Genomic DNA, 72,089 nt, shown 5'->3' on the forward strand with positions numbered 1-72,089 from the left:
TGGTACTACTACACCCGTGAAGTCTCTTCAATTTACTGCCATATTATTTTATTTCATGAATTAACTAACGAGCCATAATTTTCCAGCAATCTTTCAAACTGTAATTTTCCCTTTTGTACGAAAATGGGAGTCTTACAAACGAAAAGTACATCGTAATTGTATTAATCTGCTTTTTGAAAGTTGTCGGGTGCTCTTCCATACAATACGTGTATATATAAACGTTTCTCTCTTTATGTATACCCACACAGTGCATATATGTTCGATATAAGAACTCAGTCTTTTTTTTCCTCATCTTCGTTTTTATATTATACAGGAGATGGGAATAAGCTGTTGTATATTTAAGTTGGTGCTGAGGTGAAATTGGTTAAAAGAAAATTGCTTCTCTTTTCCTTTTGCGAAAAGTGTAATTGAATGGGCACTAAATTGCAAAGAATATTTGCTATTCAATTCGGAAAAAGTCGTCATTTATTGATTAGGTTCTATGTTATTCATTGCGAATTTCTTGTAATGCAAATTATATAGCCAAGAGTCGTATAACATTTAAGTAGCATATATATTGTGGAAGCAGCGCCATATTTTCGTCGAATCTCTGAAAAATCATCGTCAGTGAGTCGAATCAATTTTCTATTTTTCAGACTGATCAAAGTCCCGAAATTGACTCTTTTATTTGAAGATTTTTATTTTGCGGATCATACCCAAATTCTACGACAAAAAAACACTCACAATAATTTATTTCCTTGCTATTTTCATGGCAAAAATTTGAATTCATGCATCCGCTTCCAATTTCTAAAAAAGTGAAGTATCACCGCCTTGTAAAGGAGCTATGATGTCTATTTGGTCTAATTTGATCACAATCGGACCTCGTTTATAAATATTATGCACCACTGTGTCCAAATGTTTATTTTGACGAGTTGGTGATTGTGATCCTAAGCCGAAGGCGCAATTTTTCATGTGTCGATGCAAATATAAACCCAAACTCCCTCTCCGAGCTGATGCATAATGTTAGTCTTACCACACATAGACATATAATAAATATTATCACTTACGCGCGATGTTCGGATGTAAAAATTACTTAACTAGAAGAATAATTCAAAAATTACACTTCCAATATCATTACTCGTGTAATGCCTGTCAGTCCAAAATCTATCTGTCCAATATCTTTCATTCCAATATATATCAGTCCAACATCGTTCTGTACAATATCGTTTATTCTAATAGCATCCTGTCCAATATCGTGCACTAGTTCAATATCATTCAGTACAATATTGTTCAGTCCAATATCGTTCGTTACAATGTCGTCAACAACGATATTGGACTGGACGATATTGTACTTAAGGTTATTGGAATGAACGATGTTGGAATAAGGATCAATAAGGAATGGACGATATTGGACTGAAAAATATTAAGGGAATTCACGAAGCTGAAATAAGCAGAAATATTCGCTGTATATTCCGTATATCTTGTATATCTCGTATATTTCTGTATATCTCGCTTATTTTGACAACTGTCAACAGAAAAATAATTCAATTTCAACTCGACGGATTTTGCTCAAACAAACTGCCATTGCGTAGCGCGCGATCTCAGGAACCTGGAAACGTAATTAGTTTTTCAATCGGTCTAATATTTACCGAGCGATAAGACTTTGGAAAAGTTTTTTTTGATACTGATCACATCATGATTTCAAAGTCTTATCGCTCGGTAAATATTAAACCGATTGAAAAACTAATTACGTTTCCAGGTTCCTGAGATCGCGCGCTAAGCAATGGCAGTTTGTTTGAGCAAAATCCATCGAGTTGAAATTGAATTATTTTTCTGTTGACAGTTGTCAAAATAAGCGAGATATACAGAAATATACGAGATATACAAAATATACGGAATATACAGCGAATATTTCTGCTTATTTCAGCTTCGTGAATTCCCTTATTGTAACAAATGATATTGAACTACTGGAAACAATATTGGACAGAATGCTATTGGAATAAACGATATTGGACAGTACGATGTTGGACAGTACGATGTTGGACAGTACGATGTTGGACAGAACGATATTGAACTAAAGGATTTTAGAAACATGGACAATATTGTACTGAGTAACATTAGACCATACGAAAATGGACAGTAAATGATCATAGAATGGATGATATTGGACAGAATGATATTGTTCTGGGACCATAGTGATCTTGGAGTCCAACAAGGACTATTTTTGAGAAATTTTTTGAGAAATTAGAGAAATATTTTTTTAAATTTCTCAAAATTTTACAAAATATTTTTCTTGTTTTTCTGAATAAAATTTAGGAAAATTAACTTTGTTGAGTGTCTAACGACGTTGATAATATATTAAACGTTTTTGGAACTGATTTGATAGTTGATAGTTTGATAAATACTTGAAAACTGAATATCGAAGGCTTTAATTACTTCTTTTTGCTCTTTTTCGACTGTACGACAGCATATAAAATTCCATTGTTAAAACATGTTTTATAGTTTTGAAAAATTTGAGAAATTTTCGAGAAATTTGAGAATTTTGAAAAATCCGATTTCTCAAAAATATTCCAAGACTTGGACTGAACAAAAATATACAGAAAGAAATTGGACTCGAGTGAAAATGGACACTGCGGATGATATTGGACGGGTCGATTATGCTTGCACTGACTCACCCAAAATTCTGATTCGCTCCAAAGGTTTGAATACGCACAAAATAAGAATGATTTGTTCCATCGTACAGTAAAAACGATTTCTGACAAGTCGAAAACGATCGAGAGCATCCGTAGAACCATGTAACCAATTTCTTTTAATGGGGAACAGAAATTTTCACAATTTATTTTTAATCGAAATAAAACATTGATCTAAGCAAGAATACTCTTCTGAAATGAATCGATTTTTATACATTTTTATCTGCCTAGAACGATAATCTCTAGGGCAAATTTGTTTATCTTGATATATCTGCTCTCGTCAGATAAAATGTTGTGTGCGCCTCTGTCTAGGATGTTTATTTTGACGATTTGGATTATGCACAACGCCTTCGGCTCGGTACATAGCCTCCAAATCGTCAAAATAAACATGTTGGATAGATCTACTAATATCCGTAACGCACAGCCGCCACATATTTTACGGAGGCCAAAAGTATTATGAACAAACATCAAGGGTCCTACAAGTTATTTGCTTGAAATATAAATCTATTGCAAGATATTCACTTGACAGAGTAAATAAAATGAGTGCAATGATCAAAAGGAGCAGGTGTTTTGATATTTTGGCGGCTGAACTGCCTACATTTTGGGTAAATTCAATTTATATCAACTTTTTCTAAAAAAAGAACAATGAATGCGTATGTCGATTAAAAACAAATCCCCCATTCAATGCGTGTAAATTTTGCCCTTAATGTGTTGGACGTTGTATTCCGCACGGCATAGTCTATGGAATGAATAAACTTATTAAAAAGGCTCTACCTTCCATTCAACATAATACTATATGTTAAGCTTCAGGTTGTGCGGACTATGTAAAGTGGTCCAAAGTGGTAGCACACTGATATAAATATCTTTGACGAACTATTGTCACTGATACGCATAGAGAAATTAAATATTTAAAAACGCAAATTCCGTCTACGTATTGGTACACACACATACCTAACGAGCTAATGTCAATCTATAAGGCGAAAATTTGTAAGTTCTTTCGAGAGTGTTCCAAAAATTAAAAGTTACTCAAAAGAAAAATCTAAAGGCAAATGAAACGGAGTGGATGGAAAAAAATACCAAACCCATCGAAAAATCAATTCTCCTCATTCCTAATGCCAAAAGTCGATTAAGTTGTTAAACCATACGTGCTTGTACTCGTAAAGTATTGCATTTTATAATGAACTCATCTTTCTGGATTAAACTATTCATCAAAACAAGAGAGTGGTTTCCGTATAGTAAGGGTTACCGCTTCTTAACGCCCACATACGTTCGGGGCGGAATAAATCAGCAATCATATATTTAACATACAGTTCGAGAACAATATGCCAATTATTTGACATTCACTTTTGTCGCATTTTTCGATCAAACATAAGAGACTTGCTGAAACGTAAGTAATATCAAGTCATACAATCCACACAACGTGTATAAGTTGTAACGTGTGTTATATGTTGGCGTTTTGTGATTTCTTATTCAAATAATGCTTATTGCCGGGCTTATTGTTTTGATTATATGCATTTTGGCTTCAATGACTATTTTTTTTCCACTGAATATATTGAATGCGACGTACATTCGAATTCTATAGTGGCTTAGGTCATATCATGCATAATACTTGTGGGTGCCACGTACAACATTTTGATTCGGTTCAGTAAATTTTATTAATTTTCCCGACCAAATAAATGTTGCCGAATCGATCGATGTAACTTAATGTATATTAATATGTACTTTTTACAAGTAACAATCAAAACATCCATAAATAAAGATTTCGAGTGCTCTTAGCAATGTATAACGATTTTTAAGTAGTTTAATCAGATGATCCAGTTTCTGGTTTGAATACGAATTGCCATTAAATTTTAATTATTGAACATCATTTTGGAATGGGAATATTATGCAATGTATATAAGTAGGTAGTTCTAATAATCAGTAAATTTACATTTAAAATAATTTGTTTTTGCAAAATTTATTTTAAGTTTACAATTTGAAGATTTCGGTTGGTTTCTCGGTTCTCTTGATTTGTTAACTGCATGCAATTGCTGACTTTCAATTGTCGACTTTCGAATGACTTTATCCAGTATTGCCTCGATGTGCTCTTGTATAGAATTGGATATAGAACACAGAACACATATTCTCATTATATATTGACTGGGCCTCTGCACCACGACGTATGCGAGATTTTAAAATTTTTCATTCATAAATTCTTACCGTCACACTGAACTTACGCTACATCACAATATTTACACTACATCGATAGAGCTTACATCAAATTCTTGTTCTGCTGAATTTCTGCATTCTCACCGTGGTAAAATTAAAAATAACTGTTGTTGTGGCGAATATTTTCGCGTACTGCGTTGTGTGTAGCTACAGAAGCGTTGCTGATTAGATATTCACTGGCGGAATATGAAATACTCTTCGATAACGGCAGGCTGACCACCTCTTGCCTAGGTAGATACATTTTCAGGTTCTAGAAAATGCATTCAATCGCCTTGTGAAATTACATGAAAATTTCAATGCATTGGATGCGAACGACATGGTAAATAATTGCAGTGCTACTAATTTATCAACTATAGTTGGTCAAGTTTTCATATTTTGGTTCAATAATAACGCGGTTGTTATTGGTGGCGGTGGTGCACTGTCTGAGCGCACTGTGAATCAAAAACTTTCTCCCTATTAAAACTTTAACAAAACTTGTTTGCATTGATTTACAAACTGTACCTACGCACAACGACGTATGCAAAATTTTTCTGGTATGGCAACTCTAAATTTCATTCATGAAATTAGATAAACTGTCAACTTCGCATCGGATTTTTTTTGTTTAAATTTTGCCAATTAAAATGTATCTTCCCAGTGAATTTCGATACTCCTTTTGCCACAACAAAATTTTAATGTAAGCCAGGACCTATTTTAAAGGAATTAAATTACTGAAAATTCTAAAATGTTCTCCTAACGTTTTATCGGTTTATAAATGCTTTGTGCTTTGGGATCACGGCACGGCCGACGACAATAGAATTTCATATTTATTTTTTCGGGCGCGATCCAATTTGCAGCGGTAATAGCCCAGAAAAATTGAAATGTATGCACGCACGCTTGTATAAGGAATAATAATAATAGGATTTATAAAAAAGATGAAAGCGAGATTTTTCAGGACACATCGTAAACTTAACCTACTCGACATCGCCTCGTTAGAACAAGCTTACGACTAGACCTTAAAAAAATACCACTTTTACAGATTCTGTCCCTGAAGACGCGCGAAATCCTTGCTAAGTCTTTGTTGTTGCCGCATCTCATGTAGCTCGAAAGAGATTTTTAAAAAATCGTTCAATCCTTGCGTTTGGTTTTTTTACAGCATTGGTTGCTCGACTGCTCGGAAATGACTTGTTTGTGTATTTCGATTCCTGACTTCAGCGTTTTTGCATAGGGTCATAATTTCGAAGCAACCGGGGTAGGGTATGTGTACGATAATCTCAGTTTTGGGGCGTCCAGTAGGATTTTGCCGCGTAATGATAAAGACATTGTGAACGGGTCTCTGCCAGCTGTAGTGAAGAGTAAATTTTCGGTAATAATTGGCTTTACACGCATTTGAAAGGATAATATAGGGCTCATAACTAGTGTTTTACAGTCAATGTATCATTACTTTCATTTTTCAACTTGTTCATCCTTTCATTTGATGTTTCAGCTACTCACACTACCAGATCGATCGGTGCGTTATTGGATGTACGGTCATGAAGTTTTTAATTCTCTATCTCGTGGCTCATTAATAATTATTCTTCGGTTCTTTTGTTTTTAGTGTATTATTATTTACAGGAAGAATGATTTGTTTCTAATTTTTTTTAGCTTAATTTTTTGTTCTTTACTTAGGACGATTTCTTCTCTTTATTTATTGCAATCTCCTACAAATTTTCGCAATTTTATGTACTCTCGTTGTTTTGTTTTAGCGTGTAATATGTATATAATCACCTTGCACATATTTGGTCATTAATAAATCAAATCAAATCAAAATAAAGATAAATGATTATGAGACGTGATTGTGGTGGAATTGTACGTGTCACTCAGTAATACTCAATAGAGTTAGAAATTTGTTCTCTCATTATTCATTCGTCAAGCGAATCGCCATTAGTCAGCGGTGCGTTTTAATTTTTAATTTTTACAAGTTGACACACATCCTTCCATGAAACCTCGTGCTTCCACCTACGTAATAAACAAACACATACTAAACGAGCTAAACTTAATCTATCGCAATGTAAGATGTTATGATGTTATGATGTGAAATTACTGTAAATCGTGGAACTGGCTAAACATTATCCTTGTCACTGCAACTTTAAGCTGTGGCTGGTGTTTCTTTAATTTTAGTTGATAGATTTAACAGACATCATTATTCCCTTGACTGAAAGTCAGGGTCTTACACCAGAAAATACCGAAATATGTGGGTAACAAAAAAGTTCACTGTGACTGAAATGTATGAAATGGTATGAAAAACGTTAAATGTGGGTAACTAAAAATGGTTGAGGGCACGATAACTTGAGTAATTTTTAACCAATTTGGATGATTCTTTTTTTTAATTTTTGGAGGTAAAATACCGAGGCTAAGTTCGAAGATGGACTATGTGGGATGAAGGATCTGGAAGCTATCGCAGAAAAACAGGATTTTACACTGTTGATTATAGCCTCAATCGAAAAAGATTACTTTGATGAAATTTGATTTTGTTGCGTAGTGTGTGTAAATCGTATAAGTATGTTTTCGATAATGTGCATGTTACAAGTAGAAAGAAAAATTTCGGCACTACATGCCCAGCGGTAACCGGTAAACATTTCTTGTTAGTGAACTGCTAACAATTTAATAGTTGACAATCAAATTGATAGTTGACTATCAACTTTGATAGTCAACTATCAAGTTGTTAGTCAACTATCAAATTTGATAGTTGACTAACAACTTGATAGTTGACTAACAACTTGATAGTTGACTAACAACTTGATAGTTGACTATCAAACTTGATAGTTTACTATCAAATTTGATAGTTGACTAACAACTTGATAGTTGACTATCAAAGTTGATAGTCAACTATCAATTTGATAGTTGACTATCAAATTTGATAGTTGACTATCAACTTGATAGTTGACTATCAAATTTGATAGTTGACTAACAACTTGATAGTTGACTATCAAATTTGATAGTTGACTAACAACTTGATAGTTGACTAACAAATTTAATGCGTCTACTACCAAAGAAAGATGTTTTTTTTACTCAAGGTCTTACGGCAGAAAAATGTCATGAGCACACTATGATTGAAAAGTGTAGAAAATTTTATGAAAAACGTAGATGTAACCATCATTCTTTGTAGGCAATATAAGAAATAAGTCATTCTCAACAAATTTCTGAATATTTTTTTTAAATTCATTATTCCAACAATCAAACAAAATATGTTACAACTCCCATACGAGTGGGAAGTTTGCGGCCAGAGCGAAGCGAGGGCCGTAATTCTCACGAGTCGTAATAATTTTATGGGATATTATATTCGACCAATAGAAAAATTCAATTTTACCGATAAAAATAATAAAATACCGATAGAAATGTGGTACATGTCGCTGGCACCTCTTCAGTAAATCAGTAAAAAATAAAAAAATGTCTTTCGTTTACTCTTTGTCGATTTTGGAAATATAAAGCAAAGGCGGGTCGTTCCTAGCGAATTCATCCTTTTATAAAATGTAACGAGAAGGCGTTTTGTTCGTTCCAAGGGAATTCATCCTTCTACAAAATGTAATGAGAAGGCGTTCTGTTCGTTCCTAGGGAATTCATCCTTTTACAAAATGTAACTTAAAGACATTTTGTTCGTTCCTAGGGAAATTCATCCTTCTACGAAATGTAACTTAAAGATGTTTTGTCGTTTTCTGAATCGACAAAAGTGAAGAAACGAAAAAAAAAAATTAATTAATTTATCGGTCGTTTATTACCATCCACATTTTATTCACGAGTGACGGTTTTGTAAAATACCGGGGACTTCCTTTTTGTACAAAACTGTAAGAGAAGAACATCTATCGGTTTTTTTTTAATTTTTTACCAAAGTGAAAGAGTCCTAATTCGATATGTGTACAAAAATGCTACTTCATGTATAAAACTTCATAAGAGCACATCGTTCCACATTTGTAAAACTTCGCATCTACTCTGATTAAATATGACAAAATGGCAATCAAACAGAATAATAGATAGCTCATACGAGTGGGAAGTTTGCGGCCAGAGCGAAGCGAGGGCCGTAATTCACACGAGTCGCATTTTATTTACGATTTGTGGTTGATTGAAAATCTTGCTGCAAATTTATAAGAAAAATGAGAACTCAAAGATCATTCGGTCTTCGTAGGTTTATTTGAAAAACTTTTTCTGTCAAATTTCGTTGTAATGTTTAGAGTAATCGATATATTAAATGTAGGCATTTGTATCAGTGATGCTTCGGAAGTTCAACAATGAAATTGGTCAAAAATATATTGAAAAAATTGTCAGTCAAGGGACCTGACCCGCCCAAAAGGTGGGACCTAGTACTTACCAATGCAGACAACAGCAACACCCGAATATAATAAACTCTTCGCACTTGACCAAAAAAAATGAAGCAAATGCACGCAAAATGGATCCTAAAACATTTATTTGATTTCTTTCATTTCTTTTTATAATTCATAATTACATCGTACACATTCATTTTTTAAAATTATTTTTCTTTTTGTTTATAAATTATTGCAATGTTACTAAAAGTCTAAATTTATACCTACATTGCGTGTGTTTGCTTTACGTAAAATTGCAAAAACAAAATATGACCGTGAAGAATAAGAAATCCGGCAAAATTTTATGTTTTTTAAATTTTCTTTCCATAATTGAAATGGACAGACTTCAACTAAATAGGCTATATATTCCACTGGGGATTACTTTTGTTAAAATAAAATAAACAGTCGAAAAGGATGTCAAATGATGTGAAATGATCATCGTAATGTCGTTCTAAGTTCTATCTATTGCTTTTGTTGTAATTAATTTTCTTTGCAAATTTTCCTAGTTGATTTAAACGTTTTATATGAGTCCTAAAACTAAAGTTGGAGATGAAAATCAGGAAAGCAGCATGAGACATTATCTAGGTAATCTTAATTGACAAATTTTCTTTTCTATTTGATTATTTATCTGATTGCCATCGGTGGATCGGTGCTCCATACTTTCGTTTTAAACCAGACATTCATATGCGGCATGTGTGACTTAGACTTAAACTAAAAAATCGTATACTTTTCTCGTGAAAAAATCGGTAAAACAGTTTTACTAACAATATGTGCACAAACCACACACCCTAAAAGCGATTTTTAGAAAAATGTTTCAAAATTGAATGAATTCACAGGACTATTTGAAAAACGTCCTACCGCAGTCGGACCCATTTTCCAGTGTAGTTATTTTATGTTGGTAGAAATGTTCTAGTGCAAAAATTTGATTCCAGAGTTAAATGTGACGAGTGAATTATTTCCGGGCCTGGCACGTTGAGTACGACAAGATAAATCAGCTGCTATAATCGTATAGCACAAAGGAATTCCATTCATAGTGATTTTTCCTAGTAGAGCAGAGCCAATGCTTTGAAAATAATTACCTAAATTTGCTATTTTTCAAAAATTTATAAGATTTTACAAAATTTAATAAAAAAAATTTGTGGAATTTTTGAAAATCTCAAGATCTTAGCAAATTTAACAAATCAACTTTCCAAAAATTGGCCCTACTTATCAAAAGTACATTCATAACCCATTCAGACCTAATTTTGGAAAATTGAAATCATTGAAAATTCTCAACTATTCTTGAATACTGGTGTTTTCAAGCTTTATAAGCTTCAAGAATCTTACTTCTAGAAAAGGCCGTACTACCTATTAATTAATTCTCTAACAGATCAAAACAGTGGTCGAAGGTCTTGTCCTTCATTGGAAAGCTGATTGGATAGTCATAACAAGAGGAAGCTGGTTTTTAAGCTTAAAACTTTAAATGGATTTGTCGAAGTAGGGAAGTCTTGGACGGATGTAGACACATTTTTAATCAGTGGTGATGAGTCTCATTCAACAGGACACTCGTCACCTGTGGGAGATATTTGTGTAAAAAAAATTCTCTTTGTCAGTCTTCAATCACCTTCTATTTTAGAGATGTTTTAGATTTTTGCATTAAATTTTGGATAGACGTAACTCCACTGGAAAATGATTTCGATTTCGGTAAGCGGTTTTTAGTGTAAAGGATGATCGATTATTAGTAGTGCCATTGGAACGTGGAATGACTAAGGCGTTAGACAAATATTAGTTGTTCGAAGGTGGATGAAAAGCCAGAATAAAAAATTCTCTTCAATGTTCGAATAACTCAATGACCGTCGATAAACATTCGTTCTCTTCAAGAGTAGCTAAGAAGTAGTCGCTGCCTCTTACTTTAAAAAAGGAGCACAGAATTCATGGATATTATCGGATCACTCATTCATTTTTATTTTCATTACGATTCTGCCCACTCATCCAAAAATCACTTCCATAAATTGTGTGCAATTGTCCACTCGTTTTTTTTTAATTATTTACTAACTATTTATGTGGTATTAAGAACCGTTCAGTGCATATTCTGTTTCATAACTTTGTCGTCATAAAAAAAAAACTTATAGTTGAAACCGGGAAGTATATGTGAACAGCTCTAACCTCATCAAATAATTATTAAACACAACGAAAATATTTTAATTTCAGTACAAAACAATAAACACCACAATTTCAATTTCATTTTTTTTTTGTTTAGAATCACTTTGTAAATTACCAATTTTTAAAATTTTCTTTATTTTTCTACACTGAATTTGCGTCATCCGCCGAGCACACATTGAGCATATCGATTTGTTTTTTTTTTTCATCGTCAAATTAAATCGAATCTATTTCGATATTTTCCTCTGTCGCATCTTCTTGTTCTGATATATTGGTTTTATGGTCATCACGATTCGAGTATTTACTAATCGGCGGCGAATACAACCGATGATGGCTCTTATGGTTCACACTTTCGTCGTTATTGTTAAAATTGGTGTCCCGTTTCGAAAAATTCAACGGACCAGACGACCGAGAATTGTACATAATGATGTTTGCTTTCGACTCTTCGTTAATGCTGCTGCTGGGCGCTGGAATTGACGTTGGAATTTTGGTGGGATAAAAGTAAGGAAACGACACCTGAGGTATTTGCATTCCGTACGCCATTTGAATCTGTTTCAATCGAAAAAAGGTTTCAATTGATTTTTCGTCCATTTGGAAAATACTGTCTCTTGCTCACTCGTCTAGCACAACATTACCTGATTTCTGTACATGTTAAATAAAGCTGGGTCAATGGTTGGACTGTACTGCATATGGTCACCATTGCCCAAGACCATATGCCCATAGGAACCATCCTCTCTTACGAGAACTTGGACCGGTACTCGTTTGGTAGCGTTTAGAACGGCGATTTCGTGTTGTTGAGTCAATTTTCGTTTTGTTTTGTAACGTCGATTTTGGAACCAAATTTTCACCTGAGTTTCCGTCAAATGAAGATTTTTCGCAAGTTCTGATCGCTCGGGCCCCGATAGGTATCTTTGCTGGGCAAACCGTCTCTCGAGTTCGAACACCTTGTGAATAGAATTTGAAATGAGAACAGATGAAGCATAGCGGTGCTGCCGTTGATGTTGATAAACAAAAAACAACCCGCTACTGTGTCTACTCTTTTCCGGAAAGCATGATTTCCCTTTGTAAACAAAATTTGAATTTAAAAAACGCTAACCTTTAAGACTGGCTAGGGAAGACAAGAACAAGCAATACGTTCCAACTGTCTAATATAGTGGAATTTATGTTATCATCAATGAAGTAGAAGATTTTGTATTAAACACAAAATAATAAATGTTCTTTGATATGCTCGCGGTATGAAATTATTTCTTGAGAATTGGCTCTGGGTTTTCCTTAGAGTGTGCCTCGAGGGGGCGCTGTCGTCATTTCAACTTAGAGGCTTCGCTACATACATTTTTCCAACTATCGATAGCGCTACCTCTCGAGTTATCTCGTTGGGGCTGAAGAAGTTTTTTAGCAGATTGTTTTTGGTTTATTCCATAATGCAGAGAAATGATAGCAGATGCCGTTGTAATTGTCTAAACGACAATCTGTTATGATTTCTCCGATAAAATTATGTATCAATGGGTCTTAACTACTTATCAAAATAAATTACTTGTGCATGACTGAAAGCAGCTCTGGACCGTTTCTTCCGCATCGATTTCAAGCCATCAGTGTTACCATTAAACGGTGGTGGCGAATCACATTCTGTGTGTAAAAATATTTATTGATTTAATTATATTGGGAAAATGACTGAAATTAATTTAATGAATGAAATTCTCAAGGACCTTTGTCAGTAAAAAGAATTTTATTTTTATTCGAAAAAAAAAAACATTTAAATTAGTTCCACCCAAACAAAGCATATCTAAAAATGTTATGAAGAATGGTCGCGTCGGTCGTCGTCGCGTATGTAATGTTTATACATCTATGGGATAATGAACATTGAAATGTGTGTTACCATGCAAAATAACAACAAATATCAATCATCACTTAATGTTCGTTAATGTGTTCCGACTATAATGTAATAACCGCAACAACACGCGGCAAATGCATTAAGTAATAAGTTTTAAGTCGTCCATTCAAACGTTAATTTTGTATTAAAAGCTTTCTAATTTCATTAAAATGTTTTCGATAAAAAATTTCTTTTTGGGCGAAAAGTGGTACGTCCTGGAACGTTTTCATCGACAATTTTTGGTAATAGTTGCGGAACTATTCGAGTCATGCTATACATTCTTTAAAAGCACTTTCCCCGTGTAATTGCTACAGTTGCTAATACTTTTTGGGTTCGAGAACGTTGATTTAGTTTTTAATAGAATTTTTGTGTGGGTTTTATAACAAAGAACAGAGTTTTTTTTGGGAACATTTGCCCACAAATGGAAATAGAATCTTTTGATGGGCGAACCTTTATGTTTTAAAAATTGTTTTCTTCAAAGATTGTTGTTGAAAAAAGATACTGAGTTTCAGTTATATCAGATAGCAATTGGCGTGGGTAGCTCGAATACTCGAATTATTCCTAGATTAGAGCCACACTTGTTTTCCTAGATGGCACAATATGATAACAATTAAATCATCAAAATGAAAAGTAAAAAGTTCATTTGATTACAGCGTTGACCTGATTATTTATTAAATGCTATGTATATTGCAGCGCAGGAGGAAAAAAAAGTAGCATGCACTTCTACACAAATCATGCCATCCCAGACGAATCTCTACAAAAATTTATTTGATTCATTTATGATTGCTACCACCGAACGTCAAAATGTGGAATTAGAATGTATGGATCATATGCTTTCTTCCCAACAAAAATGTCCCAAGAAAACGAGTCATTACTTCATTTCATTGGAACTTAGTAAGTAACATAGCTTACGTAATTGTTGTCGACCTTTATATTTTGCCTTGATGATGCTGGCCTGCCCTTCGGCTTGGGCTGCATTCGCTGAACCACTCACAATTGGCAAAACATAAAGTTCCAAACAAGGACGTAATCTACTATTGTCTGAGTCCTCTTATTTTGTTACCAGTCAATGTCATTGCTGTATTAATGTCTCACGAACGGTGAGTACATCACCAATGTAACTAACGAATCTTTTACTTCTTTTAAAACAGTTTGCCATAGAATTTATTACTTCACTAATTTTCGCATACGTTTGGCTATATAATACGACATTAGCATGCCGTTAACTGACGCTACCGCTTTAAAATGGTTCATAGTAAGAACCTTTACCATACGGTCAGACATCAAGATCATCTGTTCTCGACAGCGACGGCATAGTAGCGATGAGCTAATATTTGACCTTTATAACAATCTAATTTGCAAAAAACTTGTGCAGGAAAAGATTTTCTTAGCGATGGTCCATACAAAAGGAAGTAATAGACTAGGTGATACGCTTGCCGTCTCTAACAATTTTAAGACGAATCGACACAATGCTAAATTGTAGCCTGAATTTGTGCGAAATTTGTATATATTTTCGATGATAACTTCGCATCCGCGTCCTTTCTGGAAAAAGTGCGACCATCGGTTAAATATGTATAGTGACTGACAGTTTATGCATCCGCATTTTAAGCACCTTTAGTAAATGTAAGAAAATACAAACCGAACGTGATATTCCCAATGTTCTTCAATTTTAAGGAGTAAATTCTTTTTTCTTTGAAGTTAAGAGGCATGGATGCTTAGCATTTGGACGTTTCAAAACCCCTCTGAAATATGTACTACCTTAATAACGAGCAGTAATGTGTTATCTTTCAATAAAAAATAGATTTGATTGTCTGTCTTTGAGGTGGTGGACGTTATTGCGGTCGTAAAAAGGATTAAACTAACAGAGATCAACTGTGCGCGTAATCCGACTTTGGTTTTACCTATATGAAATCATCAGACTTGATACTTGATTAAAATGCGTGAGATGTTCATAATAGTTAGTTTGGTAGAGCATTCTGGCTAAAGATTCTTCTTTACTGAACGTCTTTTAATTTCGTTGACCATTTATAAAATTGCAGTAAAGAGAAGCACTAATTGTCAAAACATAGCACACAAAACATAGATTTCTAGAAGTGAGTTTATGCTGTTAATAATTGTAGGTTCACGCAACACCTTACTAATACCTTAATTGCATTTCCAAAAATTTGCTGTCGTGACCTCCTTTTTAAGAGGAGGGCTAACTCATTTCACACATTGGCTATGCTACATTCCTTTTCAAACGTAAACAAAATTAAGACCACAAATTCTCACCTGAGTCATCATTATTGCACCGTCTCATGTCTAACGGAGTCTCACGTGCCATAAAATTGAAGTATCCACTTTTGACATCTCCACCCCTCAAGCCATCGTAATCCTCATTTTGACTATCACTTTTCACTAGAAAACAGTCCAAAGACCTTCGCCGATCTAAGGGCTGATAAGGCGACCGACTGTTATTGTTGTTGTAATATTGTAACGAACCGCGAAATCCAGATTTCTTGCAATAATCAATTTGTTCATGGATACCCGATTCCGATTTCGTTTCACTGACATTGTCTGATTTATCAAACTGGCAATCATTTTCCGACGAATTGTTCACGCGGCTTAAGTCCGGTGATCGAGGAATTATGCTCGTATTGTTTTTCGTCAAAATATCATTTATCGAAAACGGTGTAGTCGAAGGAGTCTTAGACGTGAGCACTGGTTTTTCCATTTTTTGTTAATAAAACAGATGGACACTTATCGCGTAACTAAACTTAATTTTCCAGACAAAACAACGCAAACAATTGACCGTTATTTCAGTATCTTCCGCGGTGAGTAGCACACAATGTACGTACAACTGTACTCATTCGAATCACAAATTCAATTAACCATGTGAAAACACTTGCAACTGGTTGAAAACTACCAGAGTTCTCTGATAGACAATATTTTCACTTCTATATATCTCGCATACAACGATACAAAAAAGCATTTCACATCGAACAAGTGTGTAGGTGAAAGAAAATTTGTGTGAAAATTTCTTGGTTCAGTTCAATTTGTACTACACTTCTTTTGAAAGACGAACTTACGTGTATAGAGGATTTTTTTCATGCCATGTGTGTGTTAAGAACGATTTATATCCGAAGAGTTTTCATTGGCTGCGCTGAACCCTCTTAAGATTGTGATTGGAGTTTAGAATAGACTAAACAACTTTATATTACATTTATGTATAGTATGGCTTATACACTGTGCAGTGTACGATTTTATTTTATTTTTTTGCTGTTGGACACACATATGTATAATAGTACGCAATCATATGATGAGAGCGTTAAATGGTAAGTATGTTGTGTGAAAAGTTTTTGGAAAATTTGTGCCACTGGAGAACGTAATCTCATATTTATTTGTGTAATAGTTGTATTTCGTGTGGTTTGTTGAGATTTACGAGTGCTGCTTTTACTGTAGTAATCTAGCGTTCTTAACGCTAATTGAATTATTACTTAACCTTTCAACGTGATTACGTCGGTATATACCATGCTTGCAGATAAACATCATCAGGAAATGCATTTCAGTTTTTCGTATCAGTAAATGGTTTTTGATTTCTTTACTAATTTTTTTCTGAATGAATTCATGCAAATGGCATCGCCAACGACGACATAGATCAGCGATAAATTCGGGTCTGAATTCTTATGTATCGAGTCAAACTAACACTTTTCATTCGGTGTAGGATTATCATCTGTTATGGACAACAACGTTAAAAATGGTTTCACAGAAGAAAAAAAATTGGTAAACAAATGAAGTAACAGATTTTGTGTCCGTACTTAGATTCTAAGAAGGAATAGACTTGAATTAAATTCGAATTAGTGTAAGGTTCAATAGACCATTTTTGACAGTGGATAGCCTTCATATGATTCACATGTCGTATTATAACACTGATTTTGTACCATTTTCACTATCTACACTATTTACATACTATTCTTTGTATTATACAAGTAAAAGAGGCGAGGTGGGCTTCGTCCAACATCATCGTAATTTCAGTTTCAGTAACACCAATTCTGAGAAAACTCAGCAGTTTATGCAAATTAAGGTAAACTGCTCAATTTTCGTGGTCGCTATTGCAGTTTTATATTTAAAAAAAAAAAGAGTCTGGTAAAATGATATCATCAAAAATACAGTAAAAAACGCACAAATGTAGAATAAAAAATTAGGCATTTTAGCTGAGCATCCATGACTCTTAAGCGTTGGCTTAATGAAAATGAAAATTTAAAATGAAATTGGGATTTAGCTATTTATGAATTATCCCTTTTTTCTACTTTGTTTTCCGTAGTGTTATAACGCCGTAACACTTACATTAAACAAGTGTGTTCTAAATGTGTTGTAGGTGGCAAAGACGATAATAACCAGCAAATAGCAAAATGTATGGTAAAACAAATGAAGTACGAGGCGATGTTTTAATTAAAAGAAGTATTAACAGATTTAATCATTAATAGAGCATTATGAGTGTGGTTTCTTAAAGGGTAAATCCCAATAAATGTACATTTTAATGCACTTTAAATGTGCAAATACACACTAAATATAGTTGGAAATGAAGTAGTAGACGTTTAGATTATAACAAATGTCCTTTACTTTACATGCAAATAAGTTGATGCAATGTTGTTGTTTTCCTTTTCCTTGTCACTATTTCAATTGTCAAAAACCAGAGTCGATCATTTTATTTTGCTTTTACCTTAATACAGTTTTTTTTTGCTTAATTCGTGTAATTTTCGCATAGTTCGTTGATAACCATAAAGTTGATTTACTGGCTGATTATCGATTTTCCCCCGGGCCTGGACGAACCGAAGGTGTTTCATTTGTGAGAAGCTTTAACTTTTCTGTGCTTTATTTAGAAATATCGTATGTGAGAAAGCGAACACAATACACAAGTTTGTTGTAGAGCAGATTTCAAAAAAAATGGAAATTTGAAACAACAATATGATTCTGTTATACATCGCTTCCAATTTCTTTCTTTTTTTCGAAGTTAGCCACATGTTAGTCGGAGTACATTCAATTTTATTTGTACAGCATTTTGATCTTCTGATAAATCGTACAAGCCAAACTTACAAACGCTTAAATTCACTTTACGGTTTTGTTTATACAGTCCATCTCATATTTCATTTAAAACCATTCAGCGAAGCAAACACTTGACTAAATTGATCATTCATATCATTATGTGACACATGCCTTATATTCCCTTAATACTTTATGGATTATGCACTGCACACATATATTATAATGGTTGTTATGGCTAATGGAGCATTAAAGTAGTAAACAAACAAACAATCAATCAATTAAATATTTTTGATCAACATTCAAACAAAGAGGACAACGTTGTGCTAGGGTGGGTCGTATTTTACCTACGACATTTTTTCTCACGAAACACCTGAGAATTTATTGCATTAGAAATTCATATGGGGCAAGACAGGTTTTCGGAGTAGTAGGGTGAGATTGCACATATAACGACGAGTGATAGCTCTGGGACGTGTGAGATGTAACCATTACTATCGAGTGATTGCTTCAAAATAGGGCGAGTGAGTATGTTAGGGATCTGTGCAGATGAGCTCTAATACCAATAATACCACATTGTCCACAGAAGTTTTTTGGTTGACAGGTGATGGTCGGTAAAGTTAAAAGACTGAAGCGGACGGTATGGAGATTTCATTCTTTAAAGTTACATTATGTGTATCAATAAAAGACATAAAAAAGGCAAAATGCGACCCACCCTATGTGCATTTAGAAGTGAAAGAACGCAGCATTCTTTTTGAATCCTGATGTAAATTGTATATTTCACTTGACTCTTATTTTGGGTGGGTCAGGTCCCTTGATTTTCTCAATGAACTTTTGTAACTTCAACAAAAAGTCATAAAACAGTCTTTCCCAAAGCAGCTGTTTGTCTTGCTTTGTCATAAATTGTTCATTTCTTTTATTTTATCCGAATCAAAATTTCAGAATAAACAAATCGAACTTTTTCCTACATTTTCAAACAAAAGATGCTGTTTTAGCAAATAAGTCATGCAACTCGTGTAAATTACACGAGGTCTTACTCGTTGAAACTTTTTTTTTCTATCAGAGAATACTTAACCAGGCATTCTTTTGAGCTCTCACAAATTTCATTCCTAGCCAAATTTTCTGTTTTTAAATATGTTGAGTATTATTCAAGTTATCAAGCGACGAGACAATAGTATTTCTCGTACCAAGACAGGAAATGACGATTTTTTCAGCACCAGTTACCAGAAAGAAGAAGAAAGTTACCAGCACCTAATTCACGCCGTAAGTCCGTTGCAAATTCAAAATGAAACGCACAACAACCAAATCAAAGGCAGCGTTGTGTTTAGTCAACTCGCTTTATTTTCATATACATAAGAAAGCGTTGAATAGTATTTTTCAAGACAGGAAATGACGATTTTTTCGGCACCAGTCTTAAGTTTTTAGGAATTAGAACGTGTGCTGAAAAAATCCATTTCCTTTCGAGGTACGAACAATGTTTTGTGCACCGGACAACTGAAATAGACAAAACACACCAATTTACTTGAAAAAATTCAAACTTCACATTCACCATATCAAATTTGAAAAAATCGGAAAAATTCATTCAAAACCGTTCTCGCACGATAAATCGTAAAGAAATGATTTTTTTCCCGCACGCTATATCGTTCGGGAAAACCTTACAGTTTATAACAAAAAATCATGACAAAATATGTCGTATTTCAGTTGCCCGGTGCACTAAATTCTTTTTAAAAACTTTTTTAGAAATAACTCGCAGATCAGTTGGCCGATATTGTCTATCTGACCATATCAGTATTTTCATGTCTTTTACACAACTTTATTCAGATGCATGCTAATTACTTTTTTTATATATATTTTTTTTAAAGTTATACAGTCGAAGAAATATAAGAAACTTGCAATACAATCCAATCAATGCTATTTATCCCACATGCATTACCAATGTTACGATATTTATGTTTGTATATGTATTATAACTTGTAATCGCATGTGGATTAAATAACACCGTTTGGATTGTGTTTGTTGAAAAAACTGAAATCTATTTTTCTTCGACTGTAGTTTAAGTTTTTAAGAGTGAATTCGCCAAAACTTCGAACACGACCCCCTGTTATTTACTATTTTCAAATAATTGATGAAGTAAAATTTTAGAATTTTGGTTCGTTTCGTCAGTCTGTCCTCTACAAAAAAAAATTCTATAAGACATCTTCTGGCTGTATCAAGTTAATTTTACTAACTACTATCTCGTAAACCTATAAAATTCACTCGAAAAAACGTTATTTGGGGAACTTTAAAGTTCGATGATTTTCCAAAATTTGATCGGTTGAGATACATTGTGAAAAATCAACTCCATTTCTATCTGGGACAGTGGGTATGGTCAAGTGGGGTGTCAAAGCTTGAAGTAAGCTACAAAGCTCCGGGTTAGAGCTTCCTGTTACTAACTTTCCCAGCCGCCCAGAGCCCTTCAAAAATTTCGGTTTTTTTGAGGTTTTTCATTTGTTGCGGCCGGCGGCTGGGTGGGCGTTTGTTGGTCAATAATATTCAGATCATTGACCTTCATAAACGTGTACAATTTGACATTATTCACATCTCGCATGTTGGAGTAATTGACAAAAAACGATTTTCGCGACCAATTCGGCCCAACAAAAATTTTTCGGGAAGAAAGTTGTTCCACGATATTCTCAGAATTGAACGACGATTCATGTGAGCCATACCTCGATTGGATCGTCGTCGGCTTGAATCCCGATTCCATATAAGCTGTTCGAAGTTTTGGCGAATTGACTCTTAATTCTATCGCAATATTAGGATTAAATCTGTCACTTCTTTTGTTAAAAATAGTGTTTGGAGGAAAATTTTGCATCTCATTAACATACATTTTACTATAAAAGACTACAGAGATTTCTTTGTTTCTGTAGTTGTGGTTTCGTCTCATTATTTTCCTCAGGCGCAAGAAACGTCGTTTGTCACTCGTGATGAAAGCGGAATTTTTTAGTACACTTTTCATCAGTCGTAGCAAAAAGTACTTTTTTTTAAGAAAACTTTATTTTAGTATTCTTTTGACAGTCGAAGGCTTAAAAACGACGCCAATAATGTTGACACAATGGAGGTGTGTTTCACATGATAGTCAACTCTGCGAGTCCGATCTAAAAGGACCTTGTTATTATTTTCCTTATTTCACAATAAGTTACATGCAACATTACATTAAAGCATTAATGCGCCACCTACCGTATTACAAAATATTCATGACTCACAACCAAAAGCAAATTCGAAGTTAACTTTCGAATTTTTCTGACAGCTTTGATTTGTGAACTTCGAAAGGTTTTATCACTTCACGACAGATGTCGCTACACGAGGTTTGTTGGAATTTGAGTACACACAACTAGCGTTGCGAACAAACATTCATTAATGGGATGTGCATTTAATTTTCCCTTGTTGAAACTAGATCATATTCCGGTTAATATGGATTGAAAATGATTTCATGATTTTTTCTCAATTTTTTTTCATTGAATTTTTATTTGTGTCATTTGATCTGTTTGTATAAAATTGATGGGTTTGTGATATGGCCTTTGATGCATAATTTTTATTTATATTTCGTTACATAACGTTTTCTCAGAATTATGTATGCGTTCTTTAGGCTTTGGTAACGAATACTGAGATATTTGGACTTAACTGACGCACAAAATGTTCATTGTGTTGAATTTGAAAAGTTTTTTTCTTGAAACGACATTAAATCGAGATATTGTGTAATTTGTTGGATTTATATTTACCATATGATGGGTTGTGTGTGCAAGTTTCTATACCAATTGAAATAGAATACACTACCTTCACTCATCTAGTACTCAGCTACAGTTTGTCTGTTGTACCTTTTGTTACGTGTCACAATGTGAATGCAACCCTTCCAAACGCACAATACATAACGTTCGTCAAATAAAGGAAAAGAAATAAAAGCACGAGACAAACTAACAGTTTGACGGGTTAATTATTGCAACTGCATGCTGAGCGGATGAATCACTTTTCTTTTTCGCTAAAAGATGTTTTGTAAGATCATTGCGCCACGCTTGTAAGGCGCTGTGACGCAAGTCCTAACTAAATTTATCAAAAATCCGTTGGACTGCGGAGACACTAACTTTTTGACTTTTCTCCCTTCTCCCTTCTGCTTCATTAAGCACATTTTTTTGATATAATTTACTTACTAATTTTCTTTGTGTCAATCGTTTGTTGATAAAACTCTTCGTACAGGCGCACGGCCGTCTTTTTTTAATAACCAATTTTTTGTGACGCATTTATTTTTGTGTCTCGAATAGAGATGAGCGGGCCGCCCGAAATACATCGGCCCGACCCAGCCCGATCGGGTTCGGGTCCGGGTTTTGAAAATTCATTCGGGCCGGGTCGGGTCGTGCTTTGAAAACAAAAATTCGGGCCGGCCCGACTTAGAAATACAAATTAAATGTAAGCCAATAAAAGCCTATAAAGCATGAAACACTAACTTATTTTATTATTTTACTTCGCGTATAAGATTATTGCAAAGCTTTTATGCGTAGAAAATGATTTTTCATTAAATTTCTTATAGTAAAAAAAAGTCGGGTCACGTCGGGCCGATGATTTTTTCGGGTCGGGTTGGGTCGGGCCGCGAAGAGAAAAGTCTCGGGTCGGGTCGGGCTCGGGTTCAAAAAATTGGATCGGGCCGGGTCGGGTCGGGTATTGAAAAAACGTCGGCCCGCTCATCTCTAGTCTCGAAGCTGTAAGCGTCAGTTCCACCGATATCAGTTCGTTTGTAAGTGGATAAAGGGACTTGCGTCAGACTTCCAATGTCCATAGACTTATGAGCAGGGCTAAACTTGTTTAGTTGCAGTTTTTAATGCCACCAATTCCATGACTGCAAAAATCCTGACAAATACTGAAACCCATTCGATTAAGCCACTAAATTGAAATAGTCTTTGTCATTAAAAACATAGAAAGATAAGGCTAAGCCCAGTCTTATATGTTATCGTGATATGAGGGCGCCCTAACTATCTCTGTTAGTATATGTTTCTTCGTTGCTATAATACGTTAAACGTAAATGTTTCCAGTTTTTTTGACCACACGCTTAAATAAAATTTTCAAAATTCACAGCTTAGAGCTGTAGAATGGCCCTAACGATGTGCCTAATATATTGTCTATCTCGCAGTCACACATCGTACAGATTCTGGACTACAGAATGAAAGATTTTATCAAAATGAAATATTTGTAGTCGGGTCCATTGTGTCAATTCAGTTACAGTTATCAAGATGATAATGATTTGAAATGAAAAGTTGTGAAATACATTACCAAATGACTGATACAGTTGTTGTTGTTTGTAAATGATTCCACACGGCAGAGTGAAAACAACCAGGCAAGAGCGGTTCATTTTTGAAAAATCAAATAAGGTATCTAATACACTCTATGAAAATGAACTCAAATGTGAACACAAAATATGTTCAACAAATGAAAATCTAGATTTTTTATGTTAGTATTTCGTTCTTTTTGCGAGCGCATGTTTAACTTAAATTCAGGAAAAAAAAACTCTAGATTCGTGTCGAAGCACAACAACTCCCAAATTAGGGAAGTGGTCGAATTTCACTTTTTTCTCATTGTACAAAATATTTTTTTTATTCGAAAATTTAAGCTGTGGTGGTTAGGGGGGTTCAAAAAATCAAAGTGTCGAGGAAGTTGGCGGACCCCGAGGAAAACAAACCTTTATGGCCTCCTGATAAAAATTGTATATGGGACCGATATGATCCGAGTTGGTTTATGGGTAGCTCAAGGACGAAATATGTGAAAAAACGCTGTGATTTTCCATACATTTTTTCCATTACTTTCTATTAAACTTTTTTGGTCCAGACAACTTAGATTAGACGCAAGAGCAACAAAAATGCGTTGTTTTCATTTTTTGGAATTTTTATATCGTCTGGGCACACCTAACAATATTGATATATACAAAAATCGACAGATAATTTCCAAGTAATACAAAGTCAGGCGAAGTCACTCTTAAAATTAAGTGTTAGGTGTCGTTGTAAAGGTAATGACAGTGGCTTTCCAACGAGCCCACACACAATAAGTTTCAAGTTGGTGTCTTGACGTAACAGTCATTTGAAAATTGTCTGAGTTCACGACCCTGACATTTTTGCACCAAAATCGATTTCTATATAGCTTCAAAAAATTGTTTTCGAAAAAATTTCTTTTTGCGATGAAAGCTTATGCCATAAGCTCTCGTTAGATATGAATATATCCGATGCACATCCCATAAATGTTTTGGAAGAACCCAAAGACTGGGTGAACAGATTGGGAAACTTTGACTGACTTGGGAGATGCGAATGCACTTACAAATCATTAAATCGGTCTCTTTGGATTATTCTGAAGTGAAATAATCCAACTCACCTTAAGAAGTGACCTCAACATCTGTTAGTTACGTTCAATTTTTCTTTAACCCTCATTTTCGTGGTTTTTCACATATTTCGTCCTTGAGCGACCCATAAATCAACTCGGATCACATCGGCCCCATATACATTTTTTATCAGTGGGTCATTTAGGTTCGTTTTCCCCGGGGTCCGCCAACTTTCTGGAAACTTTTATTTTCCCATACGATTCTGGACCCCCCTAGTGGTGGTGGATTTATGCACTAATCCTGCCATCTTGAGGGCCCTAAAAGCGCACTTAAACGAAAGTCGTTGCCGAAAAATTTATCGTTTGAAACCGAATTTCTGTACTCATTTCAACCAAATTATGTCCTGTTTCATACAAATGTTTGTTCACTCTCAGTAAATTCTTTTCTTAAAACATTATGGTCTTTACCGAAGATTTTCTTTCATCATCTTGACGACTTAATTTCCGACCGATATCATGAAAATTAATATTTGTTCGGTACAAATAAAAGGACAAAGTGTGTTCGTTTCATCAACAAAGATATTAATTTTCAAATTCAGTGACGCCAAACAGGAAGTCATATGTTTTGTGTACCACAGTAAGTTTCCTACTTTATTTTTAGCGAAAACTAAAGAATGGTTGAAGTCAGGGGTTAAATGTATGGCTTATAGGTCGCAGAAAAGCTCAATCCACATCTCGTTTATGATGCATCGCTGCATCACTTTATTTAAAATCTGATCGAACATTTAGAACCAAAGAAGCGAAAACTCATTGCTCTCGCGTTTTATTGAAATCTAATTTCTGAAATTGAAAAGTTTTATCTTCATTAAAAACCATACGTCTCCTTTGATGTAACATTCTGATTGGAATAGTTTTCGTTTCAATTAAGATATTCGAAACTGTCTTTAAATAACCATTCGTCTTAACGAAAAGAGAGTAGAAAAAAAACTGAATTTTCATAAAGTGATATGTTCAGAGCTCACATTTTTAATGCACAATTAATTCATTAATTATTCGTTTTGGGTTATCAATTTCTGTCTTAACCGATGTAAACCAGATGCCCTTTTGAACATTTTACTCAACATTTCCAGATAGAATGAAAAACTATTATGAGAAATGTATGCTCGTATTAATATATATATTTGTATATTGGCCTGCCAATGTCTGTTTGCGTGTGGTATATGACGGTAATCAGTCAAAAAATTTTACATTTAAATGAATTATGAAGCATTGATGATGAAAACAAAATGAATTTTTTTCTTTTTGGTTTTTAAACAGTAGTAGCTTCGATTTCTTTATTTTAAAATAACTTGCACTTTTCGTTACAATGTTTACGGTCTATTAAAATATTAAAAAAAAAAACTTTTTTTTGTTAACTTAACGGAGAATAGAATTTCATTTTGGCGCAAAAAAAAATTATTTACAATTTGAACGTAACGACATTTTGAACATCCCATCCACAAAGCAATAGTTAGTCTGAATGTGAATTATTACTAATAGGCGCGTACAATAGTCTAAGTCATCATATTTATTCAATGGGATGAAACCCATTGTCTCTATTCTGTAAAAAGTTATTATATCCTTTGCAGCAACAAAATCATCTAATCTAGTACTTTGTTTGTGATACAAAATCTATCATATCAATGTTCTTATAATATGTTCTGCTATATAAGAACCAAACCTCATCGTTTATTTTATTAAAGTCTCTGTTAAAAGCAGATCACTACTCGTTCCATCGTCTCTTGAAACTAACGGAAAAGAGAAGATAGAAATTTGCTTCAGCTTGTGTACTTGTTTATAGGGATGGAATAGTTACTTGCACACGCGTGGTACTGGTACAACCACAAAAAGACGTATAAATTGTTTGTATGAGTGGACGAGCTGAATCAGCTGTTAATATCTTTGCGTCTGTCTAAATGGCCATAATTTCAGACAAAATTTCGGTGATCGTTTGAACATTTCTAGTTATGAGGCAACCACATCTCATCAACAATTTTTGGAAATTTATTAAAAATTTTCAAACGTCCACCCACTATTTAGTCACGTAGTCATCAATGTACCAAAAGAAGTTCTACTGCAATTCTACTGAAACTGTACTTTTACGGTTGTAAGCCATGCTATCAGGCAGTTAAGGAAATTGTCTAAAATTTACCGAAATAATTTTTGAAACAGGCATTTGAATAAGCACCACTATAGAACCTGTGTTTCAGGTAGCACTGTTCGTCTTGATTTTGTTGAGATTTTCTCACATCTAACAAATGTCCTAAAACGGAAGAGTACGTATAGCTGTCCCAAGTACGTAAAAAAGACTAAAATATTCAAACAAAAACAGATTCAGCACAACTGAAATTAAAAATCGTCCTGAGGATTCAACTGAGATACTTTGTGAATGTGTCAATGAGATAACGTTAAGTCGGACTCGTAAATATTTTGCCCAACAATTGCTTTGTCGACAGATTGCACGAAAACGAATTAAATTCAGTAAAAGTGATTCTGATCGTAATTATTGCAAATCGAATTGATGTGTGACGAATACTGGTCATAGTGTAATGAGTATCCCGGGTACGATGGCGGTGGCGGTAGGTGCATGTTTGTGAAATACTCGTGACTGACCTCCTTATCCAAACTCAGTAAATTGCGATTCAGTGACTTATCCAACAGTTTGGTTTTCGATACCTTGTCCATGGTAATTTCCGGCGTCGTTTTAGCGGGTTTGATTTGTCCCTCAATTTGTAAACGTTTCGATTTGTACCGTCGATTTTGGAACCAAATTTTGACCTGAGTTGGTGACAAATTCAATGTTTGTGACAGAAGTTCCCGTTCCGGAGCGGATAAATAGCGTTGTTGCCGGAACCGTCGTTCCAGTTCCAAAACTTGGGCTTGCGAAAACAAAACTCTCGGCTTGCGTTTTGTTCGCAATTTTGCGTGTTTTCGCAATTCACATTTAGATGACGTCACTATTTGGTTGTTGGGCTCCTCTGCAATTCAATAGAAAACAAAAAACGAAAATGAAATCTTCTTTGATTGGCACATGGACTGAGTGTCATACTTGAAACGATCTCCTCTTTGATCTTATTCGTGTGAATAACTTTAACGAGACCTCGGACATGTTCAATACTTGTGTTATTCGCAGTTGTTGGTGATGTTGCTTCCATGAGATTACAATTAAAGTGATGGCTTGTTTTGCCATTTGAACTATTTATGTCTAGCGATTGCACATTGGTAAAAACGTCATTCGGATGCGGAGATGTGTGGCTGGCATTGGATGGAAAATGTGAAGATGAATACGGAAGCTGGCTGTACTGATTGTAATCGTATGTTGAACTATTTGGATTGCTGTAATAATGTACGAGTCCCGATGTCGATACCGATGTGTCTGTGTAGAGTCCATAGTCGCTGGTATATTGTGACGGTTGCAGTATAGTACTGTAAGATAATTTATTGGATTTAAGTTTTTACCAACAGAAACGAGTTTTACTGAATTAAATCAGTTACTTCCTCTGGTGTAACTATTCCTTACTAAGTCTACTACTTCATTAGTTTCAACACACATTTTGCAATAAAACGCATCACTCAACAGAGCTCTAAACTTATTTTTTCAGCCGTTGCTGCTAACACATAACTAATAGTCGATGAACTTCTAGTGTTTTACGTATTGACTAAATTCTTTACCTTTTCAGGTTTCAGATTGCCTTCGCAAGTTTTATAGTTAAAAATTCGTGGTTCTACACTTAGAATATCAAATGAGGTGCTTACTCTTATATGGTCGAAAAGTTAGTTTACGGGAATAAAATTGCAAAAGTGAAAAATGACAACTTTCAGTAGTCATAATGCAAATACAATTGTTGTGTTATTTTTCTCTAATGTCGTAAATGAAGCGTTCGAAATGTTATTGTTACGATCCATATAAAATCAGGAGAAAAAAATCGTCACCAAACTTTCACAAAAAACGTTTCCGTAAAAAAAGTTTATTTCTGGGAAACGTTTAAGCCATTACTTTCATAGTTATTAGTGCCGCAAGCGGCATGAAAACAATTGATTTAATAGAAGTACACAATATGCACAATTGATAGTATTATTAGTAGTCGATTAACCTGTTACAGACGGCACAGATGAGGTATTATATAGCAAAAAGCATGTTCAAAACAAATGAAGTAAAAGATTTCTCAAATAAATATCTGAAAATCTTCGATCAAAAGAAGTAATAGATCAGATAGTAAAACTGTTAATATGATTGCCGACAGGTTAATAGCCCTTCACTTCATCACAACACATCTTAAAGTTGTCTATACCAATCTTAGATTTAATAGTTATCTGTTTCTGACGACCATTTAGGCCATTTTGCTAGTTCGATCTGTAGAAATTGCCTAGAATTAGTCAAACAAAACAGACATTTCCAACATTTTACATGTCCAGAAGCGTGAAAAAATTATTCTGATGTCCCTATTGTATTTTTCTTTGTTAAGGGCAGTCATTCTTCTATTGATAGGGACGATTCATCATAAATTCAGAATTTCCCGCGTCAGTAATTAATAAGTGGCTCATACTTTATTAGGTTAAATCCCACTAAAAATGTACTAAAAAAATCATCTTCCAATTGTAATCTATGTTCCAATTTTATGAGTTATAAAACGCAGAAAACAATAAAAAAATTTGATTTTTGAATGTTAGAAAATAGTTTTTAGAAGAGTATGAGTGCATACGAATTTCCACTTTTGCTAAATTTTATTCGACACCTCGAAGCAAAATAATTTTTTTGTCATAGCTGGAATTCGCAACTTTAGAACGACACCAGCCACTATCATATTTTAAAAAAAATCATTTTACATGCTTATTACACACCTGGGGAAAACAAGAAAATTGGTTTAGGTTTCAAAAGCATGTAAAATCCATTACATTACTCGGGATAAAAGTGAAAAGTCTCGTTTTAGTGTGTTAATTGACTTCGGCTGTTAATTTATCATGCTGCAGATACACATTTATCGGGATAAAGTTGTTTAAATTACACACAATTAAAGACAACAGCTCCTATTCTGGTATACTAAAATGACAACGAATTGACTTCTCTGACTTCTACATCCAATTCACTAAATGTTGTGTGTACTCGTAAATTCTCAGTACTATTTTCACAAATTAGCGACGTACACCATAGCTATATTATGCACACAGTTACGACAGAAATAGACCAAACTTTTATAACTTGATCCTTCATATTAGCAAAGTATTTATATTGAAACTAATGAAGTAAAAGATTTTGTACCAATACAACGCACTTCAAGCAAAAGTGATGACCGCTGACAGCTGCCAAACAGAGTATTGTATGAAATGGATTTTAACAGTGCTTTAACAGTTGTGTGACGTACTGTCAAGTTTCAGTACCCTAATTGGAGTACCAATTTATGCTTGACGTGCGTTGATCAATATCGAAAATGCTTAGATCAATGATGTAATAGACCCTACACTGCTGATATGCTTGCGACAGCTGAGATTTTCTTTAACACGAATCCCTAATGCGAAAAAAATTTGCAGTAACATCTCGATAATTTTTTGTTTACAAATTATATAAGCCTGGCAGTTCTTTAACCGGTTGATAATTTTGTTTTTTTTATGATAACACCAAGTTTTTTCTGCTTTAAATGAACCCTAATCGGTAGAACTTGCCAGTGATTCACCTTAAACATAATCCATATGGATTACAACTAAGTGTTAAGTCAACTCGAAAACTTTAGGAAAAATGTGTTTCTTGTTACAAAAAATCAAAATTACCTTTCCATGTGACATCCCAGATAATGATCACCCTGATCCACTAAATTCAATATATCCTTTACCGAAAACGGTGTGTTATTGCACGAATCATTTCCCGATTGTGATCCACAATCGGAATTTTCAACTTCATAATATCCTTGTTGCAACATTGCACTGTATTATCAATGGAATATGTGTGTGCCACTTCACAAATAAGTATCACAACAATTCAATTTCGTGTCGACAACAATAACAACGTCACCATCAAACTTGTAAACATTCAATTAGATACAACATCCACAAAAAACTATTCACGACTAAAAACAATTTCATGCATCGATACACAAATTAGCCCAAAAACATAATTGTCCATACAATCCAAAATTCCATATGTGAGCGTAGTGTTCTAATACATAGTATAACGTTATGGATATTATATATGTGAAAAATCTATACTCTCAGGCCATGCTACGCACACAGAAATAATGTTTTTAAGCGAAACAGGATCGACAACGAAAACGAATGTTGAAAAAGAAAATGTTTTAGAGTTTTCTCTTCGGATCCCAAAATCGTTTCATTGAACTGAGAGAAAAATGTTGTGTGTTGGCATCATGAGAATTTATCAAACAAGCCAACAGGCAGACGAAAACCGTAAAGAATTAATAAAACTTACAAAATTCCATCAAATTGGTATAAATGGAAAATTGCGCATAATTGTTTATGGAAAAGTAAAATTATTGCGCAGCTCCGCCTCCAATACCAACCAGAATTAAAACTTTTTTTATGAGTCGTTATTGGTTTGATATAAATAGATTTCACTTCATTATTATTTTTCCATTAAATCGATTCGATGTATGTTATATTTTCGTGTGTTTGTAGCTTGAACGTGTCTTTTACTTTTAATTGAGCCATACTCATCGGTCAAATCAGTGTGTTGGCAGTGACATTTAGTATAATGTTTAAAAAAGCTATTAAAAAGTCAGTCACACGTTGATTCAGATCTCTTTACTATCTCTACCATAAATGCAATTGCATCACTCAGTACATACCAGATAAAGCTGAAAAGAATAATCATACGAAATCATACTTCTATTCTTATCGAAAGTGCATTACAATGTCATATATGTTATGCAGCCGAACTCATCGAGACAATATTTTGCTTCAGAACAGCGTTAAGTTTTGACTGTAGTAATACATCAGTAATATTTGCAAAGAAGATCAGTTAACAGTTGCGACTTTATAAAATTTGTTAATCAAAGATCTTCATCTGTAATTTACAACGACTTCAACAATAAATGGTTATCGGTAGCTATTCTCTTATGTAGTAAAACGTATAATGAAACTACAGAAGTACGAGCTTTGATACAAATGTCACGATACTTACAACGAAATAAGTAATAGATTGAATCTCTATGTGGCGCTTCCTTTTGACAGTTTACCAATTCAGTTCTGGTCAACAAAGCAAGATAGTCATTCATCAATTTATTCTGATGTGCATAAATATTGATACGGACAACCAACGTAAACGATACGCGTTTTTGGTGCTGGTTTTCTATCAAATCTTCTTGGATGTGCGGTAACATATTATAGGGAAAGAATCATTCTGAACAGAATATTTTCTGTGTGTCATTTCTCACTGCCCATGCCCAATCAAGCAATAACTTCCCTTAATGTTTTACAATTCAAGTAATTTTGTTTAAATGGACACCGATGTATGAACTATTATTTACAGAATAACCGCTCCTCTTTGTGTACTATAAAATCTATGAAGAAAATTTCGAAAATGTATCCAGCCTCTTAATAGGCTCCCCCTATTACCCCTAAAGAGAGTACATAATCTGTGACTAAATATATCAACATCATTCTTTAGACAAGTTGATTGTAAAGTGTTTATAAATCTTTATTGCCGTCTCTAGCTCAACATTTTTCATTTGAATTTTCGTTATTCATGAAATGCTTTTAACAACATGACCATAGCAACATCGACGACAAGCTAAGTTCACACTACTTGTACTTTAAAATGTACACTGATTGAGCAATATTTTATCTAAATAGTCATTCATGTTCACATTTATTTATCATTTCAAAACTGCATTATTACCATTACAATTCTCTCATTCATATATTTTGTGCCCTATGAGTGGTTGTGGTAATCTAGGATTTCGACAAAAATGTTTTTTTTCTTCTTTATTTTAAACATACTGGATTGAAATGAATTCATTCTGCATTGCGTTGCTGTTAATAGCCACCATATGGATGACCCATCGAGAATTGCTATTATTCTAGTAATTTACTGTCATTCAAAAAATGGTTAATGCAAGGCAAGGATATTTAGTCTGAAAATATGGAATTGTTTAAAAGTCTAGACATATTTTCGTTTAGAGTTACTAAAACAGACAATCCTTGTTCTTATGCAATATGATTGTTTATGTTTAGCAGCAATGGCAGAGAGAGAAACGATGTAGATTCATCCATTGTAATGCAATAAATTACTGGAATTTATGAGGATAATGTGCTTAGCATGGCTTTATTTTACATGTGTTCGAAAGGAATTTTGTTTTTATAACAGCGTGTGCTCTCTCTCGACTAAATTTTTGGTCAATTTGGAAGATTTTTTTGTTTTAGAAATTTGTACTCTGTTCTAGCAATTGTAAACTGAACAATTGCGGCTTGGGGTCATTGTTTAGCTAAATATCATTTACTACCAAGTCAATTTTTTACACTTCAAAAATATGCCCAGAAGCGTCGGAGCGATTCCGTATTTATACTTCATATTATTTTCACATTACGTTTCAACATTAGTCAGTTATTAACATAACTAGGAACAAAAAGTTTTAACACGTTGCCGGTTATTGTGACTTGTCAACTTTAGGCACACCGGAAAGTGCTAAGGGAGTCGAGGAATACCTCCAAATAAATTTCTAAAAATCAAAAAATTATCCCCTACGTGTTAAGGTCGAGTTTACGTGTAAGTTTTGTTGATCCGAGGCGAAGATGTATTGACTTCATCGCTAGTAGACGTAACTTTTCATTCAAAGCAGTAATGGATTTTTCTCAATGTGTGTAATAAGCCACTTTTGACCCATGAAAACAAAAGCATGTAAAGTGCATTTTACCAGACGTTAGCATGTAAAATATACTTTTCACAATAGTCATTTTGCCACCCCAGCTGAAACTTTGTTTTTGAAAGAATTGTGTTGACCTCGGGAGAAAAGTAGATTTAATTTTCTCAGGGGACGTGTGGTCTCGAAATGAAATTTTCAACCTGTTTCCCTCTGTAACAAAAAACTATTCTCGGTGACGAAAATGACAACTTTCCTTGGATTTTCTTTGAGAAAAAGCATTTACCAGTCGATAGTAGAACTAACAATAACTAGTGATTGGTTATACAGTCTCATATATCAAAGATATAGAAAATTATCTTTGATCTTTCGATTTAGTCGATGATTTTGAAATGATTTCGTCCTAAAGTGAATAGTACAACCGATTTCTTCAAACGCGTGCTGACGGGTTATGAATTTCAGCGGACTGGAAAATCTAGTGCAATAGCATCATATTCTCCAAATGTGTGTGTTGTACTTTTATTGATTTATTTGAAGTTGTAATGTGTCTAGTATTATATTCGATATTCGATAAGAATGCGACTACGACCCGAAATTCTTTGCATGTTATTCTTGTCAGCGTAGTCGATAACAGACGAAAAGTTCTGAAACGTTTCTTATCACTGTCTTAACAATGCTTCTCATTGATCTAGTTTATTAGCGCTGTGCTCACCTGCACAACACAAAAACAATCACGGTGGGTGGCTGCCTTCAGGTGTTTTTAAGGTTCTATTTGTACGATATTTTTTCACACAAAGCAGAAAGCAAAATGAAATAAAAAATATCTTTTTTGGTTGACGCTGAAACTCTGAATCGAAAAGAACATGTCACTAAAATGCAACAAACACAACCAGATATCATTCACAAAGTCGGTTAGTTTTCCAACTGGGATTACAATTTTTCTTTTTCCTGTACGATAAATTAAGGTGGCGCCTGATGCATTTTTGAACCCATTTGAACGAACATGCTATTTTTAATGGTTTCTTTTTGCTATAATGTTAAATCAAATTTTACATACCAAAAACATCGAACAAATTAATATGTAAAATTAGGCTCTTCAAAGTACCTACTCCGTTTTCATGCAACCATACGACCGTACACAGACAAAATTTTAGTTTTACGATTTGTTTACACAAAAATGAAGTTTTAGTTTTGGTTTTTTCTTAAGTATTCAGAGAAAGACTGTTCTATGTTTCTCATTGCAATAACTTTTTGTAATAAAATTAAACGACAGCGAAATTTTTATGTTACATCGACCGTATGTAAACCATGAACCAAAGATAGACAATGATGAGGAAATGCCACTGAATGAACTAAAACCAACAATGTAATTTCGTCATTTCATTCGCTATCACCCAGTCGAGCCATTTCAAAGGTCGGCATCAGAGCTTCCCTTTATTTAGAATTTCCTTACCCGTATTGTCCTATGGATTTTACACTGACGATGCTTCCACTGGTATTCGTCATTTCTTGTATTATGATTTACTATATTTTAGTGAGCGACTATGTTTCAATCAAACTTTAAGATCTTCTCTGATCGAATTATCGAAAACGTATTTATAAGTATTGTTCATAGAATAAGAAGTTGAGTAGAATGTGAATTCTTTCAATGACAAATCAGTATCATTTTTACAATTTAGCTAATGGGTTCCGCCATATTATCATTAAATCTTTTACTTATTTTGTTGAAAAGTTTCTAATGCAAAATCGTTTACTTCGTTGTTCGAGACTTGAACTTCATGTATTATATAAGAGAACACTAAACAGAGGGAGCTGCTCATTTTCATCATTTTTTGTCGACAACAGATGAATCGTGGTCATCTTAGAGCTAGGAAACCTATTTTGTTTTTCACAGTAAATCACAGTAATCAGCCGTGGAATAGAATTTTGACAGTAAATGTATGGACTATCTGTCAATGTTTCACTTCACTGCTAGCGAACAGGGGCGCCGACTTGTGTTTTGGTTGTTGGGTGCGAGATCTCTGTACAGTGATTTTCACGATAGCGAATCTAGCAACTTAATTTAATATCAAGAGAAAGTGCAAGACCTGGTTCTCAGTGATTTGTAAATCTAACAGAGAAATATGTATTCTCCCATCGTAGTAATAATATAGTCGAGAAATGTAAAGCTAAGAACAAACTATAACGAAAGGGCGCATGAGTGCGTACAGAGGTTTTCCTTTAAGAAATTGCCTGTTTAAACCGAACCGAAAACTCTAGTTTTCCAGCAGAACGTCATAAAATAAGTCTACATTCGTCCAAATAGATAGGGTTCGCCAAAAAACTAAAATGAAGTGATCGTATTGCAATCCAGATTGAGTCAATAATGTCTAAGTCGTACTTGTAGAACATACTTCTTCATGAAAATATTACGGAATAACTACATTCACTTACTTTTGTTCAAGCCTTCTTTTGACAATCTAGCTTCATTTTATATAATATTTTGGTGGAAAATTTGAGTTGAAATTTCCGGTTTTTCATCTCTATTCTGGATATGTATATCGACATTAGAGAAAAATTGCTCGTATGCATGTTTTCCATTTTTTATGCAACTGTCGTCTAATAGTCGGAGTGGTTCAGGTAAAGTAAAACTTGAATCGGAATCTCATTTACCTGATCTTAACAGGGTGGCTTCCGGTTAAAGAAAATGAAACTGGCCTGAAAAAATCAGGTTGGCTCGAAAGTAGTTTCAGGTTGACTTCCATTTTGACAACAAGTCAAAAGTTAACATTTCAGGTTTCAGCTTATACTTACAAGTCGTACTCGTACCCAATCCAGGTCGCCCTCGCCCTGACCAAAAGTCCTGACATACTATTTCTTTTTCATGCTTGATATGGGAACCTATTTCTGCACGTTTCTTCTCGGTTCTACATTAGGAAAGTGCTGAAGTGGAACACCAAGCTAAGACAAAACTAATACAAAAACTACAATTCCAGACAACTCACACAGAAACGTTATTATTATTGCTTGTGAAGGTTCGAAAAATGTCTGAAGGTTTTTTTTGTTTCAATTCAGAAACAGTGGCAATAATGTTAGTTTATTTAATTAAGAAAAATATCAAATATCTGTTGGGTGCTACGCACCCAACGAATCTTGGTGTCGGGTGCTTGAGCACCCAACGCCACCTAGAAGTCGGCGCCCCTGCTAGCGAAAAAAGTGACAAAGAGTTCATATATTTTCTGTCAAAAGTTCATTTCACTTTATTCCTATCTTGTCGCCTCTTTCGAATTAAATTTACAATTTTCACATAGTTTCGACCAAATTTAAAACAGAACTTCGAAACAAAATTAAAATCCATCTTCACCATTTTACCATTTTCTTTCAGTGTATCAATGAAAATTTGTCGGCAAATGATCAGCAAGAGGTAAAAGGTCGAAGACGAGTGTCGCCTATAAATAAGTGCATACCGATTCCTACAACTTCATTGAGTTTGTTTTTTATTATTACACATATGGGAATGTTTTTTTTCTTCAAATAAAAAAAATGAAAAAGAAAAACATGTGTAAGGACATCAGACTTTATTACAGTTCTATTAAGTATGTATATAAATATATGTGTACCATGTACCTCTACCATTGTTTTTGTTTTGCTGAACATTAATGTCATAAGCTGGCTCTCTTTTACTCTGTACCAACAGACTGTATTTATGAAATTATGTTTTAATTATGTAAGTAATCTGATAAAAGGAATTCATTTAGTTCGTTTTGGACGTACAATTGACGATAACAAGAAAGTTGAATGTCTGTACGATGTAAGTTAAACATTCTGTCATTCAAAATAAACGAAAATGTAAATTGAATTTTTGAACATTCTTTAACGACATCTTTCCAAGATAAGCCTTTTAAATACCTCGATCTGTACTATTATGGGAACGGTTCTGGAGCCAATTTTTTTAGTTTTGAACAGTAGTTTCGATTGCATTCAAACTCAATTTTAATTTTTCCGTGCTTATAACTCAGAGTTTAAATGAAATTTGGTAGCTTTTATCGAAATTCACGAAAATAATAGTAGATTATGCACTTCTGTCCAAATGTTTAGAAGTTATAGACTGAGCTGAAGGCGTGGTATAACGAAACTAGTCAAAACAAAAATTTGGATAGAGGATGCTACAGACGATATTTAAAACCACATTGTTAAGAGGTCTCCACTTTCAGTCCATTTGACATATGCAGAAATGGTACATGTCACATTGGCGAATTATAAGAAAAATAAATTTATTTCTAACAAAAGACTTGCGCCACGCTAGCTAGCGATCCTGTCATTGTTGCCATGGCCTGACGAGAATTTAATATTTAATTTTCTCTCAGATCGAAACAGTGGTCAAACGTTTTGCTAGATGATCCATTGATCCTGTCACTTTTTGTCTCAGAAATAGTAACCAACCGCTAATTGATTTTCACTATTTTTCCATATTAAAACCATGGACGAGGATTATAATTACGTTAAATTGCAAGAAGAAAATATGTTAGATGCAAAATTGTTGTCAAGGCAAACGTATTCCCGTGAAGAATCGCCAAACTCAAATCGCCAAAAAAAATCCTTGGCTATTCTTTACATTTTGGCGATTCTTCACACTTTGGCGATTTTTCTTGGCGACCTATTATTTTTTAGTGATTTGGTAATTCACCAGAAAAAATCGTCAAAGTGTGAAGAAACGCCAGGAAAAATCACCAACACGGTGGGGCTGAACGAACTTTAAATAAACATGTCGACTTCCATCTCGGTTCTTTTCATAGCTGAGTTAGGGGAGTCGTGTACTATCCAACGGCACATGTTGCAGGCGCAACCGCTGAGCCGTTTCTGAGAACTAGGAATATCGTCGCCTGGCTCCGCGGAAGTTGCTGGACCAGTGTTTGAAACTGGAATCGGTAGGTGAAAGTCGAAAATTCCCTAACTCAGCTATGAAAAGAACCGAGATGGAAGTCGACATGTTTATTTAAAGTTCGTTCAGCCCACCGTGCAAAATGTGAAGAAACGCCAAGAAAAATCGTCAAAGTGTTTAGAAACGCCAAGAAATGATTTTCTTGTTCTTTTCGTGGTTTTACATTCTCCAAAATCTTCTTGGCGATTCTTCACACTTTGGCGATTTCTCTTGGCGTTTTTTTTACACTTTGGTGAATTTTCTTGGTGTTTCCTCACACTTTGGCGATTTTTCTGGGCGGCTTATCATTTTTTAGTGATTTCGTAATTCACTGGAAAAAATCGCCAAAGTGTCAAGAAACGCCAGGAAAATTCGCCAAAGTGTGAAAAAACGCCAAGAGAAATCGCCAAAGTGTGAAGAATCGCCAAGAAGATTTTGGAGAATGTAAAACCACGGAAAGAACAAGAAAATTATTTCTTGGCGTTTCTAAACACTTTGGCGATTTTTCTTGGCGTTTCTTCACATTTTGGTGATTTTTCCTGGCTTTTTTTGGCGATTTGTTTTTATTTTGGCGATTTGAGTTTGGCGATTCTTCACGGGAATGGTAAACGTGTGTACTTACACCACAAAATACATTTGGTCATACACTCTAAGTTTTCTAACGAAAAGTCGATTTTCGGCTCACATTATGACATCTGTTGGATTATTTACATATCAAGGAATTGGGTTCGTTTCCAAAATAGATATTCGAAAATGAAAGCTTGAGCTTTCGTATTGAAAGTTTAAAAGTTTTAATATTTTGTAATTTTATTCGAGGTATGTCAATAATGTTGTCCCCTTGACCGGAAAGGTCCTGTTTGATTTTTTATAAGGATTTTAAAGAAAACATTTTCATCCATTAAGTAAATAATTTTTAATACCGAAAAACCTGCCATCTTCATTCACTTCTAATCAAAAAGCCTTATACCTGAACAGCGTTCAACGGAGGGTATATCGATTCCGGTCTCTTTACTTCGCATGGGTTCGACTACAGTAGAACTCTACAATACAAGATTTATCAATACAATATTAGGTTGTTTGGTTTAACTTTACTTTGTGCAGCTAAAGTATATATGAATACTTAATTGGCTCGGCTTGTTGTATATTCAGGTGAACGTTGCTTCACATTTTGCCAATAACGTGCCGCTGTGGTTGTGAGTGAACGAAAAGACTATGAATAAACAAAACATGATTTAGGTGTTAATTTCTATTTATTTATCATTTGTTCGGCTTCTTTCATATTTAATTGAAGTAAATGCATTTTGTGAATATTATATTGAAATTAATTATCATCTCTTCGGTAGATAGACACTGAATGCACAGTTGTTAGAGGCATACAAATTGTCCGTTCAATGATATTTTTTTCTTATTATTATTTGAAGGGTGATTGTAGGAATTTGATGCCGTTCGGTCTATAGGTTTGAAGAACAATACTAATTTTGAATATTAGAATTTTGAATTATGACGAATGTCTACAAGGAGAAAGTCATTTCAGTTGTAAGTTTCTTGGCGAGAGATTATCTAATTAATTGATTTGAAATGGTTTGTTAGTTTGTACTTACAATAATTTAAATATTTGCAACGCATTTCAAACCATTTGTATGTTTTATCTATTGAAAACGAGAATGCGATAATTCGGAAATTTTTTTTAAGTGTAACATATCGTACACGCATAATCCGTTTAGGGAACAGGCTAAGAGCAAGATTTTATGTATACTGACAAAAGGATGGTTATATTTACCTTTATTCTTACTGTGAAATGCATCGACTGGATGCTTACGGCTTACTAATCAAAGACGTATAACTAAATGTTTGCACAAAGTTCAATTTGATAATTTGATAATTTGATCAGTTTGATAATCTCAGTGTCGGATGTCGCCTGACTCCGATTGTTAGGTCAAATTTGTTCCTGTTCCATGTGAGTCCTCGTATTGTAAACAATCAAAAGACAAGCTAAACTTTGCCATTGCTACACCAATTTGTGGTGTAGGCTCATATAGATGACGTAATCTATTGTAGAAAAGATTGTTGGGATTGTTTGCAATACAAATAGTTTATCGTAGTATCAGCTGGAGTAAGAAATCCATATTTTGTAATTTTAAATTATGTAATTGAATTCTATGCATCTCCACTTAATAATAAGCCCTTACTCGTCACTACCCAACTCGTCAAGCGGCAAGTATATGTTAGCAGTTTTACTCTTGAATCTATTACTTCATTTTTTTTGTTTCTACTGCTATTTATTTCAAATATTTCGAAAATTATAAACATGTTGGTTATTGTCTATCTCTCACATGCCAATTCAATTCCGAAAATAATTCTACTTTGTCCGTTGTATTTTTTTGAAGTTCCTTTTTGACTTCTTTGAGTTGGGGACACTGTAGGATATGATCGGACGTTTGCTCCTCATCGTGACAAAAAATACAGGTTGGTAATGGAACAACACCGATTCGTTCCAAATGTTTGTATAGCAAGTCACGTCAGGTCATTTTTCTGATATTTAAAAAAGATTTATTTCAAATCTATTACTTCAGTCAAGTTTTTAACATGTTTTTTGCAATATAGGATCGGATAAGTCATAACTTTATTCCATCGTTTTATTCCTAATCAATCAGATGATAGCCGTGTCTTGGCTTACAAAAAATTGATAACTCCCAAGAAGACGTTAAAAAAGGAATCGTCTTACTTTGGTTATGTAAATATCTAAAAATATTTTGTCCGATTTGGTGAAAGGCAAATATTCTGAATTCCGTTCTCAGAGTACCGGAACGAGTAAACTTTGTAAATCATTTAGTTGAAAATGAAACGAAATTAACTACGTCTAATTTTGTTAAGTAACAGAATGTTTTAATGTCTGACGAAATAATCGAATTAGAGACACTGGATTGCTAGTTGAGTGCTTAAGCCAATGTATATATACCCCCACAGAGGCACAACGAATATTCTTGCAGAACGATAAATTGTAGTAGCATGTAATCAGTCCCTTCACACCGAAATTCACATGCTCACAAGGAAAATATTTCGCTTACCAATTTCTCAATTTCGGAATGCAAAATTAATCTTATCACAATTCCATTATCCCAGTTTCCATTTTGTATTATATTGCCAATTATGTGCCCAAACTCATAATGTCGCATTATTTTTCAATAAATTTTACGCGGAAGACATTAAGATAAATATATACAAAAATTAAATACCATCTTAAGATACGTGCGGTTTATCATTTTATCGTTTTATCATTTCCACCCCAACGCAATACTTATTATGTTAAATCAAAGCGCATTAAACTCGTAACTCAATATATAACTCATATAACTCATATATAATAGATTTACACCAGGGATCGTCGATCTCAAAAACAAACATTGTGCAACACATTAAGTTATAAACACCAACCATAATCGTTACGATTGAACTAGTAACTTCCCCAATTATTTAACGCTCTTTTGCGAAGAAAATCCCATTGTAGAGATATATATGTCAATAAAATATTGTTGAGGGTGAAAAGATAGCATAGAAATTCAATTGAAATATGTGTCTGATAAGAGAACAACTTTTTTTTATCTCTAAGTTTATGAACGAATAAGAAAATTCAAAAGTAATCGAAAAAAGATGAAGATGCAGCAAATAAAGATAAATTATTAGGGCAGTGATATTTAGGCTTTTGGAAATTTGTTAGGATGGGTAATGCGACAAAAGGGAATTCAGATGCAAAATGTCAATTCAAATCAATTACGATCAGAATTGGAACTATGTTTCCATCACGTACGCTTCTAGTCCATTGTTTTTCAAATATTTTAATTATGATATAATATTGAATCATGAGTAGCCTACGTTAAGGCCCGTCATTGGGAAATGACAGGGCAGTTTCCCGAAAATGTATGGAAAAGTTTATCACAAAAATTCACCAAAAAAATTCAAAGAATCTCACCTCTTATGCTTTCCATTGTATTCGGGCATAGTCTCTTTAGGTCGCCAAGGCATATTTGAACACGAAAACACTTTTTACTCGATGAAAAAACAAAAAGTTTTTTTTTGTTTTGTCGCGACAAAAACACAGAAAATATTTCGACACAATTGTGACACTCCGCTATTATAAGTACTAGAATGAATGTTTGCTGTGTTCAGTTCGGCGGTAAAATATTTTTATTCAAAAAAGTGTCCGACCCTTCAACGATGGTAGACATTTATTAAAATTGTAACCTCTCCCTAGTAAGCTAACAAGACTTCGCTGAGTCTAATTATGCCAACTCTTTGAATAAAAATATCGGCTGAGGTCGAATAATTGTCCGCTGAGCTTTAACAAACCTCCGCTGAGCTCTAATAATTCTCCGCTGAGCTTTGACAAACCTCTAATGAGGTCTAATAATTCTCCGCTAGGCTTCAGTAAGAGTCCGTCAGACCTTAGCACGTAGTAGTAAGGCAATGAAGCTACACTCAATAAGCATCAGCGGATACCTAATAATTGTTGCTATGATTTAATAAGACTCCACTTAGCTTTGGCAGATCTCCGCTGAGTGTCCGATTAGCCTTCCTGAAACTTCCTTAGGCCTAACGGACACTTCCTGAAGCCTAGCGGAGAATTATTAGAGCTCAGCGGAGGTTTGTTAAAGCTCAGCGAAGAATTATTAGAGCTCAGCGGAGGATTATTCGACCTCAGCCGATATTTTTATTCAAAGAGGTGGCATAATTAGACTTCGCGAAGTCTTCTTAGCTTACTAAAGAGAAACGAACATTTATTTACGCTCAGCGCAGTCTTACGAGCGGCTAAATTTTTAATAAATGCTCTCCCATCGTTGAAAGAATGTCCGCTGAGCTCTCGTAAACCTTTAAAAAAATGGTCGATGAGCATTATTAACTGTATACGCTACCCTTTGTCAACTGTTTCATGATTTTTATAATATGTCCGACACTTTTTTGCAGCAAACATTCATTCCAGTACTTATAGTAGCGGAGTGTCACAGTTGTGTCGAAATATTTTCTGTGTTTTTGTTGCGACAAAACAAAAAAAAAACTTTTTGTTTTTGCATCGAGTAAAAAGTGTTTAGTGTTCAAATATGCCTTGGCGACCTAAAGAGACTATGCCCGAATACAATGGAAAGTATCAGAGGTGAGCTTCTTTGAATTTTTTCGGTGAATTTTTGTGATAAATTTTTGCATACATTTTCGGGAAACTGTCCTGTAATTTCCTAATGACGGGCCTTAACGACAAAAAGTGGCAAGAATTTTACCATATAACAATTAAATCTACTACTTCTTTGGTTTCAAGTTTCGCTTGATAAAATCTTTTACTTCATTTGTTTTCACATACATTTCTCCATACAAGAGGCTAGTGGCCAAAACTCATCAGTTTTTTTTTTGTCACATTCTGTTCGTAATGCCTCGATATAATATGAAATTACATATCGATGCATAAGGTAATTGATTACAAAAGATTGGCTTTGCCATCCTACACGTTTCAGTAGCGTATGGTAATGTGGAATAAATTATTCTTCACAGATCGACTAGCCGCTTGTAAGGTGAGCTGGAGACTGGAATACTGACAGAAGTCACACTATAAATTTACCCAATATTGTTATTTCAATGAAGCTCGATCGAATTTGATTGTAACTATTTGTTCAGCACACTTTTCGTGCCAGCCGAAGCAATATCTACTAGCATGATCAACTGTCGAAATACTAATATGAAAGAATTTCCCCCATTGTCAGCATTGATTTCAAAAGATTCAAGCGGATCGAGAAAAGGTTTTCTTGAAATTGTAAAAGGTTCCTCAAGAGTAAAGTGGATGATGTGGATGATACCTCTTTAAAAACAAAATCGCAAGTGCTGATGTTGAACATTTTATTTTTACAACGAAATTACGAATCGACCACGAATTGTGATTACATATTTTGACGAAACGAAACTCCTAAAAAGTGTATCGCGCACTAAGTGTCACATTGAATTTTGGTACCGTATTATACCAAGCAGCAGGTAAACTTTATTCAAACAACCTAAAAGGTAAAAGTAATTTCATAAATGCGACATAAAAAAAGTGGATTTCTGGGGGCTTTCAGAAAAATGATAAAATGCAAAATAATTCAATTCAGAAATAAAAACGAGAGTTAAGGTGAAAATTGTGCTGCATACCATTTACCATACGCTGTACCCTGTACATATATACCTATGTATATATACGTGACATACTCATCGAGCTATCCTTAGTGTAAAATATTTAAAATAAAATTTTCTTCAAGATTCCCATAGTGAATTTTATTGCAAATTTCATGACTTTTATTGGTCTATTTCAGGCATTTTCCACGTTATTATATGAAAATTATTTAAATTGAGTTTATATTATAATGTGGTTGTTGGAGCTTTTCGTGAGGGGGTATGAGATAGACGTAAAATATTTCTGTTTGCGAATAAAAATATTAAACGCATTTAGATTTTGTGGGATTTGGGAAATATGAAATTTATATAAAAAATTATTGTGGTCTTCGAGTTTAAAAGTTTCGCTAAGGTGGTAATTTGAAAACATAATTTATAAGCGCCTTTATTTGATTAAATATCTCCATTTTATGGCTTTATTTACTTGAGTGCGATACGAGCCATTATTATATTATGGTGATTGACGCGGGATTTATTCGCGAAACAAGATGAAGAGTAAACAATTTGATAAACATTACGCAGCCGTCGACGAGAGTCTTGTAATAGTATGCTCAACGAATTTTGTAGAGTACTGGGAAGCGTGACATCTCAAAAATTTAAATGTCGTTACATTCGTCGACCCAGTATTACGATAAGAAAGCGATCAAATGTAATTGTACACATCGTGTAAGTAAAAAATCATTTATCACCGAGTTGCATTCAACGTTTTTCTCAATTAAAGTAACGAAACTTTTGACTTTCGTTACTGAGTTGTGCAAGGAAAATTTATCAATTGAGTGCACAAAAATTACCCTTCTTTTACTTGAATTACAAGGTAGATGCACATGTCGAAATTACTTTCTTTTGCTTACAAGCAAGTTGTCAGTTGTCAAGTGTATCTAACAATCGCATTTCTGAACCACGAGTCGAATGCCAGTTTCACAACATATCATATATCTGTATTTTGATGTTCAAATCGACTAAACCAATCCATATAGATTTTCGACCAACACTAGTGCGAAATAAAACCAATAAAATCCACAATTGATCCACTATTTTGTCGTAAAATTTCTTACTTTTATTAAACGTTTAACCATCCCTACGCAAAGTTTCATTTTTTCTTTATTTTTACATTTTTCTCTCATCGTGATCCTCCAGCGTTTGGACCAAGGTTTGGACTTCGTGACAAAAACAGGATTTTTGTAACATGTCGTAACTCGGAAACCTGTCGAATTCGTCTCGTTGGGTAAGTTACTCCCAAAAATTTTTACAGTGATAAAACTTAGTAGAAAATATACTATTTTGTGTGGTTATCAAAATAGCCTATGAACGCTATTTTTCGTACCGTGGAGGTCGAGAACGGTGAATGCATTGAAGACACAAATCAAAAGAATGTTATTGCATATAAAGTCGATGTCATGACACCAAGAAGTACCGATCAGAGTCAATAACCATCAGTCTGTTGTGTCAAAATTACCATCTTTCACTTCACACTACCGTGTTGCATGAGCAAATTTCTCGGCGAATCTGAATAAAATTTAACCTTTTTGTGCGTCTTACGTATTCGAGTCACAACACTGACGTTATGTAAATTATTCTTAAACGTAAAAAACGCGTAAAATTTAACGAATAATCAACTAATATGACTACAAAATGTAAATCTTGAAATAGCAATCACTGAAAGAAAGAAAGAATTCATTGGGAAGCATAAAGAAAATGGTCATAAACAAGTTAATTTCAATAATGGAATGAAGACATATCCATGAAACGCTAAAGTGAAGCAGAGATTGTCTAAGAGTTAGTTATTTTATGCAATAATAAATTTGAAATGACAATCGAAACAAACGAGAAAAACAAGTGTTTCGTTGTTTTTGTATTTTATAATGCAAAGTATGCAGTTTTTAAACTCAATTTAATTTCTTACTTTGCATTTACTTGCATTTCGTTTGTTCATTTAGTTTTTAAAAAAAAATGTTATTTCAAAGATGGCAAGCGTACCACTTCACCAGTCTCTAATAGGGCGTCAAAAATATGCCTTATTGTAAGACGAATTTTTCTTGCCCCTCGGGATTACACCTGTTCAGACACTTTCGCCCAATTATACAATAGATCGTCTCGTGAAATTGGTTATGTCGCAAAACAAGCAGAGGATAAAAAACTGGAAAAATACGACCATTTAAGAGGTCAGTTCATTTTTGTACCGCTGTCATCCGAAACGACTGTAGTTTACGGAAAAATTGGACAAAAATTATTAAAACAAATCGGTAGCAAAATCACAGAAGTAACGAAAGAGAAACGAGCAACGAGCTACCTTTTTCAACGGCTAAGAATCGCAATTCAACGAGGAAATGTTGCATCTCTCTTTTACGCTTCCGCCGTCTAAAAATTAAAACGAAATATTTTACTTGTAAAAATGTCAATTTTTCGATTACTAACCCAAACCTTCGACGATTTAATTTTCTTTAAAATTATAAAAAAATCTCTTGAAATTCTCGAAATGAATGATGCCTAAACCGTGCCTAAACTGAGTCATTTACTTCTTTTGTTACATTGATTGATACACTTTTTTCACTTTCAGCGCAGCGCCTTTTTCTACATTTCACAGGAGCGCCTTTTGGTAGCCAGTTCAGTTCTGTATTTTACTATACAATAGAGCACTTAAGGCTAAAGTTCAGTAATTATTTTTCTCGTCGCTGTCAGATGTAGCTGTCTGCAAAATAACTAAGTAGTTCTTCTTCGATACCAGGTTCCAGGGCAGGGATTCAAAATCAACCAATTATCTCTTCCACCGCAGGGTATTATGATCAGGTTACGAAGTTGGCAGGGTGATTTTGGAGAAGATTGTGAATGTACAAACAGTAGAACGCGAAAAGTGCACTTAGAGTGTTTTTTTGTAGAAAGAGGAAAACTTGTTATAAAAATTTTACTTACAGAAAAGTGTCTTGTGTGTGATGAGGGCATTTATATTCTTCAGAAAAACGATATAAAATCAGTGTCAAATGACTCATTCCAAAAAAAAATTGTAATCGGAATTGGAACAGCCCACTAGCCATGACAAAGAAAAAATAATTTGCAAAGAGATATTTGACTATGTGTGTACGAGTTGTTTGGTTTTTCACAATAGTTTATAGTTTCATGACACGAACACAAATTCCTCGACTATTTGAAATATTTTTAAATTTCGGTTCCTGACTGTATTTCGTTAATTTTTCACATTTTCGAATAACGACAGTTGGGAGAATATCCGGGACTGAGTGGCGAATTTAAATATCCAAATTATTTCTTGTGTATGCAGGAAGAGTAAAATAAAAACTTTTATTTCTTCTTCTTCTTTTTATTCCTAATTTCGTTGATTCAGCTAGGTCATATAGGTGCTGTAAGGTGTCAATAAAACGAATGAACGAATGAACTCATACAATATAATTGCAAACAAAATCTTTCGAAACTAAAGACATTTCATCCTTTGTTCGGAACTCAAGGACAAGATCTTCTAGAATGTTTATAATTGACGATAATAATCGACGCTACTTTGCATAACAATTACATTAGTATAAAACAAGGCGCCGCAATACGCACAAAAGATGAGTTAATACTGTGTGCATGTTTTACTTGAATATATGATCTATCACGGTCGTCTTAATTAACAGATTGTAAGCATAAATAACCGATTAGTCACGAATAAATTAAGTTCTCAGCAAATTTACTTCAATTCATATTTTCTGGTTGGATAAAATCATTAATTATGAAATTTATCGGGCTCTAAATGAATATATGATTACCATCGTCGCACGAACTGGTTTGCAATCAGTGATTAAATCCTTGAATTGAAAACTACAGTAAAAAATTTGTCATATAAAATCTATCTCTAATAAATAAAAGGGTTTCTTCCAATTCGACCAATCTTACTTCCGGGCTATCAATGAAGAACGCCCGTTTGTTTTTCGGCGGAAGTACTTCAATACCTGTAACATCTGAGTTCACATTTTTACTAGGTAGTCAGCAGTACTCTCGTTCTACATTCGATAATCGTCCTTCACGGATAGATCATGTTCAGTTCTACATTCTTCATTCATTTGACCAAAAATGTCTTGAAACAGGCAAATATTTTTGTAAGTTATCATACTTTGGTCAATTAACTCAGATTAATCAGAACGTAAATAACAGATCCAAAATTAGTGCAAATTTCTACAGATTTATTAAGCGAAAAGTGGGCAGATATAACAAAGGAATAAAACTGCGATCAACATGATCTGTAACCGTCTTGATGCCATAAAAAGTGTTGATGGGATAATTCTCTTCCAAAGATGGAAGAACAGACAGCAGATTCCTTCTGTTCATTTATTTTAAATTGGTGCAAGATAAACATTTTGATAAGGAAACACCTTCCTCAATATCTTAAAAAAAATTTATGTGTTGTCGACTATGACCAGATTGGACAATGGTTGATCTTTCCTTTTAAGCATAATTTATAAGAAAACAATAGAAGTAAAAGATTTTGCAATGCTTTCAACAAACGAAGTAGCAGATAAAATAACTAAATTTTGATACTATTTCCGTTTGTAAAGGCAAACTTACAGTCAAGATCTACATAGCAAATTTTACAAATAATTGTCATAGTTTTCTATAAGTTCTTGTAGCATTAATAGTTTTCATATCTTCTGAAATTTGGCTTGCTCTACTATAAAGTGTCATTTACAGGAGATAGATATGTAAAAATATAAAATTCTCAGTTGAAGTTCTCGTCGCTCGCTAGAACTTTAAGGAAACAAATTCATTCAGCCTAAATAAAAAAACTGGCAAAAAACGCCTCGTTAAATTGTATGTGGGATGATTATGTTGTTCTAATTGTTGTTCAGCAAAATTACAATGATTAACGATTGACGATTATTAATGTTGAGATTCAAACTCTTTAAATATTTAAAACAAAACTCGGATGGTATTGAAATTCTGATTAATTTTTTTTTAAACTTAAGTCTTAATCGTGGCATCGAAATCGAACAAAAACCCCGCTGAAGAAAGATTATTCATTCACAACAAGTAAATAAAAAAAGAAACAACAACTGAAGATTGTAATGGCAACCTATACCTATCTGTTGCGATTAGTTGTAAATCATTTCTTCAATCGATATAAACGAATCATATCATACTAAATGTTACATTAATACAATTTAAAAAGCTTTCATGATTCCATTTTTATTCTTTTTTTGTTGTTGTTGGGTATTCTCATTTTTTTAATGGCGTAATTAATTGTTTAGCACACATGTAAATTCGATTGAATCAACAATCAACTTGTTTACATATTGATTTCTTAATATACTTAAAGTTTATGCATATGCGATACGTATACCTCTCGAAATATTAAAATTTATAACGACTCGGTATCTGCTGAAGACAATACACTATGTGTTATTTCAAATAGAATGAAGACGTACGTTGGAAAATTTAAAATTTATAATCCAATACAACAAACATAATAAAAAGAGTTAAAGAGTTTAACGATCACGATTTTATACATTCATTCGTTTCGATTGGAGCACTGTTACACTGTTACATTGAAAATTATTGAACTTTATAGTGAAAACATGTAAGCCAGAAAAATATAATAACGAGTCATGAATATATCGGAATACTGAAGAAAACATTTTGAAATCTTAATCACTCAATATTCAAATTAGTTGTAAAATGTTAATGTTTGATTATAATTATGTAACGTGATTTTTTTTTGTTCTTTGTACATCAAAATGGAGACGGAAGAATCGAAAAGGATAATGTTGTGTGTGGTTAGTGTATGAATATAGAGAGCGGGAGAATAACACATTACCTTAAATCAAATGCATATAATGCCAATGGAAATTTCATACGAATCTCTTTGTGAAACATTAATGTGATTCGAAAATAAAAATGGAAAACATGTCGAACGTGTTTTATTAGCATAAAAATGGACAAGAGGTACATTTAATTTGATTTCACATTGCTAATAGCATTTAAGTTTTGAATTAAGCCAATTATGTTAATAGGAAAAAATACCTAATGTAAATTGTGATGTGTGTCCCTAAGAAATGTCTCAAGTTTTCATTCTAGTAAACAAAATTATAGTAGAGGACGTGCGTCACGCAGGCATAATTTGTTTATTTTGACATTGAGGGATTCTTTTGAAAAACAGCCTACCGAAATCGGACGCATTTTCCAGTGGACTATTTTATATGTGTCTAGAAAGGTATTCGACCCTAGAAGCCAAAACCACTTTCAAAAAAATTCTTCAAGCTTGTGTGACTGGTGAAAGGTGATCAAAAACCGAAAACTTGCACGTTTCTTACAAAAATTTATCCAGTTACACGAGCCGTACAGGGTCGTGTGGGGTGTCATTAGAAAGGTAATCACATGTACTATTGAGCCGAATAGGGACTTATTGGGTTTAGAATTCATCGACACTGAAATATGTGCAGTTGAAGTTTTCAACCGAAGACTTACACTGTTCTTACTGAAATTTTTCGAGGTACACAAAACGTACATGGTCGTGAAGGGTGTCATTTGACAGGTTATTTAATGTGCTTTTGGGCCAAATAGGGTCTTATGTGGTTTGGATGCATCTACGATGGAATAGAAGTAGAAATGTTTAGGTGTACATATTTCATCATAGATGCATCCAAACTTCATAAGTCCCTATTTGGCCCAAAATCACAGTAAATTTCCTTTCAAATGATACCCCACACGACCATCTACGTTTTGCGTACCTCAAGAAATTTCAGTAAGAACAGTGTAAGCCTACGGTTGAAAACTTCAACTGCACATATTTCAATGTCGATGAATTTTAAACCCAATAAGTTCTATTCGGCTCAATAGTACATGTTATTACCTTTCTAATGACACCCCACACGAACCTGTACGGCTCGTGTAACTGGAGAATTTTTTGTAAGAAACGTGGAAGTTTTCGGTTTTTGATCAGCTTTCACCACTAACCAGCCACACAAACTTCGAAGAATTTTTTTGAAAGTGGTTTTGGCTTCTAGGGTCGAATACCTTTCTAAGCACATATAAAATAGTCCACTGGAAAATGCGTCCGATTTCGGTAGGCTGTTTTTCAAAAGAATTCCTCATTACTTTCAACCCCAAACAAAAGATATATTTTCAAAATTTTTCTCCGTTAACTAGACAGTGTCAAATGTAATCAGTAGAATTACCTAATCTGTTGCTTCTTTTGTTAAAATGATTTTCAACCGATGGAAACCAAATCTGGTACTTCATCATTAGCTTTGACGTACATTATACTATTGAAGACTACTGATAACATTAGCTTGATGGTTCTATCGTTCTATGTTAAGTGATTCAGTATAAGTAACAACTTGAATAGTATATTACCTATATAAGCAAGAAATGATGGATTATGGGTACGAAGGTTGCTGTGTTACCGAGCCATGTCCATACATTCAGTTGAGCAAAGCCAACTCTCATCGTAATCCCATAGACAATACGTAACTCACGTGTGCTATTTTACTCCTTAGGGAAACACTGCGTTGAGTAAAGTTGAATTCGAATGCCTTCAAATTGTGATCGTTGTCTCAGAACAAAAAAAAATCCGCAACATCGATCGGTCAATAAACTATTTAAAAAAATGTATACAAAACATCAACTTTGTGATATAAATACCATAAATTGAAATCATACAAGAAATGTGAGATATAATAAAACATAAAAACGAAGAAGAAAGACAAAAAAAAAATTAATAGACCAAAATGTGTGGTTGTCATTTGCACACTTTTCCTGACAATATCAATAAATCAAAAGCAAAAGCAAAAAAATCCGAACATCTAATGGCATGTGTCTTTTTTGTGAAGATTTAATAGATACAAAGAAAGAAATACAGCGGCGTTTTTTTCTTCTTCTCTCTCAAATAAAATATTTCTTTTAATGTTTACCCATCTAATCGTCATCATATAAGTAAATCCTTTTGGTAAGAAACAAAAAAAAACTTAGCATTTATTCCAATATAATAACATTTTATTTAACGGGAGCAAATATAACCAAAATCAACACATTATAGTGAAGACAAAAAAAAGTGAGGCCACTCAATAAAGTAAAACCACTTAGTATCTATATTTGCAGGAAAGCAGCATCTTTATTTGTAAAATATTAATATTCAAACAGCTTTTAAGTGTAAATTGGTAATCTGTTGTTTCAACAAAAAAATTGATTTTGGTTGTTTAGCCGTTTGAGAGATGATGGTAAAAATGGTAGGTTTAAAGGAAGTTCGTTTGTTTTCTTTTTTACTTTAAATTTTCAGTTAAAAGGTGCCGATAGATTGTGTGTAATTATTTTCTTTCAAATTTGTCGGAATGATGATTTAACGCTAATATATAAAATAGACAAAATAGACGAAACCGCACATATAAACAACGCGTATGGCTTTTCGGAGGAGATTTCCGTGGTGGTGGGGGCCGATAAAGAGAATAAAAATGTTTGTTCAAGCCACATAATGTACGCATGTGGAGACAATCGATCAAAAGCTAGTACAAATGCATTAATAGAGGGTGAAGCAGAGTTTTAACTCAATCGCACTCAACACTGATCGCCCGCCCGAAATTCGGCATATCGTTTGATCTTGTCGGAACATGCGTGAAGTATATACATAAATATATGTGTATGACTGCATGGTTATTCTTAAGTGATGCCACTATTGACAAAACCGATTATTTTAATGAATTAGCAGTGTTTGAAAAGTGGCGCAAATCGAACCTACTTTTACTCTTTAGAACTTGAGAGTTTTCCTAATTTTTTCTTTTCGGTGAAAAATGATTATTATTCTATTACGGCACCCGTTCCACTCGTTTCTCAATATCCGGTACTTACTTTCTTCTTTCATCGCCGATCCATAAAAAAATGGGAACGAGCGTCAGTTATTTCTTGTTAAAAAGAACTAACGATTATGAGCAATTCAATAAGCGCTACGACCCGACGACGGGATATTGGCTTAATACAAGTACATGTGTAAAGTGTATGAATAAATGCATCATTCATATATTTCGATATAAATATAAATTTAATGTAAACATAAAAGTATGCGACTGAACACAAAAATTGGTTGAAACTTGAAACGAAATAAAAAATGTCCATCGGAAATTAGATTTATGTTGGATGAAAAAGGGAACCAGAAAAAAGGAATAAAACCATCAATACGTTATATGCATTTAGGCTAACATAAAAAAAGAGATTTATATCGAGTTCCATGGTTACAAAAATTTTAGAAGTCGCGATGATATTTATCAAAAATGCTAATAACGAGAGTACAACACAAAAAAAAACATTTATATGAATCTGTGTACGTATCAGATCTATCGACACATGTACCGTCAAAAATATTGAAAATAAATAAAATTGTTAATTTGGTTATCGAAAAAGAGAGTCTTCAATACAGGAAATTGCTACTTTTTGGACATATATATGCGGACAGAATGATATTTAAAGATTGAAGATTGACGGTCGTTAAAACAGTAATTTCTTTTCAATCTACTATTTACTCTATGATGTAAATAACAGCAATCGTCAACCCATTTCTTTGCAAGTTGTCCGTTTTCACAAGTTGTCTCGAGATGAATATTTTCACATATTCTGTTCAAAACTTCCCATTTATGCATTGGTTAGAAACAGAGTATAAGTGAAACGTCAAAAATGCGAAAAATTTTTTTGATACGTCGTAAGCAGTAATGTTACCTATTTCGAATTCATTTTGACGTAAAATTTTGATTTGGAACTGGCAAACGCTTCCAAAGTAATTACAAAAATATTTGTAGATCTTTCGCCGATTTCATCATATGTGTTAACCATGGAACATCGGATGGATGTACTGGATGCAGGCCTCTCACACCTCCTTATTTCCTTATTTTTATAAAAACCTCCTTATTCCTCCTTATTTTATTAAAAAAATCCTTATTTTTCTTATTTTTCGCAAATTTCATCGACGGAAATCAAAATTAAGAAAAAAAAATCGTTGCGCGGCAAAAATTACAATTTTAATTATCTAACACAAAGAACTCTAATAATACACTCGCTATGGAACAAGGCGTGGGAACGGGTAGGTCGACAAAATGTTATTGCTGGAATCTATGGCAAATAGGTCACTGATAAAGAATAGTTTGGGTGATAAGCTTGATTTTTGGTCATTCTCGGGTTATGGGCATCCTAACCTCAAACATTGTTTTTTTCCCATATTTGACATCGCCTAACGGAAAGTAGTACAAATTAAATTATAGTTTCTTCGGCAATTCGTCAGAGTATTGTATTCTGCACAAAATTCTCAAAATTCTCCATACAAGTCAATTCTCTAAAAATACAGGGTGGTCGAATTTTTCTCATTTTTCGATAGATTTGAGCATTTATACTTCAGATGTCAACGGCTAATCGTTATGATAATTAATGACCGGTTTAACATATATTTTTGTGGTTCCACGTCGCCTCTCGGCTCGAGAGTCTCGAGTAGAACTATTTGACTTAACATGTAAATCACCATTAACATTGTCTCAGACATGCGTCCTTATTACAAACCAAGGTTTTTGCATTATTTACACTTACTTCTTTCAAATTTATATTTTTATACTTTCACCGATTTATTATTTTTTCGAAATTCGAACGGGATAACAAACAACAGCTTTTGCAGTTAACGAGATCAAAATCTAATTCAGCAAGTTTTCAAACTTGAGGGTGGGGTCACTCCATAAGTACGTTTTAAATTAAAAAATTTTTTATCTCCTGTAATGTCATAATATTCACAATTTGAGTGTCACTTTTAGAATCATAATGGGCTAGATTTAAACACGTCATTCACAGAACGTACGTTTATTAACTGAAAATTTCGATAATTTCTCATTTGCGCACGGCTAACTTCGATAATTTCACATTTATTCACGGAAAACTTCGATAATTTCTCATTTATTCACGGAAAACTTCGAAATTTTTTTTATATATTCACTGAAAATTGACAAATTCTTGACAGTATACTAGATGTGTGTTTTATTTGTGGGGAATATGAATGAGTGACGGCGTCATGGCGTGTTTATGTTTCAGTTTGATTTTTTAAATTTGTTTTTTATGGTGATTATGACATTACAGGAGATAAAACCTTGTTCCTAACACGGTAGTAAATGAAGGTTTTGCGCACACGATGTGTTGTCGAACTCGCTTCGCTCGTATCGGCAATCTCACATCTAGTGCGCAAAACAATCCCATTTACTACCTTATTATGAAAATAGCTATTGTCGCATCGAAAACTGCCACCCTACAAAAACGATAGGTACGTCAAAATAAACAGTGATGCGTTTTATTTCGAATTTTTAAGCGCACTTACAGTGATAATTGGTGAAGCTAAGCTTTACTAAAAATCTTATTCAAGCCTTAAACTCGCCTAAAATATTCAAATTTTCATCATGATAAAAGAGAATTTGACGATACAACTTTACAAAAACGATACGTCAAAATAAACAATAATGCGTTTTAATTTAAAGTTGAGGCGGACTTCCGATGTGGTATCTTAGAATAATTTCGATTTTTATCGAAAAATTTCTCCTAATTTTTCCTTATTTTCAACTAACAATTTCCGTATTTCTCCTTATTTTTGTTCTACAACCTCCTTAATTCCTTAATAAGTCCAAATTTAGAGTGAGAGGCCTGACTGGATGTGTTGACAGCGCAAAATGTACTGCACTGAAGAGATCCCCTAAAATCTAGACCGTCTTTAGGAGGATATTATGATGGGATGATGGAATAATTTGCTGAGCTGAAGAATACTCTTTACGAACCAAACTTACACGCGAATCTTGCGTTTTTTGCAAAGAGAGTTTGAAATGGAAAATGTCATCAACACACAACGTTCAAAATTTCGAATCAATTCTTGAAAAAGAGTTTTTTTTGTTACACAATTCTTTGTGCTTAATTTATCCACGTACCAAACGATGTGGAATGAAAGGACTCGTGTTTTTCCACGTAGTGGCACACACTTTATTTCTTTCTTATCTACATATTGACGCATAAATGAAATTTACGCATTTGAATAATGCAATCTGGAAATGATATCCAACGTATATATATTGTTCACTTAAAAACGTGCGGGACCTATTTCATTTACATACTGTAAATATTTTCTATTCCAAAGTAAATCTCAGTGGTGGCAAATAAAACGATTTTATTCGAGAAAATTGCTCTGTTAAGTAACTGCCACTTTTCCTTCGATTTGAATTTGAAAGGAAATCTCAATTTTATTTATATTTCGTTTATTTCGATCCAAATTGAATTTGAATATGGAGTTTTTATGGCACAGAGGGTGGAAATGAGATGAGATTATTCAATGGTAAAGTGTTTAACCACAGCGAAGGAGAAAAAAAATCCGATTTTTTTCTAATCGAATCGGAAAGAATGTCAAAAGTTATATTGTGAATAACATTTTATAATGGGTAAGGGATTGGGATATGTGTGTGTATACTGCTGACTGGTTTGGTTTTTTCTGAGTCAAATATGGCTTCTAAAACAAACGAAAATTGTGATGGTACCATCGTTTGTGGTGGTTTTTTATATGGTACATCATAAACTCCTTCGATAAAATTTATTGCAGCATTAGTACAAAATCACAGGTTACAATACATCACAAAAAATTAAAGTCACAGATAAAAGACTTCCTCCATGCTATCGCTGGGTTCGAAGCATCCCATTACCGCTGCCGCATTGCCCTTCTGTATGGCCATACTTATGCGTTGTTTGAGGAAAGTTTTTGACCTTGGATCGTTAGTCTTCAGCTCTATCATCTTTCCTAATTCTTCGACAAATTTAATTGCGTCTTCACACCACGGTCCCATGGTTTCTACTGAGAACGGCACAAAATGGTAATTTCGGTCGATCAAAGTTCTGTATTTGGATTCTTTTCGTTTGGCCTTGTCATCAGCTGCTTTTCCTGCTGCCCTGGTGCTGTAACGTAAGTTGCTGGGCGCAAATGTGTCGGTACAAGTGGCATCCCATACCAGTGTCTGACCTTTGTGCCATGGAATCAAACTTATTCCGTCGACCCGTTTTCCGTCTTCTCGAAATAGCCCTGGCGGTTCTAATTTGGCTGGAATGTCTACTGTAGTGAGGGTTCGTTTTATGGTGTTGTTGAGGTCCGAGTGTCTTGGTCCTCTTCCAGCGCTCTTCTTGCATTTTAACCCATGTCTACCTTTACTTGTGACCATCGATCCGCAGCGACAAAGGTGTGGTGTACATATGTCCACGCCTAATCTGAGTCCGATAATGATCCTGAATGAGTTATTTTCGAGTAGAGTTCCTAGATTCCGTGATGGCAGCACGTTGAGCCATGCACCAGATTCAGGTTTTCTGATTGCCAAAATTCTCGCCACTTCTTCGTCGTTGTCGAAGCGTAGTTCGTTGAACAAACGGTCGATTTGGATTGTATCCCATTGTTTTTGCAGTTGGGGACGTTCTGGGTGACTGGAGTCGGGATTCAGTTCTTGCCATGCGTTAATACCATCCATGTAACCGGATATTTCGTCAATGGTGAGCGTGGGTAAATGTAACATAATACTAACCATCGATGACACTCCGTTCACTGATGACAGGAAAGCGGGTAAAGCCAAATCTCGGACTCTTCGTACTCCAAGGCCACCACTACGTACTGGGAGTGATGCCAAAATCCATTGATCTTGTAGAAGTGTCGAATTTGTTATAGTTTCCAGTGTAGACTTGATACAGTTGTCCATTTCTTCGATTAAATCGATGTTGTTCCACGTGGGTGACGTTCTTAGAAGGAAAACCAATTTGGGAATCGATAGGCAGTTTCTCAGTAGGTAATACGCAATTTGATAGTTATCCAGATTGGTAAGCCTTCCGAAGAGAAGCTTTAACTGATCCAACTTGTCTTTGAAAACTTTAACGAAAGCGTTGTCTGTGATCGGTGCTCCGAGGAGTGTTAATTCGTTCACTATTATAATTCCAGGAGACATCGCTTCGAATTTTTTGACAATCTCCGCGTCGACTTCCGAACAAAAGTAGAGCTCGCTTTTATATGGTTGTTGGTTGATACAATATCCCTTTAACGAGACATTAAAAAAATGTCAGCTGCTACAACGGTTAAATATAAGAGTAGGGATTGGCTTCAAACTATCTCAAACACGGTTAAATGTTTTTTAACTAAATTTGATAACAGAAATCTTTATTGCAAAATTTGAGCATTTCTTAACACAACGAACCCTCTCTAGTTCTCTATCATTTTACGAAATGAGAAACAATTTGGATCGCCATACATTTTCCACTGCGATCCATTCAGTTTATCTTTGATGATATCTCGATATTTGAGGTCGAAACGGTATGCATCGTCAATCCACTTCTCATCGACTTCAGACGGATTCTGTCGAACGACAATTGCGCTTAATCGATTGCAGCCCAGAATTAATTGCCGTATACCGTTCGGTGACCAGACTGCAGAATCTTTTTGATCACCATTCAACAGTCTTGACGCCAATTCAAGTGGATATTCCAACTCGAGGATTTTCAATTGCTTAAATCGAGTGACATTCTTTAGGAAATTGGCAATGTCGAAGTCAAAAGTGGATAATTTCAATACTTCAACCGATTCGCTTAAGAAGGACATGAATCCACGATCGACATTTTGAAATTCCAAGAAACAGTAGAACGTAAGTTCCTTTAAATTCGTGAATCCAACCGGATAGACGGACGATTCCTGGATACCTAGGGTAGACACGCGATTGATTTCTACACACTTCAGGAGTGGTAAAGTGTTATCCAAATATTGAATAAAACCCTGGCTAATAAACCACGAATGATGGGTGTCGTCCAATTCGTTCACTTCCATTTGTAGGCTCACATTTTCCAGCTGTCGATTCAACCAGAAAAACGTTTTTAAACTTTTCATGGGAAAAATCTGTCCAGCACTGGCTTCAGTCGTGGCAAATGATTTCAATGTTGGAATGGATTGGATAACAGCATCTGAATACGGACATGGACACATTCGTGAAGTGTTGCAATAATCGAACTTCAGATGATAAATTTTCGGAAAATGGTTCGATAAATTACTTAATACTGATCTAATCTTTTCAAGACCAGTGGCGTACAACACCGACGATGTTACAGCTCGACTGCCCAAATGATGAATTTCCAATTCAAATAAATTTTCCTCACAATTCGCAGTAACGGCTGTAAGTAAACTCTCAATCTTCTCCAATTTAAATCGTATCCTCAGTTTTGAAATGAGGTGCCCGAAATGTTCTAACATGTCTATGGAATGCTTCAAGCAAGTACCTCTCAAATTTGATACGGTTAGGATTTCCCGACAATACTTTCATTTAAAAACTTGTTCACATGGTAGCTTGAAACGAGTGTTCGCTCGAATAACAGACAGTAATTCAGTGTCGTTGAGACAGGTAAATATTCTCTCGAAACAATGATCGTTTAGGTTCAGTATATTAATTTCCATCTTTTCTTTGGGTAATTCCTGATTTGTCGGATGGAATTTTCTCGCAGTTGTACCGCCCGTTCGCTTTGCCTTGTACCTCATTCTGTCAGCAATTTCTGGAATGATATTGTGGAGTATTTATATGATCCTAGGTCAATGAATCTTTTGCTGTTCTTTCGGACAAATATCAGGACGACTTTTTTTGTTCGCTTAGGTTGCTGCGAAACTTTGAGTTGTGCCAAACATTTTTCGACCCTAGCACACTGTTGGTTTTTGTTGCAGAAACAAAAATTTCGGTTAATATATTAACCATGAATGCTAAAGGATCACTACCCTGGGTACACATACCCTCAGCTGAAGTGTTTGATACTTTTGACGATCACGAAAAAGATATGTTGCGGCCGGGTCAAAAATGTGAATGTGAATTTTTTATATTCTCGTTAATTCATCCATCAATTCACGAATATAATGCATATTGTAAAACCATAACACACTCTCGCCATCCCCTGTTATTTATCTTCCTAATATTTTTATTAGATTTCACCCCAATAAAAATCCAATATGTGGTATTACACATTTCAAAAAAACATATTCTTCAGTTCAGTCGAGAGAGGAGAGAATATGGCAACAAAAAAAATGGGTAATAAGTCCAATAAACGATTATATTGTGTAATCTCTGACTTGTGCGAACGACCCACTTATTTGCATTTATATTAAATTCATTTTTTTTAAACTGTTTGTTTAAACATGACTTTGATTGTAATTATTTGTCGGATATTAAACGGGAAATCAGTTCACACGGTTACAATATACAAAAAAAAACCCGTCCCGTAAAAGATAGACTGAATGTCGAGCAAGTTAATTAGCTATAAATTAGATTAATTTTGCAATTAATGTGCCCAACTGTAACCCGGTGTACAAATCTCTAATTTTACGCATCAGTTAAATTGCGATGCCAGCATTAAATCGGCGAGAAAAGGTGGGAAATATTGTACGAATAGCAACTAATCGATGGGCACAGTCAAAATGAAATTTATTTGTCGGGAAAAAAATGGAACGATTAGATAAGATTGGATATGATTATCATTAACCAACCAGGAAAAAAATGGTGAAGACGAGATTTCTGTAGGACTCAACTTTTTACAATGTTGAATGTTATCTTTGTTGGCAATGCCATTTCATTTGATGGAGGTGCACCATTTCTTAAATGAAATTTGTGCTTAAGTCTTCTTCAGCACGTTTACCAGCTGGTCTATTCATACAAGCAAACTACGTATTCGTCCTTTACGAGTTTCATAGTCACAACATCCATATAGCTTGCCATATAACGACTATAATTGAAATTTTCTTGGATGAAACGTTATGCGTTGGCAACATTATACTTTCATCCAATGTGGATTGAAAAGCTTAATAAAAAATTCTAATGAGCTAACAGCGTTATATCGTCTCGAATATCATTTGGCATTAGACTGTTGCCTGCAATTGTTACCGTATGTGTACCAAACCGAAACATTGTTACCATCTTACAACTTACCACAGCTCTGCTTCTAGCATGAACATAAGAAACATTCGGAGGCAATGAAAAATATGCCTCTGTATTTTCTCGTGAAGATAGGAGTCATGGTTTCTTGGTGTGACTAAAAACATACAACGCATACAATCGTACACGCATACACATATGAAAATTTGGAGCCTTTTTGACCTTGTCAAAATGAGTGTTCGTGCTAGAAGCAGTGCTATGACCTTACCGAAGCAATTGATTGATGACATATGGTATGAATAGTATTGATAAAACTACGGAACTTGAATATTTGTTAAAAACTTATGAGGTAACAGAATTTGTAAATCTCACCAAAATGTGTAAATCAAAAGAAATAGTAGACACGATACTACCTGATGAAACGAATTATTTGTGTTGCGGCTTAGTTTCGAATCCACAACTGGCCATCCAATAATTCAATATGAAGTCTCGACTTGCATACTAAGGGTGTACAAATTACAAAATATTTTACGAATTATCGTCTATATTAGCAGCAATACAATACCGATTTTAGCTTATGTTCTGTCGTATTGAAAACGGACCTTCAAGCATTTGTGTGAGTAACTCTGATTGATTACCGAACCGATTAAGTGTTTCACAGAAATTAATTAACATTTAACTGGACTTTTCATTAACAAAACGTTATCGACAATGCCCCAATTCTATTCGTTATGATGATGTTACATTTTATTGAAATTAAATTCCATGAAATAATTACACTCACAATCAATGTTTCGTGTTACACAGAAATCTATACAAGTAAACGGAGAAAATTTGCAAACTTTTCATTCACACCCCGCGCCCAGCACCGATATAAAATTGTTTTATATACAACACTCACCAGTTGTTACAATTTTAGCATGTAATTTGTACACAAGGCGCCATAAATAAATCAATAAAAATATAAGAAATTAACGAGCAATTATTATAAATCAATATCACAATGAGCGATTAAAATAAATTAACAAAGAAAAAAAAACGCCGTCGTTGTGATAATAAGTAGAGCAACTGAGTATTTTATGAATATAACACAAGCATAGAATCTCCAACTACAAGTCACTTATCACGACAGATCGAAATTAATCGGGAAAAAAAAAATATTTTTATTTGAATGAATTTCCATTCTTAACCATTTTCTAGGTTCACATTTTTTTAAAGCTTACAAGTCAATTGAACCATTAATCCGTATGATTAAGCACTGATTAAATGCTCGATTCATCAATCGAGTAAAAAATGATAATTAAGTCTGTCTGCGTCATATAGAATGACTTGAATTTCTTCTTTATAGTTCATCAAGAGCAGTTTAATAAAATTGATTTTTTTCTATTTCAAATAATTTGCATTTATACTCGAAAGGAATATTAATTCCGAGGCTAATTTTTACATTTCCTAGTTGAAAACATTGTTTAAAATTGTTGATATTCGTATTGTTCCTGCTACAGATTACCTCACTTATCATCATCTGTTATATTTAACAGTTACTCTTTACACGACTGCAAAAGACCTCAGGTACATTTTAGACGGCTGACAAAATTTGGTCTATTCACTCTATGCCTCTAAACAAAATTATTTGTATAAAAAGATCTGAGCGTTTTAGAGGCATACCGTTCTTCTTAGAACGATGATGTGCGTCAACTTTGTCACAACTTCCATTGCCTATCGAGTAGTATTGTGGCTCTTGATTAGCTACGTAAAATAATACGAAGTGGAGGCGTCGAACAGAAGAGGCAGATGCAACGTTTTCTTATACAACAAAATGAATGATGAAACTTATGAAGTAAAAGATCTTGTACGGCTCACACTCGGTAATAAAGCAGAACAACAAGGGTATTCACGGTTCCGATTTTATACTCGAGTATATTCGCATATATAGCGCGTCATTTTTGATGATTGTGACGTGATGTGCTTTCCATATCAAATAATGGATCATTTTATAAGTTGTTAAATTGTTAAATTAGTGCGTGGCGCTGAGTGGCGTCAACAGAGGTAATTCTAGGCCGTATGTGTAGGATCCTCTGTCTGTGTGGTATAATTAGTAGTTATTGATAACTAAAAACGGCTTACATCGCTAATGGAATAGAAATCATGTATATCGATGCAATGATTGACACTTTTTCTCAACACTACATCAAGACCATTTTTAACCCGAATTACATTCTCATTGTTGCATATTTTTTTAAATAAATATAAAATTACGAATTGGATATCGAATTACAGTATCTCACCAACCAGTACAACGCCTTGTGTATATATGCGACTAAATTCAATAAATATATTTATAGCATTTAAAAAGCAAAATATATCCCAATTCCCAGTTCAGTTGTTTTGCATTGCAAAAATAATATCCGAGAGGAGAGGAGAAAAAAAACGTATAATAAAATAATTTCAGAACAAATAAATGACAAACCATATTTTTCTCTATTAAATCGAGGAGTGTGGACACACAATGGGATTATGATTGAGTCGTTGTAAATAGGGGATGACGTTGGTTGTAATGGAATACGATAATACTATACCTAACAGTAGTGCTGCTACAGCAGGGTATAGTAAAGCTAATCGGGCAGATAACAGATTTTTACCAGGGTCGAATCTGGAGGTGGTAATTCATGGTAATGATGATGATGGTGAATAGGCAAACGGAAAAATATTCTTTGTAACTGTACGTTTAGAGAGAGATCAAAAAGTTTATTTTCATGTGTCGGGGCCGAAAATGAGGGAGTTTCGATATTTTTCTCGGGTTTTCGACCACTTACATGCAAATTTTTTTGAGTATCGGTTTTGGACGTTTGATTTTAGGCAATTTCGCGAGTTGTAGCCCGAACGAAGTGAAGATACAAAGCCAAAACAGATACACAAATAACTATTGATGAAACGTATAAGTGAAGTCAAGTGAAGGTAGAAATACGAGCTACTATGTTTTGCGTTTAGCTTCTGTTCTTCTAATGAAATAATAGATTTCACGTGCTTCAGAAAAGATAAATGCATTCTGTACTGGCACTTCACAATTTCTATTTTGTCTTAAAGAGGTTATTTTCACAATTTAAATTTTCAATGAATGAGTTGATGAACAAAATAATTAAAGCTTCACCTTTCACTAACGGTTAGGTATAATCATTGAATCTGTTACTTCTTTCATTCATTCATTGGAAGATATACTTCTCTATAAAAGATCACATTAACCGATGGTAGTTCTAGATTTTTGTAATTTTTGTCAATAAATAGATGATTAGGTGTTTCGGAAAGGGTAAAACAGTTTGCCATCGTTCTTGGTTGAGTATTTTTGTTGTGTTCATTGCTACAGTTAAATGAAATAGTGAAGGCTCTTATTATACTGTAAACCCCTTCCCACCAAAACGATACTTTTTCAGTTAAATACCGTGTAACCGCGCGCATCATAATAAACGTTCAATCCCACCCTGTCACAAGAGTCAAATACCGTTTGACGAGTTAATCTGTTTTCATATTATAGGGGTGAAAATAATAATATATAGTTATTACACATATAAATACATAATGTATTTTTTAGTGTGCTGTTTGCGTGATCGAATGATTTCTGTGTACGTTATGAATTTAAACGTGTTAGGGGAGATTATAAATAGGGATATAATAGATAAGAGGAAAAGAAAATTAAGATTATTTATTGAAGGGAAATTAATTCTAATGAAATTTTTTTTCTTCTCCTCTCTTTTTGCATTTATGATGTGATCGCCGTGATTTTTGAATAATGAGCAAACGTTTGTTTTTAGGTGCTGATGAGAACATTTGATTTGTGCACAATTTATGTGATAATTATTAAGATATGTAAAGTGAAGAAATGAGAATCAGGAGGGCTGCTCAGCATTTCGAATTTTGACATATAAGTTGAAAACCCATAAATACCCATAAATAAGTGATGGCGTGTTGGCATTTGTAGTAGACAATTGGAATTTTTTATAAAAATAATTTGTATGAAAGTCCAACGATTTTTTCGTTGTTAAGTTGGATTTTTATATAAACCTGTCTGTCAGAATTATTTAAAAAAAGATCATCTAAAATTACGATTTTGAATCAAATTTTTTGACTTAACTATGCGTCGATAGCCTTAGGTTGATAACATATGACTACAATAAAAAAACGCAGCAACGTAAAATTACTCGTGTGTTTTCGGCCCAAATCTTACAAAATTATTATCAAAGTAAAACAAAAACATGGAACCCGAGCACTGCTTACAGTATATGAACATTTACTTTTATATACTGGTTCCTTCCAATTACATAAATGTAAATGTTCATATATTGTGAACAGTATTTACTCATACCCTTATGTATATTCTTGCATACTTAAAGTCAGTCTGTCATGATTTCTCGTCGAGGAAACATCCTTGTGAGGTGAAACCAATGTTTAAAAATAGGAAAATTCATGAAACATTTTCTTATAAGTTCACATTATACTGTTAATTCCGTTGTCATTTTTCTTGTTAGGCGTACCTGTAGGGCTTTCTCTTGTTAGGAATATGTGTAGGGCTTTGTCTCGTTAGGTATTAGGGTTTGTCTGACGACAACGGATATTAACAGCAAAATTTGCAACTTATAAGAAAAATTTTGTTTCATTAATTTTCTCATTCTTTAATGGCAATAAAGATTGTGAGTAAACAAAGATGGGTAATCAAAACCGAAAATCTCATTTCATTGAAAGCACTGCTTTACTAAATAAGTACATGAAAGTGTATGACGGTATACTGATTATTCATATACTGGTTTTGTGTGGGAAAAAATCGAAAAAGGGTATCCAAATACTTCACAGTTTACAAGGAAATAGTCATATACTTTCATATACTTTTTCCTCGATTTTTTTTTGCTCGGGAAGTTATATTGAGTCCACACTGAAGGTAATGTAAACCCTCAGAGGATCAGAGAAATTTTCTGGAGCCTAATGTTGTTTGTATTAAGGCTGTATACTTTGAAGAAGTCACGCATATCGCAATTTTATTAGATACGCGGGAACACACCTTCTCCATACAAACAATTTCACCAAAATTGAATTTGTATGGCGTGGTGAATTTTTTGTATGAAACGTGGTGTGTAACCCACGTATCTGCATCTGCGTGACCTCCCCAAAGTATACAGCATTTGTTTGTTATAGAGTGTTTAAGTGAGAGTGATGGCGAAACGACAACCTATTGTTCCATCTCGGGGTCTGCTGTCAGATTCTTTTGTATTGTCGATGACAGCAGACCCCGAGTTGATTTTCCATCTCGCTCTTCTTAAACACCGTATAGAATCGAATTCACCTGACCACTACTTGCAACTTGACGCAAAAAAATTCAATACGTGTGCAACATAACGAAACTAAATTCACTTGAAAGTAGGAATCCGTGCATAACTGCGCATTTGTATTACGTTCAGTGTTTATATTTGAGTCTATTATAGAATTTCTTTTTAAACTAGAATTTAAATCCTTTTTACCTCTAGTGCTGTCTCATACACATAAAATGAAATAGGATGTGTAACACACATACAATACATACGTTTCATCGGAACAACACAATATCGTTGAGGTATATGGTACGGTACATGGTCCCAGTTTTTTTTTATACACATTGAATAGCTAAAAAACGTAGCCAGGTAAATACTTCGACTGTCAGATTGTCAGATATATGATACAGATGTCTCAGCTTCAAGCGTCGTAGATGTCAATTTATGATTTTAATTATTTGCAAGCTAACTGATATAACACGTTAATATGATCATAAAATTCATATTTCTATTCCTGACAAGATATGATACATTCCATGCATATTTTGCCCGAAGTTTAACTACCTCTCCATATTTTATACGGGCACATATGTTGAATGCATAACGTGGAATGTAATTTTGCTCAGTGTGTACGTAGAAATTGCTTTTAATTTTCTAGTTTTATGTCGTCTTATAATTATAAGTCAAAATCACAGTCTCCTAATAGGTTTTACTATGTAAAAAAGTGTTTGACTAAGTTTATGACTTGACTAACCAGGTGACTAATAAATTGAAAATATTGATAGAACTCTATATAATGCGCAATCCTTTTTTCAACATTGTGCTTAATTTGGTTCTGAATGGGTATGTGTCTTCAAGTGTCGGGTGATGGAGTGTGAGTGATTATTATTTATCCGAATAAATGTGATATAAAAATTCTTTACACAATCAATTACAATATTGTAGGTATGTAGCCTTACCAATTACCATAACATTATTAAAACATGTAAAATTTACATAGTCCAACATCATTTCAAATAAATTTAATCCAATATAACTGCGATCAAATATTCAATTAAACACTTTTTATGTTAATTAATTTATCGAGCAAGCAATTAATAAATTACTAAACAGATAAAACGAGCTAAATTTATTTCTTAATTTATTCAAAACAAATAACTTAAGTATATGAAGAGTATAATGAAAAAAAAAATATATTTTTAATAAATCGAAAGCAAAACTGAATGTTAATCTCCGATATATATTTCCCCCTACCAGAATTTATACGAAAAAAAAAAGATTCACCGATTGTTGTTGGTTTTTTTTTTTCATTCTCCATTCCGCAGTCTTTCAACAAAGTTTTTACTAACAAACAAATATGGTTTGATGCACAATTCCAATATTGACAGACGTTTTATTTAGCAAATAGGCAAACAGTCGTATTCATCTTTGTAAATCGGATGTTCAAAATCGGATTAGTTTAATTGTTGACTTTCTCATGAAATTCGATGAGTGGCGATATTATAGTTCTATTATTTATCCCTTATTTAATACCGGGATTTAATTTAACTTTTTTTTTTTGTGAGAAAAACAAACACGAACCCGAACAACAAGCAAAAAAAATTGATGTATGGCGGATAAACGATGATCAAGTAGTTGGATGTCATGTTTTTTAAATGAGATTATCAAAATTACTTAATTGCTGTAATTGAAATCAAAACTTGGGGTGAACAACAATAAAATCTCAAACTGCTGTTTTATTCTCAGCTAATTTAAAACACAATAATGTCAGAGGTAAAGTATCGGTAGTTTAGGTTCTGGTTTATTAACTGGTTCAGGTATTCGTACGATTATACGTATTGTAAACGTGCGACTTAATAAACATTGTATATAGGCGAATTCGATTTCACCTGATTTATCGAAAAGAAATTAATTAAATTTCGGTTTTGTGATCTACAGGTCCCTTATCAGACCAGGGACTATTTTGAGGAAAATATTTTTCCATTTTTTTAGTTTTTCCTACATTTTACCACTTCTTCATAAATTTGTCCCTATTTTACCAAAATTGGGTTAGTTTTACTGAAATTAGTCCCTGCTTTAGACACGAAAAAGGATACGTCATCTACTTTTTTATTACCAGCGACAAACAATTGAACAAATCTTGAGCGAAAGTATCTGCTATTGACAGCAACGAGGAAAGTAGTCGAAGAGCCGGTCCTGTATAGTGAAATATGGTTTTAAGTAATGAAGTAAAAGATTTTGTTCAATTAACCTCTAAATTAAAAGAAGTAATAGATCAATTTAAAAAAAACATTTATTATCGTTCCTCTATTTTGATATTAAGTATACGCTGAGTAAGTATAGTTATTGTAAACTTAAAACGAACTTAAAAGGAACATGAGATCTAGGTAAATATATAATTCGTAAGTATCGCATTTGAGCATAGGACTAAGAATCGACGCATAACCTTTACTGTCTGCTGTGTTTGTCACAAGAAATAGTAAATTTCGTCAAACGGATGTCGGAAGGAACGTTCTACAAAACTGTCGCACGATTTCTTCTTTGAATTTTACCACCAATTATTTTGATTAAAAATGTCGTCAGCATAATAAAGGAAAAGGAGTGTAAAAAGTGTTACTTCCGAAGTCGATTAAGAAGTAGTTAATAGTTCTTTACACGGCACCGGAACACATGTGTAGCTAGAAGTACCAGTACGAGGGAGTATTCGATTATTTTTTTTAATGTTAGATAACAGTTCGAGAAATAAAAGACTTCGAAAAAAAATGAGAACAAAGTGTGGGAATGGAAGTTCACATACGATAAGGATTGTTTTGACTGAAGATCACAGGAAATGGTGGAGTTTTCGTTATATGAAGCAAAACTCCTTTCAGGAAATCAGTAAATTAACGTTTATCAGCAGTTTTATTGTCAGATTTATTACAGTGCGTTTGTTTTAGTTCGGAACATATTTGAGATTTGTAAGAGTTCTAAAAGTCATCGATGTTCCCAGTCAATAAAGTGTTTCCAGGTTATGATATTTTGGTACAAAATTTGAAAATCCCTTAGAGAATTCAAATTTCACGCCAAAATATCATAGACTGAGAAACACTTTATTCACTGGGAACATCGATGACTTTTAAAACTCTTATAAATCTAAAATTGTTCTTTTTAAAGATGAACACACTGTACTTCATTTATTTAAGCTAAATATTTCTCAAAACTTTTACTTCCTTTTTAATTAGCTTCCAATGAGTATGTCAATCCTTTAAAAACGGTTAGTCCTCTGTTATCGATACCATCTTTATATAGTTAATAAGCTTTGACTATCCTATATTTTAAGCCAAGATGTATAAGCTTAAACTAATGAAGTACAAGATTTGATATCAAACACTGAACGATACCTAAAACAAAAGAAGTGACAGATTTTAGGACTATATCGACGTTTTCCGGTAAATAGCGATACGCTTGTCGGCTATAAATACAATACTATTGTCGGCTAGCAATAGAAACAAGCAAAGTACACGACTCAATAGGAAGATTTATTTTTTATTCCAATGAATGAACAAGTAGCAATACCGTGATGCCAATGTTATTCAAAAGATTCATAAATTTAAAACACAGATATTGCAAATTTGGCATCAACATTAGACAGTTTATTATGACAAGTATTGAGAACTTTTACAAATAGCAAATTCTTATAATTCATATACCAAGAGGACAGTGTATGTAAATAGTGTGCTAATCATTATACATACTGTGTCTGTTTTAAAAAAGAGGTAAAACATGCTGTATGCTCTTAAATTAATAATAAATGTCGCGACATGTTTAATTTCTAATTCCAATTATGAGTTGAAATTCCTCAAACTCATTAGTTTAATATACAAAATCCCTCCATTTAATTTATAAATTAATTTATATCAATTCGCATTATATGAATCAACATTATTTTATTCTACTAATTGACCGTATAAATGAGATTGTTCTGAAAACATCACTTGATTTCGTAGCTCTACTACTCTTGCTAGAGAGTGTTGGTTTAAGCAGAGAAATAAAAATGAAGAAGCAAAAATGAGGAATAAAAAAAACGACTGAACCTTGCACGAAAAAGTGTTCTTCGTTTTGCTTACCTAAAAATTCAGATCGCCAATTTGCGATTGTATAATTCTATTTTCGTTTCATATATATATAATTTGCATTTTCAACGGAGTCTCTTTTTAGAATTGCTGACACGTATCTCGCAATCATTTTCTCCTTATTAAAATGTTGCGATACCATAACACTGATAAAATTAGCAGAAAAGTATATGCATAATTAGCGAAATGAATGCCCCGTATTGTATTGTTATTTCAGACCTAAATTAATTAACTGGAATTAATTTAAAGCGAAAAAAAGGAAGAGAAGCAGAAGAAGCAACGAGTCGCAATGAAAAAAAAAGAAAAACTTTTTCGCCTTTTAATTTATTTTTAATTTGGGGAAAAACAGTTGCTTTATTGACCTGAGATGTGGGTCTGTTGTAAAATTCTATAAAATTCATGCCGTGTGAAATAGTCCAGCAGCTACACCGTACTTTCGCCATACATAGTATACGAATATTGTGCGTATGCTATATCCCAGTATTTAGATATAAAACCTTAGAAAACTTCAAGATTTATTGTTTAATATCCTATTTATGGCTTAATTTTACGACATAAGAGTTAATTTACATACACTTTTTCAGAACGGTATAACTGCGACCATTATATTATTTTCTGAGAGGAAAAGCAACATTTTGCAACCCTCCTTTGATTTTTCTTGCAATTGGTTTGAGTGTAAAAATCAATATCCAAATGGGGAAGCATGTGTCTGTCGTCTGATTGGCTGATGTTGCGGCACACATGCGCAAACATATTCGGAAAAAAAGAGTAAATATCAGTGGAAAAATGAGGGTTGCTGTTGTTGTAGGATTTTTTTTTCGTTCGTTCGTTTCACGTATAGAACGCCAATAAATAACCAATATCAATATGTCGAAACTTAAAATGTGATCTGTTATGGGATAAATATACGGGTTCTGTTCCTTTTTTTTCGAATGATAAGTGACAAGGAAAATATTATGCAAGAATTTGAGATGTATAAAACGGTCTCGAAAACGTCGGAGATAGTATAGAGATTATATGATGTACTCGTTTTTTTTTCTCCATTGTGTGGTATGAGTATGTACGTTTTTGGAACCAGCAAAGACATTTTAAATAAAATCGAGTGCGACCCAATTTTTTATTTCACTATATTGGTCTGACATCTAATTACACCGGTATAGGTTCAGTAAATTGAGACTATTTGTTTTACTAAAAGCTAGGTTTTTTTTGGTCAAAGAAAGGCGTAGGGGTAGGAAATTGATTTTATGAACAAATTACTTGATGAACAAAGAAGTCGACATTTTTGAATAGTTT

The 72,089-nt window shown here is 33.9% G+C and overlaps 2 protein-coding genes across 2 annotated transcripts; both read right to left on the reverse strand.

The window, feature by feature from the left end:
* Positions 1 to 10,353: 10,353 nt before the first annotated feature.
* LOC119069111 (homeobox protein bagpipe) lies at positions 10,354 to 16,073 on the reverse strand. The gene is made up of 4 exons (XM_037173003.1): positions 15,471 to 16,073; positions 12,864 to 12,955; positions 11,965 to 12,273; positions 10,354 to 11,878 (listed from the first exon to the last, which is right to left on the reverse strand). The coding sequence occupies exons 1-4, from the start codon at positions 15,910 to 15,912 to the stop codon at positions 11,546 to 11,548; spliced, it is 1,176 nt and encodes a 391-aa protein (XP_037028898.1). The 5' UTR covers positions 15,913 to 16,073; the 3' UTR covers positions 10,354 to 11,545.
* Positions 16,074 to 25,862: 9,789 nt separating this feature from the next.
* LOC119069112 (muscle-specific homeobox protein tinman) lies at positions 25,863 to 30,637 on the reverse strand. Its single transcript, XM_037173005.1, has 3 exons — positions 30,357 to 30,637; positions 27,640 to 28,016; positions 25,863 to 27,568 (listed from the first exon to the last, which is right to left on the reverse strand). The coding sequence occupies exons 1-3, from the start codon at positions 30,503 to 30,505 to the stop codon at positions 27,069 to 27,071; spliced, it is 1,026 nt and encodes a 341-aa protein (XP_037028900.1). The 5' UTR covers positions 30,506 to 30,637; the 3' UTR covers positions 25,863 to 27,068.
* Positions 30,638 to 72,089: the final 41,452 nt, after the last annotated feature.

Source organism: Bradysia coprophila (assembly GCF_014529535.1).
Source record: "Bradysia coprophila strain Holo2 chromosome X unlocalized genomic scaffold, BU_Bcop_v1 contig_26, whole genome shotgun sequence".
Lineage (NCBI taxonomy): Eukaryota > Metazoa > Arthropoda > Insecta > Diptera > Sciaridae > Bradysia > Bradysia coprophila.

What these genes read in the sequence shown, in the direction of transcription:
- LOC119069111 (XM_037173003.1), bottom strand. Translation starts at nt 15,912, where the DNA reads ATGGAAAAACCAGTGCTCACGTCTAAGACTCCTTCGACTACACCGTTT. An exon ending in GTGCAATAATGATGACTCAG is followed by an intron (nt 12,956 to 15,470) that starts GTGAGAATTTGT and finishes TTTTACACACAG; the next exon opens with AATGTGATTCGCCACCACCG. An exon ending in CTGCTTTCAGTCATGCACAA is followed by an intron (nt 12,274 to 12,863) that starts GTAATTTATTTT and finishes TCTATTCACAAG; the next exon opens with GTGTTCGAACTCGAGAGACG.
- LOC119069112 (XM_037173005.1), bottom strand. Translation starts at nt 30,505, where the DNA reads ATGTTGCAACAAGGATATTATGAAGTTGAAAATTCCGATTGTGGATCA. An exon ending in CTGGGATGTCACATGGAAAG is followed by an intron (nt 28,017 to 30,356) that starts GTAATTTTGATT and finishes ATTATCTTACAG; the next exon opens with TACTATACTGCAACCGTCAC. An exon ending in CAAAGAGGAGATCGTTTCAA is followed by an intron (nt 27,569 to 27,639) that starts GTATGACACTCA and finishes ATTGAATTGCAG; the next exon opens with AGGAGCCCAACAACCAAATA.